Below are 72089 nucleotides of genomic sequence, written 5' to 3' on the forward strand. Positions count from 1 at the left end.
ACCTAGATTTATTTGTTTCTAAAATAGTTTTTTAATGTTTATTTTTGAGAGAGAGAGAGAGAGAGAGAGAGAGAGAGACATAGTGTGAGAGAGGGAGAGGCAGAGAGAAGGAGTCACAGAATCCAACGCAGGCTCCAGGCTCTGAGCTGTCAGCACAGAGCCCAATGTGGGGCTTGAACTCATGACCCATGAAATCATGACCTGAGCCAAAGTCAGACACTTAACCAACTGAGCCACCCAGGTGCCCCAATATCACATAGATTTAATATGGATTTCCCATGACAAAAACTCTTTCAGACAAATAAAAAAGACAGAAAGATAAAATCTTTTTTTATTTTAATATTACTTTGAACACATGGATTACTCATGACAAATACTTTTGAATAATTTTGGTTTTTTTCTTTCTCACTAGTACATTTAAGTAGGAAAAGTAGGAGGATGAAGGAGATAGGGTTAAGGACTAACAATAACTGAGCTAAAAAACAGGCTATTGGAATCTTTATAGGGACCACATTGAATTGATAGGTAATTTTGAGTAGTATGGACATTTTAATATTAATTCTTTCATTCCATGAACACAAGATACCTTTACATTTATTTGTATCTTCCTCAATTTCTTTCATGAATATATTATAGTTTTCAGTGTTCAGATCTTTCACCTCCTTGGTTAAATGTATTCCTAAGTATGTTATTGTTTTTGATACTATTGTAAATGGAATTGTTTTCTCTTCTTTTCTTTTCTTTTCTTTTCCCTTTCCCTTTCCTTTCCTTTTTTTAAAAAATTAGGTTCTATACACAACATGGGACTTGAACTCATAACCCTTAGGTCAAGAGTTACATGCTTTACCAACTGAGCCAGCCAGGCACCCATAGGACTGTTTTCTTTATTTCTTCCTCAGATACTTCTTCCTTAGTATGTAGAAAGACAATTTATTTTTTTGTATGCTGATTTTGTATCCTGCAGTTTTACTGAATTCATGGATTAGTTCTGTTTTTGGTACATGAAAAAGAAAACAACAACAATGAGGGGATGGAAGAGAAAGACAGATGCACAAAGGGAAAAGACTTTATGGCTGGCTCATTCTTTGTCACCCTACCTTTTCACATCAGTCAAGCAGATGGTGGCTACAGAGGGTGGTGTAACTCTTGAATCTATCCTTGTACTACCTTTAGCATTGCCCTGGCTAAATGTAGATTTTACCATCTTACCATTCTTTTCCAAACGAAAAGCTGGTGACTTAAGTGTGCTATTTTAGTACAATATAGTTATTATAATGGGGTGTCTCTACCTAGAAAGTCCTACTTATCTTCCGGATCTATGTCATATACTGGGCTAGGAATGAAGACTTGTACAACCTTACTAGATGATAATTTTATAATATGATTCTAAAGATTTATATGAGTCTAGATATTTATTTCATTACTGGAAAAATTGCACTTGTAGATATTTAACATAGAGAAATGATACTCCTCATAGCATTTTTAAAATTGAGATGTAATTAACATATTAGTTTGAGGTCTACAACATAATCATTTGATGTATTATAATATTGCAAAATGTTCACTACAATAAGTCTAGTTAATATCCATTTTTTTATTGTGAGAAGAACTCTAGCAATTTTCAAATATGCAGTACAGTATTATTGACTATAGTTACCATGATGTACATTATATCTTCAGGACTTACTTATTTTATAACTAGAAGTTTATACCTTTTGACCACTTTCGCTCGTATTGCCACTTCCACTCACTACTTCGGTCACTGATAACCACCAATCTGTTACCTGTACCTGTGAGTTTTTGTTTTGTTTAGATTCCCCTATGACATAATAACAGTATTTGTTATCCCCTGTCTGACTTATTTCACTTAGCATACTGCTGTCAAGGCCCATTCATGTTGTTGCAAATATAACATTCTTGTATAGTAAAATTTAGAAAATAATATAAATATCTGAGAACAAAGGATTGAATATTATGAAATATTATATACTCATTGAATAATTATATAAAAATAAAATTCTGATACTAAACTGAAATAAAATGCTGATACCATCCTGAAATATTTTTCAATATAAATCATAGGGTATAAAATAATATTTAAGGAATATACTACTATATGTATATATATCGTTATAATAAGTTAGTGTAAATTCACAAGAGATTAAAATATAAAAGAGCTAAAATTTATTTTCGTGATAATTACAGTGTAACTATGTGTTATAACAGCTCTGTCAAGCTTCAGGGCTCTTCTTTCATGAAGCTTATCTTGAAGCTAAATAACAAAAGAAGAAGAATGAGGTAGAGTAAACATAGCTGGTATTAGAGCTCAGACAGATGAGCATTTGGTATTGAACCCCAGTGCATTTTGATTCACTGCTTTAACTTGATAGGCACTTGATAAACATAGATAAGTAAAGAGGGTTCATTTTATGCATTCTCAGTTCTTCTGTAATACCTTTAATAGATAATATTAGTTTATATTATTTTGCAACACGAGATAAAAATTACTATGACTTCCACTCCCACCCAGTAAAGTAGGTCATACGCTCCCTCGGCATCTACTTGTTGTTTCTGATTCATTTGACCTGATAATTTATGGCATCAACTAAGGAATTGATCGATTTGGCATTACTTTAGTCGCTCCCTGCTTTCCAGTTATTTGCTATCATTTTGTAGCCATGGAATCTAAAGCCGGCCAAGCAATCTGCCTCTTAACCTAGTCACTTTTGTTCCTGGACTCAATCCAGTCCCACACATGGATGAAAACAAATCTCATTTGAATTCTCAACCAGGGGGAAATGCCTTTTTGGTGTGATCCAGAAGAAATCTAAATAGCAAAACTGTGTTATGAGTAAGGTTTGCTAATATCCAAAGAGTTTGGCAGGATTTCACCTCTTGGTACCCCATGAGGGTGCTTATGAGTGTAAAGTAGGATCTTACCCAAGACTCTAAGGTTTATTAGTCATATTTACTTACCTTACAAAACCAAAATTATATCTCTCAATTGTTTTGAAGACAGCTGCAGCTAACATATCTGTTCCTCTGGGTATGCTCAGACTGGAGTTATATTTTCTCAGTTCTTTGGAATTGTTGAGACCCTGGCTACCACATTGCTATACTGTAACAAACAAATTATTCAGAGCATAGTATTATTATGATTCATTACAGAGAAGGAGCTTCAGATTTAGGAAATTTCCAGTGTCATATGGAATGGAAAACCTTGAAACACTGTCATAAACATTTCTGATTTTACAGGGAAGGCAACTGTTTAGAATGGAGAGCTGGATTTAAATTACTGATTTGTTTTTGACTCGAAAATTGATTCTTAGAGAACAGAATGGATGGGATCTAAGACTATAAAAAGGGGGACCCTACCAGCATCTGGATTCAGAGACTCCAGTTTCCTCATACCTTAGGATTCATATATCACGTTGACAGTTCATACATGTGTCAGGGCTATCCTATGCTTACATTATAAAAATTGCAAATTGTAAAGTAATATATCCCACTTCCTTTTATGTCATTGTACACTTTATTTTTTTAAGGTTGAATTTGTTAGTTTAGAACAGAGGTTTTCAAACTCTTTTTGTAAATACCAGGTAGTAAATATTTTAGGCATTTTGGGAAACACAATCTCCATTGCAGCTATTCAACTTTGCTATGGTAGCTTGAATGCAGCCAAAGACAATATGTAAGATGAATCTTTCTAATTTAATTTTCCCAAATACTCTAAATAGATAGATTAGGATGAATAATCTAAACATAAGACTTGTTTTAGAAAGACTTAATATTGCTAGGGTAATTCAGCCAACAATCGCTAAAACCTAACAAGATCTGTTGAATTTCCACCTAGTAAGAATATAGTATTATCTATATTTATATTTATTTAAATAGTGTACTTATAGTATTTATCACACTAATGGTCAAATTTTTCTCTAGTGTTCATCTCTTCCTTTTTCTCATTTTCTTCTATGAATACATTGGAGATTTTCAATACACAGATAACTTGAACTCTATAATGGAAATTGTGGTCTGTAAAGTAAATATTATGCAAATTTAGTGAGCAAATTCTATCAAAAGAACATGTTCTCAATAACTTAGGGTTAAATTCTGACTTTATTACGGAGTTGTAGTTGTTTTTAGTTCTGGAAAACATATGTTACACTTATAAATTTTGATCATTACTATGCAAAACTTCAGGGATACTTGTGTTAGCCAGCATAGCTTCAAACTTTCTAGCCCCCTTCCTTCCTTCCTTCCTCCCTTCCTTCCTTCCTTCCTCCCACCCCTCCTTCCTTCCTTCTCTTAAAGAGTCCATAACTATAGCCACGTGATAGTTGCAAGAACTAGGGTTAATGTGCCAGTACCTCTTATGAATTTCTGATGAGATCAGAGCCTTTTGTAAAAGTTGTTGGACTGGTTTCCTGAGTTTAACTTGTAATTCCTGGATAAGGAAATGAGAAGACATCATTAAGAATAAAAACATTTCCAGGAATTCTTCCTCCATTTCTGATCTTTGAGAAATCTTAGCGTGTCTTCCACCCTCTTCCAGGACTCATCTGTTGATTATCTGACTTCTGCTATAAAGAGCACTGTTCCCCCAGATTCTTGATCTTGTTCTTTGATTTCCGCAACAATTTTCCTAAATTCTGAACTTCAGATTCAGACTACAGCTCAGTAACCTTATTCCTGGCTGCACACTTTAATGACTTGATATTTTTGACTATGAAAATGGATTTTCTGTTTTGATACTCATTAAAGAGGGTATTTTCATATATAACAGAAACCCATGGTTATATCTAAATTTTAAAAATAATGCCCCAATTTCCTCAAATCTTGTAAGTAGTAAAACAATTAGTTCTAATGATTCTTCTTCTGGCATTGCCAGAAACTTTAAGAGAATGAGTAATGAAACTATTGTACAAGAGGTTATATAAGGATAGATTTGAATTCTTGCTAATTTATTTTAAAATGAAATATAGCAAATTTTGACAACCCAGTTTACAGAGAGTTGGAGGATATAAGCCAAAGACAAATATTCTAAGAAGGTTCTATAAAATCTCATACTAAGTGGAATGAAGCAAGATATGTTTAAACTCCTTCCGATGTAAGGTGAAATATTTGTAACAGTGTGCAAACCAGAGCCTTTAAGGAAAAGGTAAAAATGAGATGAGCTAATTTTTCTTGTATCATCTGGATATCATCAGAAGAAAGCAATTTACTCAAAGCAAATGGGGTAAGCAGGTTCCATGTAATCACCTAAGGAGAGGGGTCACTTTTCTAGCATTGATCAACTTTGATATATGGGCTAGATGAGACTACCAACTGGAAAGCCAGAAAAAGAATGCAAAGCATTTTGAAGAGGGACACTAAAAAGGAGAAACTTAGGAAAGGTGATCATAGTCCTTCCCTGAAAACAAAATTTAAAACCAAAATGCTAATACTTGTAACAATTTTATTTCCCTGTTCCAATGGGTGAAAAGCACATGAAATTTTACCTTCTGAGGTGTGGTTTTTAAATTCTTTTTGTGATTTCTTATTATGTGCTGTTTTCCCATTTCTCTCTTATTCTGAGGATAGTTATTAAGACTATATTATGTCGATTTACTTTGCTGGATTCCAGCGATGATCAAAAGACACCCAAGGCTTTGCCTTTGTCTTTAACTGATAAACAATAACTTTTAGAAATATCAGTGAACTATCTTCACCATTAGAATTATATTTGTCTTAAACTTAGTATAAAATCAAAAATGAAATGAAAAGGGTTTATAGAAGTTTAAAATTTTTTTCTATATAAATAAATTTCAGAAGCCAACCCATTTTTAAAAGTCTCATATTATGACTGTAAATTATAACTACCTAAATGGTTTCTGATCAACAGGGCCACTGACTGGTTCAGTCAGCTGAGCATTCGACTTCAGCTCAGGTCATGATCTCACGGTTTACAGGTTTGAGCCTCACTGGCTTTGAGCTGACAGGGCTCTGTGCTGACAGTGTGGAGCCTGCTTTGGATTCTGTCTCCTTCTCTCTCAGCCCTGCCCCTGCTCATGCTCTGGCTCTCCCTCAAAAATAAATACAAATTAAAAAAAAATTTAAATGGTTTCAGAGTAACAGATAGCTGCTAATATTAGCAACTTTGTCTTATGAATAATATCTTCGCTTCTGTTAATTTGTTTCTGTTTTTTAAATAACACCATGGATAACTAATTTAATGTGAATTTATTGACTGATATGTATTTAGTCCTACAAAACACAGAAAACAGATATGATGGAGATAGTCCCAAGTATTCATTTTTGCATCTTTATGGGTGACAGATTAAGCTCATTATTTATTTATCTCTTTTATTTTGCTTTGAAATTTCTCTCTAACTAACACAAGTATTCTAAACAAAGTATTCCAAAGTATTCTAAACAAGTATTCCAAACAAAACAAAACAAAACAAAAAACAGAAATGATGCTAGTCTGAATGTCTTTATGAAGGTGTGCAGAATCCTGGTCGTTTTTCATGTTATAAAAATTTTATTAGTTTAGGGGTTACAGAAAAATTGAGCTCAAAGCAGAGATTCCTATATATCACCTCCCTCTCATCCCCCAATTTCCTTTATTATTAACATCTTGCAATAACGTCGTATATTTGTGACAATTGGTGAGCTGAATGGCACATTACTATTAACAAAAGTTTATAAACTCTTTGTGTTTATACAACTCTTTGTGTTGTGTATACTATGGGTTTTGATACATGTATGATGACATATATCCACTATTGCAGTATCATAGAAAATAATTGTACTACCCTAAAAAAAATCTCCTGTGCTTAGCCTACCTTTGCTCATACCCCCATTGAGCACTAATCTTTTTACTATCTCCATAGTTTTGCCTTTTCCAGAATATTATATAATTGGAATCATACAGCATGTAGCCTTTTTAGATTGGCCTTTTTTCATTTAAATATATATTTAAGATTCTTCCACATTTTTTCATGGCTTGACAGTTTATTTATTTTTATACTGAATAATATTCCATTGTATAGATGTCCCATAGTTTGTTCATCCATTCACTTACTGAAGGGCTTCCTGGTTCCTTTCAATTTGGGCAATTATGAATAAAGCTGTAAAAATTTCTGTGCAGATGTTTGTGTGGCAGTTTTCGATTCCTTTGGGTAGATACAAAAAGCACAACTGACAGATTGCATGGTAAGAGTACACTTGGTTTTGGAAGAAACTGCCAAACTGTCTTCCAAAGTGGCTGTACCATTTGCATTTCTACCACAATGATGACAATTCCTATTTTTCCATAACCTCATCAGCATTTGATGTCATCATTGTCTGGATCTTAGGCATTCAATTAAGTGTGTAATGGTGTTATGTTATTTTAATTTTCAATTACTTAATGACATGTGATGTTGAACATATTTTCATATGCTTTTTTTTGCCATCTGTATACCTTTTTTTAGTGAGCTGCCTGTCCAGCTATTTTATTCATTTTTAATTTTTTTTTTATTATTGGGCCTTAAGAGTTTTTTGTGTGGTTTGCATACCAGTTACTCATCAGATATGTTTTACAAAGATTTCTCTCAGTCTGTGGCTTGCCTTTCCATTCTCTTAATAGTGTCTGTCTTTTTTGACTTTGACGAAGTCCAGTTTATCAATTATTTTCTTTTACAGATCATGCTTAATATCTTTGATGACATTTTATTTTATTTTATTTTATTTTATTTTATTTTATTTTGAGGAGGGTAGGGGTAGAGAGAGAAGGGAAGAGAAAATCCCCAGGCAGGCTCCACACCCAGTACAAAGCCCAACATGGGGCTCAATCCCACGAACTGTGAGATCATGACCTGAGCTGAAACCAAGAGTCTTACGCTTAACCAACTGAGCCACCCCACGCACTCCTTGCATGACTTATTTTAAACATTTACCAAGCATTTCAGGTGGTACTACTTTGTCCCCTTGCCTCTTCTGTTGTATTCTTCTGAAATTTCACTATTTCTAAGAATTTCTTTTAAGTAGAAGGAAGGCAGGAAATTATTCCATTTTATGATCTATTACTAAATTGATAAATGTAGGGGAAGAAAGTTCAGGCTGGAAGAAGTTTGATGTTCTAGAGTGTCATTTTAGTGTTGGCACTCACCCTTCAATAAAGCAGATACTGATGGAATGCTTAGATGGTATATATATTTTATGATCCTGTGTGATACAAATCTGATTCTTGATTCCAGGCATATACCCTGCACCTCTAGGTAACTGTTTCTTAATGTGTGTCCTTGAGTTCTACTTAATTTTTTACGTGCAGTCATCTAATGTGTTGTCAGCCATGCTGCTGTTGACTCTGGCAGTCCAAGTCCACAGGCTCGCTGGCCCACCAGCCTTGATGCTGTTGATCAGCACCTCAGCCCCTTGTGTTCCATCTGGGCTTGAGCCTGCACTGCTTTCTGTGGAACACATGACTCACCTATTCAAGTATGATATGGCCGGAAGGCAGCATTATACACGTTGTCCTTAGAGCCTTCTGAAATAGAAATAATGAGTTGGCAAGCAAACAGTCTAAACTTCAGAAAAATCTCTTCAGATATTTTTCAGATAAAGGAGCCAGTGGAATAGAATGTTAGTTGCTCAGCCACTGGAAAGGGCAACTCTAGTCTGGAAGAAAAAATCCAGAGGATGAACTTTTCTGAACTGGCCCAAGGATAACCCAGGGGACCTGGACTATTTCTATTTTATCTCTTTGAATGTTGCTTAATTATTATTTAAGAGCAGAGATTTGCTTACTGTATGATTTTTTTATACTTTTCTGAGTGATTGTTAGCTTTGAAGAAATTAAATAATTCTTTAAACGGTATGAAGTTAATGAAAAATGTCTGAATTGTAGCCACTGAGTAAATTCTTAGAGACCCCCAAACAATTATAGAAACTGGGAAGTTTGCCTCTATAATTTTATTTCTGGGTTAAATTAACCATGGAAAGCAAAGATCTGCTTTTAATAAACTGTATTTAAACATGTGGCTTGATAATAATGAAATGAATAAGAGGATAAGTCTACGACAATATTGTGCACACAGTTGGCATTCTTTAAATTCTATTTGCTAAGTTTTCACAAACGTAATTGATGGAGAAAAGTAAGTTCACTAATATTATTGAACAATGGGAAGACATCCTATTGATTTTTCAGTTCAACATATGGATTTCTTATTCCTTTCCAGAGATTTTAATGATAATGAGATAGTGATGGCATTAATATTCACTGATTATCATTATAGAGTTAAAATATTTGATACTTTAAAGAGACTTTGAAGTCAGATTAAATCTGTTTTCCTTAGAGTTATTTAGAAAAATTGCATGTTTTAATAATGTTTTACAAAAATGATATTGTACCCTTTATATCACTTTGTATATGTGGCTCATGATCTTACATGTTTATATGTAGGCCTGAGGAAAATATACATAGGAAACATTTCTTTGTGGGGCTTGACAAAAATATTTTAACCCACAGCATGGAAGTTTCAGTGCTTAAAATGCACAGTAATTTTTTTTAGAGTAGATAAAAATTACAGACAGAGTTTTGGAGCTTACCTTCTAGTATAACTTCTCTTTTACAGATTCAGTAAAGGAGGCTCAGAGAAGCCAGGTGACTTGCTCAGGGTCTCATTGTGGCTGCTCTAGGCCTACAGTCTGACCTCAGTTTCTTTATTCACATCTCACCATGCTTTAAAAAAAACAACAACACATGCATCACATCTTTAGTATAGCACTCACACTTGTTGATTTGGACTAGGAACATGGGCACTTCCTCTTCTTAGTTTAGTATTTATACATAAACATGGAGTACCAATGGAAAAAAATATGAATTAAAAAATATTATTTATAAGCTCTTTTAGTGATTGATTATAAGTTTGGGTACAAAAATGTTATAAATAAGGAAATGTTATAAATAGCAAAAAATGTATGATGAATGTGCATCTGCTATGACTCCCATTCTCTTTTCTCCTAAGTTTTCGTTGCCACTTTGTAGCAGTGAAGAAACTACACCTTAGAGTCAAATGACCTGTGTTTAAAAGTTGACTTTTCTATTCTTTGTGTTGACATTGGGAAAATTATTTAACCTCTCTGAAGATTATAATAGTACCTCCTTCATAAGGTAGTAAGTTAGAATAGTTCACAAATGACACCTATACATTTGATTAATCCTGATGGTGATGTTGTTGATGCAGTTGGTAATAACAATGACATACACTCTTGTGGTTTCCCACTCATCCCACTGATCACTTGTTTTCAGTTCCTTTGGCTGACACCTTTGGCTAACATCTTTCCTTGTTGCTTCTCAGAGATCACACTCTCTATCTGCATTCCCTGCTCTGGTGAACTCATTTAATCCCATGGCTTTTAGTACTGTCTTAGCTAAGGTTCTCTAGAGAAACAGAACCAATATATTTGAGGAGATTACATATTATATGAAGAGATTAATTATAGGAATTGGCTCATGGAGTTATGGGGGCCGAGAAGTCACATAATCTGATGTCTACAAACTGGAGAGCCTGGAAAGTTGGTGGTATGATTCAGTTCAAGTCCAAAGGCCTAAGAACCTTTGGGAAGGTTCCAAGGGAACCTAAGGGAAGCTGATGGTGTAACTCCCATTCCAAAGATGAAGGCCTGAGAAATGGAGTGGGGGAGGGGGGCACTGATGTAGATCTTGGAATGATTCTTTTTCCCTAGTTTTCTTTTAATCCCCATATGCAATCTATCAACAGATCCTCTCAGAATTTATTCAGAATGTATTCAGAAAGTGACTGCACTCACCCCTTCTGCTGCTACCACCATTTCCCCCCATGATCATGGAGGCCGTCTCCTCACTGGCTTTCATTATTGTTTCCCCAGGGCCTTTTTTCCACATACCAGCCGGAGTGCTCCTTTAAAACTTTAACACAAGGGCCACCTCATGTAATGCCCCTGCTCTGAATTTTCCCCTATTTTCTTGATACTCAAAGTAAGCCCAGAATTTTCTCAAGGTCCAAAGACCACCTCCAGGTGCCTCTTTGCTCCAGTATTTGTTGCCTGTGTCTCTGCTGACTCTGAAGTAGCTACACTCCTTGCCTTAGAGTTGCTCAAACTCTCCAGACAACCTCCAGTCCCACTGCTCTTGCCACAGTGGTTTCCATCTCTCCCGAGTGGACTCGACCGTCTCACTTCTCTGAAGTATGACTTTTTCAGTGAAGTTCTCTTTAACGAATGAATGAATGAATGATGTTCACTTTCATAAGATAATTACATCTATTAAAAGAGTAGAAAATAAATTTTCTTGTAGTAGACATTCAGAAAGGTTCAGAGTAACAGATGCTTCATCAAGCACTTAAAAATTTGCAGGGATGGATGGAATCAATAGTGGTGATCAATTGTTCTGCATTTCTACCATCACCCCATACTTTTTAATTTCTATCAGAAGTGCCATTTCTGGAGAAATTAAAATGAAAGAAGATACTCAACTGTCAACTGTCAAAACCCAAGAAAATTATGTTCCCTATGAGCTGCTATAAAGCATTTGGTTCCATGCAATCAACAGTATTTATTTTATGTTTCATTTGGAAAACAATATGCAGAAAGGGCTCTATCATTTTAACCCTATATGCCATGACTGCTATGTCATGTAAATAAAGTTAATAATTTTGGTGAAAAACAAGCATCAAACTAAGCATCAGTCACCTAATAGCATTTAAGAGTCTATGTTCCAGGAGATCACATACTCCAAAATGTAGTGGATAAAATACCTGTTATTCATATATAATAAAAGTGGTTTCCACATATTGTTTTAGAATTAAAAAAATAGGTCTATTACTTGGGAACAGGGAAGACCTTCAGGATGTTTCACTGAGTGCAGTAGTAGTAAATAATTTTAGTTTTATGTGTAAGTATATTTTGCATGCTTTCGAGATAAGTCTATTCATTACGCATTTTTACTGTGAATGACAATGTTGGATAAATCTTCCAACTGTCTCACAGTAAAGGTTGAAGGAAAAACTGTTGTAGCAGTATTTAGCAGTGTTATTACATATTAATTGGCAATTCAATTACTATTTTTGTTTATATACCTTTAATTTTTACCTTTTTGACCTTTATCTTTATAACTCAGCCACATGATTTTAGGAAAACTACAAAGGCAAGCATTATTTTATCAACATAAAATTATTTAAGAACTGTTCATTCGGTTAAAGAACATAGTAGTTTTTCTTCATAGTCTAACTACTTGTTTTCTTTTGGGAATAAAGCACCTTGGAGGTGCATCCTAATTCTAGGTGATGAAGGTAAGGAGATCTATAAGAATAAAGAACAAGGCAGAAGTGTACTTGCCTAATAGGGCATGAAGAGATTAGTCCTCAGTGTAGAGTAGAACTCCAATTATTCCATCAAGGTGACAGATGACCAGGCCTTGGAGTTTGGGACTGGCTCTGTTCAAGTAATACCAAGAGCATTTCCAAATTGATCCTAGAAAAATGGACTGGGAGAGGGCTGACACAGAAGTCTGGTGAGGATGAGGAAGGCCTAGAGAGTATGGTAACCATCTCCCTCACAAAACAACTTAGAAGCTGGAATTACTTAAAAGACACAAAACCTCGAATTCTGTAATCAACTAATTTCTCTTCTTACCTGTAAAATTTGTGTATGATTAGCAAATTTTATTTAATTTTTAATAGCCTTAATTATATAAGAATACTCTTTCCCTATCAAAAAATTAACAAATGAAGAGAAAGAAAATAGAACTTTACCTTATCAATTTTACAGTTTTGTTGCATATAATTTCAGTTGTTTTCTTTGCATTTATATTTGTATCCCCAACTTTTAACAGTAGAATCCAGGTCTGAGTCTTTGGATCTCTTTTATTTTCTGTCTACGGTTGCTTCCTTGATAGCCTTACTCAATCACAAAAGCTTTAAATACCTTCCATATGCTAATAGCTTTCAAATGTATATTTTTACCTAGGTCTTTACTATAAACTCCAGGTACGTATGTATATCTATATATCTATAATCCATATTTATCCCTGTATGAATGTGTGTATGTATATATTTATTACCTTTTGTATATCTCCACTGAGCTTCTGTTTCACAGTCTTCCTCATCAAACTTAATATAATTATGTTCTTGAAATTGCTCTGCCCCTAAAGTTGGGAGCTATCCTTGACACCTCTTATTCTCTTACACTCTCTATTTAGTCCATCAGCACAAGTTTTTGCCTCAAACTTCAAAATATATCCATAGTTGTTAATTTCTCACCTCCTTGACTGGCATCATCTTGAGTCAACCACAGTCGTCTCTCCCCTAGTTTATTATAATTGCCTCCTGATTCAACTGCTTCCACACTAGTTTCTTTTTCAGGGTGCACCTATATCACACATGCATATATCTCTTGCTCTCATCATTTTACTGTCTATTGAATTTATCTAATTTAGAGATTCTGTCTCTCTTTCTAGATGTAAGGATCCCGAGGACAGGAACCCATGTCTTATTCAGCCATGTTTCTCTAAAGTTGGCATATAGTAGATGCTCAGTAAGTGCAAGTGGAGTTAAACATAGACATGTGATCAAGAAGAATGAATGTAAAAATGTGGATTTGGACTTGAGGAAGTTGATGACTTGTCATTTACAATGATAGCAAAACTGGGGTGTGAAGATATAAGTGGTATGAGAGGCTGTTCTGTACGCTGAATATCAGAGGGGTTTTATATGGCAGCTGGTAGATGTAGAATGAAAGGGTGTTTTATGCTTCAGGAGTTCAAGATGTCAGAATTCCCATGAGGCAATTCAAGTTAGTGAGAATTACAAGGGAGGAAACAAAAATATAAATTATCTTATGAACTTCTAACTCATAGACAGGAAGTTAAATATGTTTCTCTCATTAAATCCTCCAGTGAGTTTTAAGGTAGGTACGGTTGAGGAAAATGAAGCCCAGAAGGGTAAAATGTCTTGCCCAGTGTGCACAGATAATAAAAGGTAGACCTTAAATGAAAACATCTGTTTATCTGAATTCAAAACCCATGTTTCCACTCGGCTTTTACTATGCCCGTAGGAGAGAAGCAGATGATGAAATATTTTATCAAATGGGAGCCTGAGCTAAAGTAAGATTTGGTTGAAAAATTGAGCCATTTAGGTAAAAAGAGCGAATTATGTTGCAGGGACAGAAAACTTAATTCAAACAACTTTAAAAATAATATTGGCTCTCCTAACTGAATAGCCCATGGACTGTCTAACTTTAGAGATGTCTTTCTTCAAGGCTTAAATAATGTGAGCAGGATATGGTTTCTCTTGCAATTTCCTGATTCTGCTTCCTCATACATTCTACTGTCAGGGATGTTCTCCTGTTTTCATCACAAGATGGTCACTAGCAGCTCTTGAGGTTGTAGTCATTTTTCTGTGATCATGTGCATCTGAACAGAATGCCTTCTTTCAATGGTTTCTACAAAAGAAAAGGGCATCCCCTCCCCTCAAAATGCTACAAACTCTTACCAGCTCAAATTAGATCACATGCACATCCTTGAAGCAGTCCCTCTGGCTAGAGGTAGAATACTCATTGTTTTAACCCTTTCCTTCAAGGAGCCATGGATCATTTTACACAAATTCACAAGACCGAACACGTAGGAGGGATTAGTTCTCTGTTGGCTTTAGGAGAGTTGCCATGGGGTAGAAGGTGGGAAATGGATGATGAAGAGTCAACCAGAAACGAATACTTCATCTGGAGTAAATAATTCCTGCATTAATTTATTCATGCAGCAAAAATGTATTGACTGCAAAATGTGTTAGACACTGTCTTAGGGGTTGATTATATATGGCCCCAAACAGCACTTACCCTTGGGGAGCTCACAACCTAGTACAGGAGATTGATGAACTAACAACTAAAATGCAGCATAATGGATGTTAGTGTAACAACCACCTGGGTGCAACAAGGAGTCCTCTACTAGGAGTGACTAGGGTAGAGAACAGGCAAGGAAAGTTTTCTGGGCAAGATGCTTCTGAGCTGAGAGTTTAAGGCTCAGTAGATTAAACCAGGTGAATAAGAATGTTGCAGTTAAGAAGAGCAGCATGAGCTAATTGCAAGTAGCAATCTTATAAAGATCTTATAAAGAATCTGTTCAAGAGCTTTCAGGCTTTTGTAAAATGTTCTTATGAATGTGAGAGTAAAATCAGATGAGTCAGTAGCTGGTTGTTCAAGTAGTGAATTGTGGTTGGCAATGAATTACATCTTGAGTAGTAATTTTTTTTACCCTTTACAGCTTGTGAGTGTGTTTCTGTTTTCTTAGGCATAGAGCCTAGTTGCTTTGCAGGGAGAGTCAGATGGGGAAAAAAGGACAGAATGGGATGGGATCTCTTTTTCCTAATTTCAGTCCAGTTATTTTGGAAGTAAAAATTCCAAATGTACTTTTATGGAGAACAATCATGCTCAGATCCAAACAGGTAATGCTTAGGAAAACATATCATCTGTTGATTCTCATTTCCAGGGTGTTCCCTAATGAAATCATTTACTTTTCAACAAGTAGGTGTAAGGTCATGTAAGAGATTTTTAGAGAATTGAGGCACCCATTCAACTCAAAACAATATTTTACATTTTATTAAAAAAAAAACAAGTCAATAAGTTTTTCACTGCTAGTATCATACTTGGGCCAAATTACAAATAGGGATAAAAATAAAACTTTGGAAATCTCAAAATGAAAAAGCAATTTGATAATTCATAATAAGGAATATTTTGTGTTCAAACATGATTACTTTTCTTCCTACGCTTGACATTGGGATTATTAGTTTAAGAAATCCTCTGGGATAATAGGCTTTGCCAGACCATTTCGTGGACAAACACTCTCCTGGTTAAGAAAACAAAGAGAAAAGCAAGGCAAACAATATTTGCAGGGGTGATCTCATCCTCACAGACCCTCTGTTAGGGACTTCTGGAGGAGGGAGTTCTCTTTGTCCATAAGATGCCACTTTGATGTGACTCTCTGTCTAGCCGTTGTCTGGCCTGATTCTGAGAAGCACAGCTGGAGACATTTGGAGAATGTTTAGGAGGAACCTGCAGAATTCTGCAGTGGCAGAACCCTAAGAGTTCTGACAATAATGACGATTGGGTTGATTGGTTTTTTTTTTTTTTTTTTCTGAATATTATTTTATGAGTAAGAAAAAGTTATAGTTGAGATTTTTCCTGAAATGGAATTGAAGAAGTTAGGAGGGTAAATGACTATGTGGATTTCAGAGAAAAGAAAAAGAAGAAGTCAGAATTTTATGCAGTAAAAGCATTCAGAATTATAAGTTTACTTGAATGCTATTTTTATAATTGGTACTCTCGTAATTTTTTTCCATTTTGAATCCAATGTCAATAGAGGGAAACTGAATCATTCTTCAGGACGGGGAAATTGAGGTATAAAGTAGTGATGTTACTAGTCACACACTAAATTCAAACTTTCACAACAACAAAATGATATTTTGAAAGTTTGTAGTCAGACAGATCTTCTATCAGTGCCCCAGGAGTTTTTAACTTGTGATGTTAGATAGGATTCTTAAACTTTAGATTGTATTTTCCTTATCTGTAAAAGGAGAAAATAATAACCACCTCCAAGAATAGTTAAGGAAATTTAAAACAATTGTAAATGTCAATGTATAGTTATTGTTAACCTGGAACTGTAGGATTTGTTTACTTAAAAATCAGATCCATGTACTAATAAAAAGCCCAGATGCAGGTATATCAATTTGCTTATTATATTTAGTGAAATGTAATATTAATTCCACACATTAGTTGAGAACCTAGTCTATCAGAACTGGTTTGTCTCAGGATGAGGCCATTAGCAAGCAAAACGGACTTTCTATTCTAGGGGAGAAACAATAAAGGTAAGGGAAAATATATTAAAGATATAGTTTTAGGTAGTGATAAATGTAACAAAGATCAGATCATGTAGGGATATGGATGTTAATCCTAATTTAATGGGACATTCTTGAAAAGTTGAATATATGTCATTTTCCTGTAGGAATTAACTGACAGTTATTAGAAATTACCAATACCCTCAAATAATAGGAAAAAGTTTTAAGTTTAATTATTTATTTTGAGAGAGAGAAAGAAAAACAAGTCGGGGGAGGGCACACAGAGAAGGGGACAGAGGATCCGAAGCAGGCTCTGTGCTGACAGCCAAGACCCCAATGCGGGACTCAAACTTAAGAACCAGGAGATCATGATGTGAGTTGAAGTCAGATGCTCAATCAACTGAGCCACCCAGGCACCTCTTGAATTTTTTTTAAGCTCCAGCTTTATTAGGTACATTGAATTTCACAGCCCCAGAGGCAGTTTCTTAACTGCTTTATTGTCCTCTAACAAGGATTTCCAATTTTTCCTATAGCCACTACTGTTTATCCCACATGAACTCAGCCAGTTCAGTATTTGTTGTTGTTGCTATTGTTGTCATTCTCTTTTTTAATAAAATGAAACACTTTCAATCATACTGATTACATATGGGTACAAATAAAAAAATTTAACACATCGGCTTTTGCTGCAGACTCTCTATTGTTAAGAACCTAATTAAGGGCATATTATATTTAAGCAGAAAAATAATTTATTAAAGATATTAGGTAGCTCCCAGAATACCTTACAGAGACAGATTCAGACTTGGATGTAACTTGGATGCTGGGAACAACACTCATATTATACTATAGGGCTGCCCCCTTAGAGACTCCATGGCTGGCTCCAGGCACACAGTGCAGAAGTATCCCACTGACCCTCTCCCTGTAAGTGCTGCTTCATCAGAAGACACTGGATGATGTGTCTGTTCCCACCGTTGCTGGAGCAAATCCTGTGTGATGCCACCTTTTCTGCACTGCATCTGAACTGAAGATTTGCAAGGGTGATTTTGAATGTCATAGCCAAGTCTTGTGCCTGTATCTGGATACAAAGGAAACTGGGAAAATGGGTACCTTGCATGGACTCAGATGTAAGAAATTCTCCAAACGTGAGAAGAATCTTTAAAAGCACTTGAAACCCAAAGCATAAAAAATGTCCATAAAAAATGGTGAGTTTCCTTTTACCATTGAACCTTATAAGTGTGCAGTTTAGTAGTGTTAATTATAAAAATGTTGTGTAACTAATCTCCAGGACCTTTCATCTCGCAAAACTGGAACTCTATGCCAACTAAGCAATAACTCACTATTTCCCTCTCTTTCAAGTTGTTAGCAACCACCATTCTACTTCCTGCTTTTTTAATTTAATTACTTTAAACTAATTTAAGTGATTTGAATTTAATTTGAGAGAAGTGGAATCTTACAATATTTGCCTTTTTGTGACTGGATTATTTCATTTACCATAATGTCATCAAGGTTTATCCACATTGTACCATGTGCCAGAATTTTTTTTCCTTTTAAGACTGAATAATATTCCACATACCACATTTTTAAAACTATTCACCTGTCAGTAGGCATTTAGGCTGCTTCTACCTCTTGGCTATTGCGAATACTGCTGCTATGAACATGGGTGAACAAATACCTTTTAAGAAATCTGTTTTCAGTTCGTTTTGATATACAACCTGAACTGGAATTGCTGGCTCATATGGTACTTTTATTTTTAATTGAGGAACCACCATACCATTTTCCACAGCAGCTGCATCATTTTATAGTCTCACCAGCAATATACAAGGGTTCCAGTTTCTCCACCTCCTCACTAACACTTTCTCTTTCTTTTCTAGTAGTCATCCTAAGAGACTTGAAGTGAGGAAGTTCATTATTTTTAAGTTTATTTATTTATTTTGAGAGAGAGAGCAACAGAGAGAGAGAGAGCATGTGCACGTGTGGGAGAGAGGGAGGGAGAGAGAATCCCAAGCAGAATCTGCACTGTCAGTGCAGAGCCCGACATGGGGCTAGATCTCACAAACTTTGAAATCATGACCTGAGCTGAAATCAAGAGTCAGATGCTCAACTGACCGAGTCGCCCAGGCGCTCCAGAGCACTTCACTTTGGTACCATTTCTTGGGCTAACCATGATTATTTTATCCTTTTGGTTGCAGTGAGAAAAGCCCAACACTAACTTAGTTAAGCCAAAACAAAACAAGCAAACCAACAAACTTTCAGTTTCAAGGCCTAAATGAATCAGAGTGCTGTAACAGTATTTTTAATTCTTTTTTATTTCCTTCTTCCCTTTGCTTCTCTTTTACCTGTTTTCTTCTGGTTTAATTCTCAGGCAAGCCTCCCCACACTTCATATTTGCTGTAAAGTCACCAGAATTAGAGATAGGATAAGTAAGCACGTGTCTCTTTCATGATAACTATGTAAAAGTGATCAGCCTGATTTGGATGATTTGGCTATCCCTGAACCGAGCTCTGTGTCCCTGATTAGGCAACTGGGTCACAAGTTTACCTCTGTGTGAGGCCGACCCATGCTGTGAACAGCCCTGTAATGATTGTTTTTGTATGGTGATTGGAGAACTATTCCTAAAACAAAAGCCTGCCCACAGATAGTCAAGACTAGCTGTGTACCAATCATCGCATGGGCTTCTGTCATATTCTTACTAAACTGGTCCTCACTTCAGAAAGGAGGAAACATTTGTTTCCCAATGTTAACATTTAACATGTTAATCATGTTTCCAAGATTGACAACTGGCTGTGGAAATCCCCAGTCCTTTCAGGAAGAAACACTCACTTTTGCCAAGAGAGTTGTGTTCTGACCTTGTGGTCAGAACATAATCATCACACCAGAGTCACGTCTGAATGTATCCCTAAAGATTAAAGGCAGACAGTGTTAATAAACACTAGTTTTCCTATTTTAACTTTAGTCTATTTCTTATATAAAAACTCCTTTGAAATTTTTTCATCATGGTGAAGTAAATGTATACATTGGATTTCTGAGATATCAGAAAAAAAAAAGAAAAAGAAAAATCTCAGAAAAGAGTAAAGTGATAGAAAATAGAATTGTAAATAGAGATGTAAAAGTGAAGTATCAAAAATTCATATAAAAGTAATTTTAGATGGAGATAAAAAATAAACTGAGATTCCACATACAGGTAAGATCATATAGTATTTGTCATTCTGTGTTTGTCTTATTTCACTTAGTATATTGTCTTTCAGGCCTATTTATGTTGTTGCAAATTGCAGGATATTCATCTTTTATACAGTTGGATAACATTCCATTGTATGTAGCTGCCAGGCAGGGGCTGGGGGCAAGGGGAGGTGATGGTCAAAGGGTACAAAGTTCAGTTTTACAAGATAGGTATATTCTGGACATCAGCAATATAGCATAGTGCCTGCAGCTAACATCCTTGTATTGTATACTTAAAATTTGCCAAGAGGGTAGAGCTTATGTTAAGTTCCTACTGCACACACACCCATGCGTACACACATAATAATAATAATAATGGTAACAACAACAATAAATGGGTGAGAAGAACTTTGGAATGTGATGGATATGTTTATGGCATGCATAGTGGTGACAATTTCACAGGTGTATTTTTATCCCCAAACTCATTGGGTTGTACAAATTAAATGTGTACAGCTTTTTACATGTTAGTCATACCTCCATAAAGTGTTTTAAAAAATAAACTGTAAAGAAATAGTTAAAGAAATAATGATTTAGAATTCCCAAGAACTAAAGAAATATGGAAAATTTTGGACTGGCATTCTTTGGGAAAGCCAATTCATCAGTCAGCCTTTGCTGTGTAACAAACTACCCCAAAACTTAGTGCTTTAAAAGAAAAAGATCATTTATTAGCTCACAATTCTGAGAGCTGACAATTTGAGTTTGAATCATCTGGGTGATTTTGTTGCTGATCTATCCTGGACTCAATCATGGGTCTGCAGCCACTGGTCAGATGGAATTGGTATGTCTTGGATGCCCTCACTCCCATATTTGGCAGGGTATGAACCAGGACCCCTCAGTTGTCCTTCATGTGGTCTTTCTCATAGGCCATCTCAGCCACATTCACATTTTCCATGGTGGTCTCAGAATTCTAAGAGCTACAGAACAGAGAGAGCCACAATGTGCAAGTGCTGCTTAAATCTTTGCTTACATAATGTTGGCTAAATATTCTATTAACAAAATAAGCCATATGGCCAAGCCTAGATTAGGGGTGGAAGAGTAGATTGTTCTTCCTGAAAGGAGGAACATTAGAGTCACATTGCAAAAGTAGCAGACAAATGTGAAAGCAGAAATTATTACCCATCTTTACAAACAACCTACCACACCAGTTAAGTTAGAGATAAAAGAAAAAAACAGATCTGGATAGACTATAGTTGAATTCAATGACCAATAAGGACAAAGAGGAAAGTATAAAAGCTTCTAGAGGGTAAGAGCAGATGACTCATAAAAGAATAAGAATCGACTGCATATCACATTTCTCAACAGTGAGAAAGAGAGCTGCAACACTGAAATAAATGTGTGTACAGTAAGGATATTCTGGTGTCCTATAAGGGGTTGGAAGTTTAACACAAAAAGACCTCTTGAAAATTACTTTTGAATAATGTCTTTCAATGAGAAGAAAAAGAGAATCAATGCATATGGGGAATAACACTGCAAATAACTAAGTAAAAATGTTTATGGCTTTAAAAGATATATACAATGTGTGTGTGTGTGTGTGTGTGTGTGTGTGTGTGTGTTTGTGTGTGTGTGTGTGTACACTTCTAAAAATGAAGTAGGGTTCCAGTCTCACCCAGAACCACATCATTAGTCTTATCTGGGCTCATTCAGTTACCTTGGATGCCCATCATTAAAGCACCTCTATACTTTATCACATGGATTTAGCTACTCTGTGAAGTTTACAACTGAGGGAACTCAGCACCGTAAAATGTTTCAATAATAAGTGTTTGCTATCTTTGCCTTGTAAAAGCTATCAACCCAGTAGCTAGAATCTTGACGTTAATTGTACCCATGCTAGTTAGTGGTCCAGCTCTCACTAAGAAAACAAGGTATAACAACTCCTGTTTTTATTAAACTGGCCTCATAAATATTCAGACTTATGGAATGTCATATGTGATCCCCATTTTTATTAATAAGTGCTTATGTTAACTTTTATATGTATGACCAGTCCATTGCCAGGAAAAATATTTTTGTGTAAGTATAACCATTTATGTTTGAAATCAGTATATTTTCTTGCTTCATCATAAACTTTTCTCACAGCTGTTTGCTAATATTTTTCCTGAGGCTGAGTTGCTGCAGCTACTACACTTAAAATGTTCCAAAAGGATCATAAATTATATAGACTATGCAAACAATGTTAGATACACATTGTATTTCATTCTAAATTCAAGTTAAATAAACTACCTTTATTTTAGCAATAAATGTAGAGCTACAAACAATAGAAAAATGCTATGTATAGGGGAATGGTGTTTAGTTTTATGTGTAAATTTTATATTAAATCATTGAATGCATTCATTTAATATTAATATATTATATATCAATTGAATATTCCATATTAATGTAATAAACATTAAATCACAAAATCTGCAACACTTTTATTTTTTTGATCTAGGAAAAGCAGATTAAATGTTTGCTTTTAATTTGGCTAACCATTAACACCGTCACTGAATGTCATTGCAGAGGGATAATGGGCAGACTTAGCCATTGTAACACATAATTGTCTTAAGCAGAGAAAAATTTAATTTATAAAACTTCATGTCAATTTTTACAATATCTTGAAAAAGGCTTCACCCTTTGTTATAAAAATTTAATGTAAACAAAGGATACTGTTTTGAATTGACAGGAAAAGATTACAGACATTGTGATGAAAAGTGTGTGCAAGCTTGTAGCATCAATGTCATAGGTCGGGAGAAGTTAACCTTGATTAGGAGCCAAACTCTAGTGTTAAAGAGAAAGTGGTGACTACGTAGTGGGAAGATAGCATTAACTCTGTCAAGCACTGTGAAACATAATAAATGTTTAAACCCTAAATCAGAAACTTTTCCTGTTTTAATTTCCTGTTTGTCTCTGAAAAAAAAAAAATCTGTGCCCAAGAAGATTCAGTAGTGAGCCTATAAAAGCAATGCAAATGTAATCAGGTTCTCTGTTGGAATTTAAAAGCCTAGAGAATTAGCCTCTACTTTAACCATCAGTCATGTTACCTTCTTAGATAACAGAGCTCTGTGTGTGACATCTCCTGTCATATAGGACTTTTGACACACAGGCAAGTATTTGTTTCATTGCATTGAAGTCAATTAATAATCATTTATTGGGAGCCTACTCTTTATCCAGATATGTCTGATACTATGAGATTCTCATCTACTTACATAAATTGATGCCATATACTTTTATTTAAAATCTTTTTATTTTACAGTTTTAGATTTACAGAACAATTATAAATATAATAGAGTTCTCATATACTTCAAATCCACTTTCCTCTGTTATTAACATTGATATCAGTGTAGTACATTTGTCACAACTAATGAACCAATATCAACATTTTCTTATTAGTGAAGTCCACAGTTTACTAGATTTCCTTAGTCTTACCTAATTTCTTTTTCTGTTTCTGGATGACATTCAGGATACATTGCATTTAGTCATCTGGTCTCCATAGGCTCCTCTTGTCTGTGACAGTTTCTTAAACTTCCCTTGCTTTGATGACCTTGACAATTTTAAGGAGTACTGGTTACATATTTTGTAGAATTTTCTTCTATTGGAATTTGTCTAATGTTTTTCCCACAATTAGCCTGGGGTTATGGAATATTGGGATAAAGAAGTAAAGCATCATTTTCGTCATGTATCAAATGTGCATACTATCAACAAGAGTTATCACTGTTGATGTTAGCCTTGATCACCTAACGTAGTGTTTGTCAGCTTTCTCTACTTTAAAATGGTTACTTTTTTCCTTAATTATACTACACTTATATATCGTACTTCCTTGAAGAATGTCACGTCACTGTATGCAGCCCCCAGTGACTTAATATGTGGGAAACAAAGCTCCAGCTCCTTGAGGTGAATTATCTACATAAATTATTTGGAGGATCTCATATATCTTTTAACAGTGTTTTCCAGTTTCTCTCTGATCTATGAAGGAAAAAGAAAGAATAAAGAAAATATGGATTCCAATATGGATTCCATTTTCTTTTGTTTCCTTACTTTCAATTTTTTAAATGTTTATTGATTTTTGAGAGAGAGAGAGAAACAGAGAGTGAGTCGGGGGGGGGGTGGCAGGCAGGGAGACAGGGAGGGAACAGAATCTGGAGCAGGTTCTAGGCTCTGAGCTGTCAGCATAGAGCCCGATGCGGGGCTTAGATTCATTAAATGTGGGATCATGACCTGAGCTGAAATCGGAGGCCTAACTGAGTGAGCCACCCAGGCACCTCGGATTCCATTTTCATTGATAAAATTTGAAACTAGAAATTGCAGTAGTCCTTTGATAAAGAAAGGTGATGTTTAATTTTAGAGGTAAGAAAAAAAATGATAAGCTAGAAACAGCATCCCCAAAATGAGATTATGATAAAAAATTTAAAAATTGTCTAAATAAGCCTGGGTGGCTCAGTCATTTAAGTATACAACTGCAGTTCAGGTCAAAATCTCACAGTTTGTGAGTTCGAGCCCCATGGTGGCTCACTGCTGTCAGCACAGAGCCTGCTTTGGATCCTCTGTGTCCCTTTCTTTCTGCCCCCACCCCCTACTCACTCATGCTCCATCTCTCTCTCAAAAAGAAATAAACATTTGAAAGTAAAATACAATAAAATAAAGTTGCCTAAATAAAATGTGAAATTAAAAAAATTAGCTGAATGCTAACTACTAGGTATTGACTCAAGCTGTGTTAAGAAATGTGAGACCAGGGGCACCTGGGTGACTCAGTCGGTTTAGAATCCGACTTCAGCTCAGGTCATGATCTCACAGTTCATGGGCTTGAGCCCCGCGTCGGGCTCTGTGCTGACAGCTACCTCAGAGCCTAGAGCCTGTCTTCAGGTTCTGTATCTCCCTCTCTCTCAAAAATAAATAAAACGTTAAAAAAAAAAAAAGAAATGTGAGACCACAATAAAAATAATAAATAAAGTGAAAAAATAGCACTTGAGGTTTAAAAATAAGAAGTAATAGTTTATGGAAATTTTGCTTTAAAATGGTGTTGATAAGTAACCCTGATGGTGTTTCTTTTAAGCCCCCAGTAAAATACTTTCAAAGAATCAAAACTACACATGTCAGACATTTTATGAGCACAAAACAGGAGTTAACTTACTTCCAGTCCCTGCATGTTGATATGTAGGGATATGTGAATAGATAGAACTGGCTTGAAGAAACTTTACATGCAGCAGAGGATGCCTGGAAACCTTCAGAAAACTCTTAATACCTTCCAGACATTGTTGAGACTCAGAAACTTTAGGTGTGAGCAGCTGTCCTTTTACCCTGATCTTTCCTTGTTTTAAGGCAGCTAGAACTTGGTGGCTCACATTTTTTCTTCTTTATGTAATACTTCACAGAGAGTACTTTCCAAAAAACTATTGGATATTAAGCACTGTGTGTGTAAGGAAATCTCAACACTTGCATGTTGCTTTTTAGTAAGCAAACAACACTGGTGGGGTTTTTAACCAAGAAAAATCTCTGAAGAAATGCTTAATGAAAATTATAGCTTCCACTGACTGCACATATTTAGAGTATCAGTAACCAGGCATTTGGGTCAGGACAGGATGTTACTTCAATGGGGTAGAAAGAACTGCGCAGAAAAAGGGGAATTTGAGTAGGAGCTGTGGACCTTCACTTACCTCCCAACTAATAATATATCAGGGTACAGGTACACATGTAGGTGTTATGCAAAAATCCCACAATGGCAGAACACACTATATATTAACAAGTTAAGTCTAAATAGTCAAAATAGTCTGATCTTACCATATTTGAACAGAGAAAAACATAACCACATGAAACCTGGTAGCTTAGTGCTGAAGGCATGGACAAGGATAAAGAAGTAGTGGAGGAAAAGAGACTGAAAACTACAATTTGAGATTAAAAAAAAAAAAGTTCCAAAACATTTTTGAAATCCTCAAAGAATTTAAAGTATTATGAATCAGGACAGCTCCAAAGAGAGGAAAAGGTTGAATGAATATAAAAGATAAGACGAGAGACAACAGAATGAGTTGGAAAGCCCTAAAGAAGGAAATGGACTGAGGGGCCACACAACATCACCCTAGGAACAGATTGCCTGGGTTTGAAATCTGGCCCTTTGACTTATTTAAGTTTTCCATATTTTACATCTCTTTTATAAAATGAGCGTAACAATAAAATTTAATTCACTTGAATTGTTTTGGAATTTGTGTAAGTTAATTTATTTACAAATGTCTGGTGCATTAGAAATATTTGGTAAAAACTAGGCCTAACAACTGGAAAGCATTGCAAAAAATCTAAAAATGCAATAATATAAGGAACATGGGCAGAAAATTAAGTATTTTCTATGAAAATAAAAGTAACCAAAAATGTAGGAGACAACCTTCATAACCTTGGAGCAGACAATGATTTCTTAAGAACAAGAAAGTACTAGCTATAGGAGAACAATTTGATAACCTGGGTGTCATAAAAACTAAAAGTTTATGCTCTTTAAAAGCCTCCATTAAAGAAAATAAAAAGGCAAACCAAAGGCTGGGAGAAAATATGTGAAATCCATTTGCACATATATTTTTGTGCAAATAAAAATATATTTGACAGAGAATTTGTATCTAGATTTTATAAATAACCCTTAAAAGGATAAGACCAAAACAGCCCAATAACAATGGGCAAAATATTTGAATGTATGCTTAGTAAAAGAATATATGTGAATGAGCAGTAAACATACTAAACATTGCTCAATATAACTAATCACCAGGGAATTCAAATTAAATCATAATGAGACACCATTAGATACTTAATAGAATGACTGAAATTTTATTTTATTTTAATTTTTTTATGTTTATTTTTGAGGCAGAGACAGAGTGTGAGTAGGAGAGGAACAGAAAGAGAGGGAGACACAGAATCTGAAGCAGGCTCCATGCTTGGAGTGGTCGGCCCAGAGCCTGATGCAGGGCTCAAACTCACAAACTATGACCTGAGCTGAAGTTGGATGTTTCACAGGCCAAGCCACCCAGATGCCCCTAGAATGACTGAAATTTTAAAAAGTAACACAAAACAAACTATTGTGTTGAACAAACGGAACAAATAGAATTCTTGCATGTTGCTGGCAGCCATGTAAGGTGGTATGGCCCCTTTGGAAACATTTAGCAAGTTTCTTGTAAAGTTAAATGTTTAGTTACCACATAATCCAGTAATTCCACTTTAATGTATTTACACAAAGAAATGAAAATGTACATTGACACAAAGTCTTGCACATAAATGTTTAATAGTTTTATTTATAATCACTTCAAAATGGAAACAACCCAAGTGAATTGTTAAATTGTGGTAGGTTCATATAATGGAACAAACTTTTAATATATACAACTAAGTGAATCTCAGAAACACACCAAATGAGAGAAGGCAGGAATAAAGGCATTCATACCATTATGTTACTCCATTTATATGAAATTCTGAAACAGGTGAAACTAATCCCTAGTGACCCAAAGCAGAGGAGTGGTTGACTGGGGTCAAAGGAGGGGCAGGGTTGACTGAAGATCTTTTGGAGTAATATCCTGATCATGATTGTGGGAATGTTCGATCGGGTCACAACACATCTACTTAAGATGGGTGCTATTGTTTTATGTAAATGTTACTTTTGGTAAAATAAGGTTGAAAATGTTTTTAAAATGTCATTTGTGGACAGCACAGGTATAAAGTTAAATATTTCATAAGGAGTTTCTCTAATATGCCAGGACTCAACACAAATATAGCACACATTTTATTTTCCTAAATATAAGAAGTTTTTGAGGAAAAAACTCTTACTGTGGACAAAGAGAGGAAAATTGAAGTCTTGAGGTCTCCCAAATGTAAACTACAAGTTCTAAAGCTGTGCAAATAGGTATCTGAGGAGGAAGCCCAGAAGTCTCTGGAGGCTGTGGAAGTTAGCAACCCACACATAATCATTAAGCATGTCTGTCATGACCATAATGAAGAAGTGGGTCCTGATGGTGGTATTTCCGATTTGGAGCACTCTGACACTCTTAAAAAAAAAAAAAAGAGAGAGAGAGAGAGAGATCTCTGAGTGTCAAGAGGTGGACTCTTAGCTTTAGAGACTCTATGGCTAGACCTACTGCATTTGACTTCTGTTAGATACAGGTTAGTCACTTCCCTGTAAAATATCTGTTCTACTTTACAAGGTGTTTGAGAAGCGAAAATAAAAATGAAAAACTAAGTGAAATTTAGCCTATACCTGGTTTTGATCACTGACGCCAATCACTTGTACAAAAGTGCATACAAATGTCCAAAATGACAATGGTATATTATGTAAAATGAATAATTCAATAATTTAGAATTAACCCACTATGAATACAAAAAAGACCAAAAAGTGGATGAGAGCATGGGTGGAAACTATGTGTAGAGTAAAGGTAGATTAAAATTTCTTTTTAAATAGAAAGGAGACTAATTTATCAGATTATGCCTTAAATATGATCTTAAAGGATTTATGATCTTCAAAACATAACTGGTTGGTAGGTTTTAAATCTGAAATCTAGTAGAATTAGAAATGGGACCCGTATAATCCAAAACTCTGTAGAAAATAAAAGCTAAAGCAACATAACCCAAATGGAAAAAAAGCAGCCTAAAAAGGAAATAGAAAAGCACATAGAACAGAAAGAGCAAAACAAGATGAAAAATTTAAGAACAAATATATTAGATGAAACAGAAGTTAAATTCTCCAATCATAGCCCCCTGTAAATATGTGCAATATGACCAGAGAAGTGCTTTGATTTCAGAAGTAACTGATTTGTTTATTCTTTGTCATTCCATCTTAGAAAATGCAGATTAATAAAACAGATGTTATATTTAGAAGATAAAAGTACACAGTAAAGAGAGGAGAGAAAAAGGGATACAGTTTATCTAGAAACTCTGTAAGGATGTCTGTGATGAGTTGGGTCTAACTTTCTTGAGGAATAGCTCCATTGCTCTAGCAGCCTTTCTTTCTGTGTGAGGAAAGATCCAAGTAGAGTGAGTATGCCTGGTCAACCCTCTCCTTAACCCTCTGTTCATTACCAGAACTTCAGGGTACTTCCGTGTGTAATTTATTATGAGAGGGCATTGTTGTCGACCTGTGGAAGAAGAGGGCAGAGCTTCCCCAAACCAAAGAGGGTCATCACTTATCTCGTAGCAGTTTCTAGTTAGAGGAAACACACCACAGACATCCTCCTATGCACTAAGGAAGGTAATAAAGTATTGGGTATCACCTGCCCGCTAACAGTTTACAAACTTGGTTGGTGAGATAGCAGTTGACATATATAAAACAAACAAGTGTACAGGGGAAAATGTAAAATAATAAAATACTTATTAATACATGTTTGGAAAGGGAATAATCAATGTAGGCAGCTATCCTTAGAATGTCTTCATGGAAACAGCACTTTGAAAGTGGTCATGGAGTATAAATGGACTCCAGGAAGTAGATGAGTAAGAAGCTCAGAGAGGCTGTGAAGGTGTGATAGAGAAAAGGCAGAGCTCAGGGAATGAAATGTGAACACATCTACCAGGAAGACTGTGTTGCAAACCCAGATAAAACTTAGCATCTCTTTACTGCAGTGCCACATGGTACATGGTGATGTGGGGGAGACTGTATGTGTGAACATACATAAAATATACATCTTGAGATTAGTAGTGTTTTAATAAGCTGTATCCACTGGAACAGTATCTCTGTGACCATGACTGTTAGCTAGGAAAAACAAAGGTTAAGATTGAGGCACAGATGTGCAGCTTTTAGTGATTCTAATGGCTGTTTCACCAATACTAACCAACTTGTATCGCACAAAAAGAGCAGGGTTTTGTGGACATAAGAGAAACTCCAAATAAAATATGCATGCTATAAATTGATAGTCTAAGAACTATGGAAACATTTTTATGAACTTAATAAATCATGAGTAGAGAGCTACATACAGGTTTGGCATGGATCACTCAGAGGTAGATTTTTTTTTTAGTCTGTCTTAGTTGTAACGAGTATTCCTTAGACATCGATTCTTTTTGCATGAGTTTTTAAGTCTCCCAAAGGCTCTTTACAATTGGAGGACCCATAAAAAGAAGTGGGTGGGTGCTCTCTCAGACCACAGGAATTCTTCCTTGAAATGAAATACCATTCTTTCAGCACGTGTCTGACCAACAAGTGAACCTGGCCACATTTTTAATGTTACAGTCATCTTAAGTTAATTTTCTACTTTGCCAGGCTAAGAAAAATCCAATACGTATTCCATATAACTTTGTATATTTTAAGGAAATTTTCATCCATGTGCTTTTAATTCATTTACATTTATATCATCAAGTATTAGTTTTATGAGCTTTTTGATGTACCACCAACTTTAGCTGCCTTTTGAATAAGGTACATTACAGTACCTTTTCCTTTTAGGAACAGGAAGACTAGTTTTGCCAAAGACAAATGAACTCAAGTATATGAAGGTTTAAATTTGCTCTGTACCTTGAAGTTCATGTAATTTGCATATCTAGAATTACTCCCCCTTCCCAATATGCATTCAACTGAAATAACCAGATTCTCAAGATATTCCTGCCAGATACTAAACAACCCAAAGGCTTTGGCAATGACCACTGAATAAAAACTCCAGAAAAAAAAGTGTGGAACTCTTCAAAAATACTAACAAAAGTTTGACTGAAAATGGAATTTCCCTCCAGTATTTATAATTTGTCTGAGTATAATGATGCCTAGGCAAATTATGGAAGCTAATTGTTAAAGAAATTGCATTAAGGATAAACATCTGCTAATTCTAGGTTTCCTGAGTATCTCAGAATGGGATCATCCTGGGAAATATCTGACTTATATACTTATTTAGGATCATCATGCTCTATTTCTTTGAAGTGGCTTATTTATTCCATTTGTTGCCTGTTGAGTAAAGCAGAGTACTTTAGTTTTTGAGTCTAAAAAATTCATTCTATAGAATTCAAGAGAAATTTTCCAAATCTGCTGGTGTCTCCTGGGATTATATCAACAAATCTAAGTTTATCTTCTTCATTATGCTTGTGGTTTCGTTCACTTTAATCTTAACCCTTTTGGTCTGTTTCTGTAGAGTGAACAAATTCAGAAGTAATTGAGCATGCGAACATATGGAAAGAAAGAGAAACAACTGGATGTTATTTTAGTTGAAAAAAAAGGATTTTGAACAAGTTTCTGTGCCAAAGATTTTTTGCCAAATGTTATTTAAAATGATGTATAAAGGGACTGGAGGAAGTCTTTAGTGATGACTAGGGAAAATGTTTTGGTGATAAAAAAAATGTAGAGGTAAAAAATATAGCTTTTCTGATGGCAGGCTACATGAAGCAATACCTCTATGGAAAGAATGTGTTTTAAGTTCCATGTTTCTAATCAGGGACAGCAAGATCTCATGTTTGAAAAGACATGCATCTCTTCTGTATAAACAAGCACAGAACTGAAGTTTGCGAAGCATATGTAAGTGTAAGAGAATTTAGGAATAAATCATTGTGTATTAGTTATCCAGCACATAATGATCTACGAATATATAAGTCACGGGTAGTAGACTACTTTCTGAAGGTGCTGGCTATGTACAGAGGGAACAGTGGATAACCAAAAAACATCAGAAACCGAAAAAAAACCCCAACAATAACCCTTCTCTCCCCCCCTTTCTGCCTTACTCCTAATACCAGAAATTAATAACAGTTATTATATATTGAGTTCCTACTATGTGTGAGACAATCTTCTAATATTTTATGGATATTATTTGTTGCAGATTTTTGAGAAAACATACTATTATTACTCTTTCACAAGGAAACCAAGACACAAGACACAGTGATGCTAATTAACTTTTTCATAATGACACAGCCAGTAAGTGATAAAGGGAGAATCTAAACTTGGACAGCCAGACTCTAGAACATGTCTTTTAGACACATACAAGTGCAGCCTCTGAATGGTCCATGCCCATAACAAGGGTTAATATGAGATGTTTTCCTCAAAAATCACAGAGATACTAACATAGCTAGATGGTATTCTTGAGAAGAAACATCTGAGAGATAAAATATTTCAAATGGGAACAATTAGGTTCCTCCAAGAAGAATTCCAGAGAACAGAATAAAGTTCAGAAGAACCTAAAGAGGTCAGACTCCATATTTATAAACTCAGTGGTTCCACCAGAGTGTTACCTTTCTTACTATACTGGCATATGTTGGGTTGAGTCAAGGTGGGCCCAGGCCAATTCCAATTTGTTTGGTTTATAGAATAGCTGCTAATGTATAGGAAATGAGACATGTATGTGAATATTTGTCAGGGATATTCACTATTGTTTTACCAGCTATACCAATTACCTAAATGATAGATAATCTAATTATATTTTGGGAGTTAGCTCAGTATTTAAATGGGTAATAAAGTATTACTGTTGTGTATGCTACGTATTGTAAAGAGGATTCAGTGAAGGGATGTAAATGTCCCTCTGAGGTTAAATCAATCCACTGTTTGTTTTTTGTGCAGTATTCATTCATAACAGCTGGGGCAGTTGATGCAGGGGCATTTTGAGACGAAATTTTCAGGGGCACCTGGGTGGCTCAGTCAGTTAAGCATCTGTCTGACTTTTGATTTCAGCTCAGGTCATGATCTCATAGTTTGTGAAATCGAGCTTCTAGTGCTTTAGAAATTTAGAGTTGAGTACTATTTCAATATCTATTATTAATGTTCTTATTGATACGAGATAATAATTGATATTATTAGTAATATCAATTAGTAATATCAATTATTATCTTGTATCCACCCAGGCACCCCATATTTTTTCTTTTCTTACAATGTTAAGTTTGATTGATTCCAATCTTTGATTGGAATAACCAAATTGGGAGGAAGGGGAGGACAGAGTTGTCAAGGACTCTGGAGATATGTGTGCCTGTGTGTGCATTAAATAATATATACATATGTATGTATTGTTTACATACATATATATGTAAGTAATACATACATATATAAGTATATATACGTATTATATATATATATGCATATATATATATACACACACACATATATATATACATATATTCACAACCTGGTCATTGGCACATTGTTCAAAATGGTATAAGTTGGGATTTTTTGCTTTTATACGGCAATTATATTGTCAGGAGCAGCCAAATTAAGCTTCCACACTGAAAACAAGAACACTGAACAATTTGCTCTATGTGTAAAATTGAACTGACACCGAGGCTTAAAGGAAATTGCTTAATTCTTCCTGTTTGCACTTCAGGAAACTGTAACTAGAGGAGAGAAAAGCACTCCCACCTCCATCTCAAACAAAGCCCCACCTCTCAGTGAAAAATAAAGTCCTAGGAACAGGATCAGAACCAGGTAATGGTTCTCTTCTTTCTTGAGCTTGAGTCAGTTCAGTTTAAAATGTTTGGTGCTTCTGTTTCACTATGGAGAAAAGCAGACATATAATTTGGCTCCAGTCAAAGAACCATATGACCCCAAAAGAAGAAAACTAATATTTAACTTGTACATACCACATGTCAGATACTGTACTTAGGCAATTTCACAGCACACCACACCATCTCATACTCAAGTCAGAGGAGATGGTTGCTTACTTTAGAATTCTTTCGTTAGCAGTGACCAAAAAGTTCATTTTTCTAGGGAAACCTGGGTAGTTCAGTCTATTAAGTGCCCAACTCTTGCTTTAGGCTCATGTCATGATCTCGCAGATCCTGGGATCAAGCTCGATTCTGGCTCTGCACTGGATGTAGAGCAGGTGTGGAGCTTGCTTAAGATTTTTTCTCTCCTCTCCCTCTGCTCTCTCCTTCTCTCTCAAAAACAAAAACAAAACAAACACATAAAACAAAATTAAGAAAATGCAATGTAAGCATGTTTCTTAGAAATGGCTAGGAGCGCTTGGGTGGCTCAGTCAGGTAAGTGCCTGACTGTTGATTTCAGCTAAGATCATGATCTCTCAGTTCACAAACTTGAGCCCTGCCTTGAGCCCTTGAGATTTTCTCTGCTCCTAAACCTCTCTTTCACTCTCTCACTCTCTCTCTATCTTCCTCAAAATAAATAAACATTTGTTTAAAGTTAATTCTTCTAGTTTGGGTGCAGTCTTAGACATTTTATCCTAAATTTTGCCAAGTAGAATGCCTTAATCGAGAATTTGAGAGACCTGAGATGCTCTATGACAAGGCAGAGGAGAGAATGTATTGGAAAGCTGAGGTAGGGAGCTAGGTGTGATCAACTACGTTAGATAAATCCCATGAATTTATTTAGGGTCTAGAAAGTATAACAAAATTGTTTATCAGGGAATTAAAATGGACATTTGTGGTCAGGTAATTGTCTAACATAATTTTATGGATAAGGACTGGTAGCCCAAAGAAGTTAAATAACTTTTTAAACAGCTACATCACGGAAGACACAGGAATTATTCTGAACTCCAATCTACTGGCTCTCATTTCAGTGTTCTCTCTCCTTAGCTTCTTACAATGTGTTTGTTACCACAGCAGAGATGTTCTTTTCTTCACCCACAGCCATACCTCAGCCATCCACCTGATCAGCTTATTTGGGTTATGTGTCACCATGCTACTTTTCTTTCTTTCCTGTGAATGAATTTTAAGGTTGAAGCTGAAGGACAAAAAGCACTGACTTACTGACTTTCTAAAACACTCATTCAGGATTCAGATGAAAAAAAAAGTTTTAAGAGAGACTTAATAGTCTGGTTGAAAGTTATTAGGAAGAATAGGTGAGTTCTTTTGCCCTGCACTTTGCGCTGCATGCTGAAGGTGAAGAAAGACCTAATGGAATTGCATATTTGAGTTTAGAATCTCAGAGCAGAGAAGACCTATGCCTTGTCTTTTTCAAATAGGATTCTCATTATTGACATGTCTGCAATGGTGGTGGAAGTGTTTGGGGTCAGCAAGAATATATCTTTTGAAAATTATTTTTTTTAAATTTGTCTAGAAAAATTCAACATTTGCTTATGGATGGAAAAAGTATTTAGAGAACATCTTCTATGGTACATAAGATGATTAAGTTATGCCTCTACCCTCAAGGTATATAAAGATATAAAATAATAAACACACAATTCAGACAGTGCTGTGCTCATCACATCAAGGAGCTACAACTTCTGTCTTTACTTCACCTCTCTCTTTCCCATTACTTCCATGGCTTTGGTCAGGATGTTTCTTTTATCATTCAGGCAAAAATTTCAGCTGTTCTAAGGCTAATGCATTAGATGATAATTATCTACTCATCTTATAATTTTCAAAGTCTTTGGCACCTATTCCTAACTCATTGACACTTCCCATGTTAACATTGCCCCAAGCAAAACCAATACCACAAATGTTCCACTTTTCTGGAAACCTTGATCTCCATATCTCCAGCAACCTTCTTCTCTGTTCTTTTTTTTTTTCCCCCATCATCCACATAGCCACATCCTTAAACTTACCTCTGACCTAATTCAGAGATCCACCTGAGTCTAGTTGAGCTGTGGATACAATGATAACTCTAACACGTGTTCTGTCACTACTTTGGGAGGTGAGAATTCTACCACTGAATCACCAGTGCTTTACTCTTTCACTACTTTGGGACTTTCATTCATCCTACTTCTGTTTACTTTATTCCTCCATACTGAGAGTAGGCTAACACTGACTATTCTTTACTGTTCATATCCTAAACTCCTTTGCACATTCATGGAAGAATCCCAATAACTGTTTTTTACTTGCCTGGAGAAAACTCACAGGTAGACATGTTTTTATACAATCATGATGATCAAACAAAGGAGATCTTAATGCTACTTAACAATGCCATTATGCTCTGGTGCTTTTATTTGTAAGTTGTATCTCATTAGTAATAATAACTGTTTCTAAAGATCTGTAATTTCAAAGTTTTGACACTCTCATTCTCTCGTTCTTGCTCTTTTTGGCAAAATATTTTCCCTTTCAGTGGAAAACACTCCCTTTTTAGCAGAGACCATCTTATGATGCAAAAAATTAGAATACCTTTTAAAGAAACTCTATTAAGTTCTGAACCAAAATCACACATTTGTTTGTGTCTCAACTGATCTTGTTTTTCTTCTGACAAAAGCCAGTTTTGAATACCATTCTTTTCTACCTTAGAAAATTAGTGTTCCGATTATTCCATCATTTTTCTTAATTTTCAATATTTCTCTCATTTTATCCCATCAGCATTTAAAAATTCTTTAATCTTCATGATTGTAAAAATATCTTGCACTCAATTCAATATTCTTATCATTTACCTCTTACCTTTTTCTTTTCATTTAATTTTGAGCTTCTAAAGTGTGACTACTGTTATCTATTCTTTTTTTTTAACCTTTTAATTTATTTTTCAGACAGAGAGAGACAGGGCACAAGTGGAAGAGGGACAGAGAGAAAGGGAGCCACAGAATCCAAAGCAGCTCCAGGCTCTGAGCTGTCACCACAGAGCCTGATGGGCTCACACTCACGAAAGCAAGTTTATGACCTGAGGTAAGTCGGACATTTAACTGACTTAGCCACCCAGGTGCCCCTACTGCCATCCATTCTTGGTTGAAACTACTCTCCCTTGCTAAAACCAAAGGTCCCTATCCTTACCTCACTAGATGTTTTGGTAGCATTGCACATGGTTGACCAGTAAGACATAAATTTCTGGAGGACAAGAACTGAGATTTGAATCACCAGCACTTAGCTTAGTATCTGACACCAAGGAAAGTCTAGGACTAGATGGTTTCATGGGTGAATTTTACAAAGCACTTAAAAAAGAGCTAACATCAATACTTTTCAAACTCTTCCAAAACGTGAAAGAGGAGAAAACACTTCCAGACTCATTTTACAAAGCCAGTATTACCTTGATACCAAAACCAGAAGAAAACATCACAAGAAAAGAAGATAGCAGGCTAATACATTTGATGAATGAAGATGCAATAATCCTCAATAAAATATTAGCAAACTGAGTTCAACATTACATTAAAAGAATCATATAGTTTATCAGTTTGTTCTTTTATGAATCATGCTTTTTAAAAGTATTTTTTTTTGAGAGAGTACAAGCAGGGGAGGGGCGGAGAGAGAGGGACAGAAGATCCCAGGTGTGCTCTGCATTGACAGGCTGACAGCAGGAAGCCCAATGTGGGACTCGAACTTATAAACCATGAGATCATGACCTGAGAATGAAGGCAGACGCTCAAGTGACTGAGCCACCCATGTGCCACTATGAATCATGCTTTTGACATTGTATGTAAGAAATATTTGCTTAAACCAGTGTCTCAAAGCTCTCTCCTATGTTTTCTTTGAGAAATTTTATAATTGTAAGTTTTACCTTTATCGAAGTTCGATTTTGTGTTAGTTTTTGTTTATGGTGCAAGGTATGCGTTGAAGTTTTGTTGTTATTATTGTTCATACACGGATAAAACAACTTTGTAAAAAGAGAAACAAGCTGGAAAATTACACTAACTGACTAAAAAGCCCCAATAAATAAAACTATGGTATTTGCACAAAGATAGAAATGTAGATCAAATGAACAGGACATAGAATCCAGAAATCTCAGATTTATAAATGATATTAGGAAGTATTTCAGGGTAGCAAGAACAGAATGAATATTTTGAATTTAAATTATTAAAGGGGGGACCACAAAAAAGAAATGTCATTTAGCATGGATTATTTCTGTCTATATATCTTTCTATCCTCTCTCTCTCTCTCTGTCTCCCATCTATTTGGTGATTTGACAATTTAATATGTTATGCTGTGTTCACCACAAGTGTAGCTACCATCTGTCTTCCTACATCGCTATTAAAGTATCATTGACTCTGTTCCTTAGGCTCTGCCTCTCATACCATGACTTTTTCCATATCTGGAAGCCAATATCTCCCATTAGCCATCACAACCCTCCCTCTCCCTTCCCTTTGGCAACCATCAGTTTATTCTCTGTATTTACAGATCTGATCCTGTTTTTTGTTTTTTTATTCATTTTTCAAATTCCATTTATGAGTGTAAGTATATAGTATTTGTCTTTCTCAGTCTGCATTGTTTTACTTAGCATAACACCCTCTAGTCCATCCATGTTGTCAGAAATGGCACTATCTCATTCTTTTTTATGGCTGAGTAATAATCTATTATACACACACACACACATTTTCCTTATCCATTCATCTACTGATGAACACTAAGGTTGCTTCCATGTCTTGGCTATTGTAAATAATGCTGTAATAAGCATAGGGGAACATATGTCTTTTCAAATTAGCAAATATCTTTTATTTGGGTAAATATCCAATAGTAGAATTGTTAGATCATATAATATTTCTAATTTTAAACTTTTTGATGAACCTCCAGACTCTTCCACAGGGAAGAGTACCAATTTACATTCCTACCAACAGTGCACAAGGGTTTCACATCCTCACCAAACTTGTTTCTTGTCTTTTTGATTTTAGCCATTCTAACAGGGGTGAGGTGGTATCTCACTGTGGTTTTGATTTGTATTTCCCTAATGGTTAGAGATGTTGAGTATCTTTTCATGCTGTTGGCTATCTGTATCTTCTTCAGAAAAATGTCTATTCAAGTCTTCTTACCGTTTCTTAATCAGACTATCTTTTGATGTTGAGTTGTATAAGTTCTTTATATAGTTTGGATATTAACCCCTTATCAGATATACCATTAGCAAATATCTTCTCCCATTCAACAGGTTGTCTTTTTGTTTTGTTGATGGTTTCCTTTGCTGTGCAAAAGCTTTTTATTTTGATGTAGTCCCAATAGTTTAGTTTTGCTTTTGTTTCTAGATAAATATATCTAGAAATGATATATCTAGATACATCTAGATATTGCTTAGCTGATGTCAGAGAAATTACCCTCCTAGGAATTTTATGGTTTCAAGTCTCACATTTAAGTCTTTAATCCATTATGAGTCTATTTTTGTGTATGATGTTAGACAGTAGCCCAGTTTCATTCTTTTATATGTAGCTGCCCTGTTTTCCCAGGACCATTTATTGAAAATACTGTCTTTTCTCCATTGTATATTCTTGCCTCCTTTATCATAGATTAATTGACCATATATTTTTGGGTTTATATCTGAGATCTCTATTTTCTTCCATTGATCTGTCTATTTTTCTGTAAGCACTATGCTGTTTTGATTACTATAGCTTTTTCATATATCTTTAAATCTGGTATAGTGGTACCTCAAGTTTTGTTCTTCTTTCTCAGGATTGCTTTGGCTATTTAGGGTCTTCTGTGGTTCCATACAAATTTTAGGATTATTTGTTCTAGTTTTGTGAAAAGTGCCATTGGTATTTTGATAAGGATTGCATTGAACCTGTACATTGCTTTGAGTAATATGAACATTTTAACAATATTAATTCTTCCAATCTACAAGCAAGGAATATCTTCCAATTTATTTGTGTCACCTTCAGTTTCTTTCACTGGTATTTTAAGTTTTCAGAGTACAGGTCTTATATCTCTTTGGTTAAGTGTATTCCTAGGTAATATTTTGTTCTTTTTGGTATAATTATAAATGGTGTCACTTTTAAAATTTCTCTTTCTGTGACTTTGTTGTTAGTGTACAGAAATGCAACCAATTTCTCAGTATTCATTTTGTACACTGACACTTTAGTACTTTTTTTTGGTGTGAATGACTTCTTAAAGCTAACACAGAACAAACTAGGAGCATTATTTTTATATTAGGCCAGAAAACAGCCATATACATGTTAAATTATCACTCTGTATTTATAAAAATCTATGATATTAAAAATGAAAATTATCGTGTATTGGTTGCTAACTGCTAATCTCTATATTAAAGCTTTCAAATATATCACTTAATTCTCAAAAGATCTATGTGAGCTAGATGTGAGATAGGTATTATTTTCCTGACGTTAGAGCTGAGGAAACTGACCCTTAACAAGGCATAGTTATTTACCTTAAATTTCACAGGTTATAGGTGATAAAGCCAGGATTCAAACCAAATTGTCTGACTCCAGGGTTATTTCTTAACCTTGTCTCCATACAACCTGTTTTAAAGGGTAGAACTTGCTAATAAGATCTAAATTGTATATAATATAATCTAAATATTTGGGTAATGGATGAATGTTTTGACATTCTCATCTTTAAAGGGCTCACAGTCTCATGAGTGTCATAAGAAACTAAACCCAAAAAGTGTATAATTTTGATCACTGCAGCAGAGAGTGTTAACTGTAATCATGGAGTTTAGAATCATAACAAAATTGGCACTCAATACTGGTATAGGTGTGAGAGTGTTAGGGACGGCTTCAGAGAAGTGGTAATTTTTATGTGATGATTGAAAGGAGAGGATGAGATATAAAGATCAGAGGCTAAATCTGTGCCAAGGAAGAAACACATGATGCACTCAGGAGAGTATAAACAGATCTTTATAGCTGGAAATTGAGAAGGAAGAAATTATGAGAAGTGAGTGAGTAAAGGCATATAGTATCTCAAGATGATATGCCTCTTAATGTATGGTGAGAAGTGTGAATTTGATCTTGATAGTGACAAAGAGTCACTTAAGGATGTTAAGTTTAAATTTATTTATAATGTTTTATTTATTTCTGAGAGAGAGAGATTGAGTGAAAGAGAGAGAGAGAGAGAGAGAGAGAGAGAGAGAAACAGCATGAGCAGGGAAGGGTCAGAGAGAGAGGGAGATAACAGAATCTGAAGCAGGCTCCAGGCTCTGAGGTAGCTGTTAGCACAGAGCCCAACTCGGGGCTCGAACCCATGAACCATGAGATCATGACCTGAGCCAAAGTCTGACACTCAACTGACTGAGCCACCCAGGTGCCCCAAGAATGTTAAGTTTAAAGGTGATACAGGCATCCCCTGCTTTTTGACAGTTTGCATTATGCCACCTTGCTTTTATGAAAGAATTACATTAGTGCCTGTTTTTGCTAACCAAAAGAAATCTGGGGAGGATTTTTGCTTTTAGGAAAAGAAGTGAAAAACAAAAATAGCATTCAACATCGGCTTTGCAGCAGGCCTATATGGGAGCAGAGGGTGCCCTGAGCGGCGAGAGTGGCACCGCCAAGCTCGTTCTCTGGGAACTACAGTCAGTGGCTCAGCATCATGCCACCACAGCTTTGAACTGTGTCTGTAGGCATCTGTTCTTTATCTTGACTTATTTTGTGCATCTGTTAGCAAAAAAGATGTGTCCTAAGGTATCAGAAAAGCTTAAAAAGGTTATTTTTGGGGGGTCTAGGAATGCTTACAAATTTTTCATATAACTTAATGATGATTGCCTCTTCATTTTATACCACCTCAGCTTATAAATTGTTTCATAGGAAGATTCTACTTGTGAATAATGGGGGAAGCTATTGTCATAGTGTATTTTATGATCATTCTACAGGCAGTATAGAAAACAAATTAGAAAGAAACAAAATGGAGGGTAGGAAGATAATTGAACGATATTGGAAATCACAGACAGGAAATCAGGGCCTCAACTAAGGCAATAGCAATGGATAATAGCTATTTACCTTTTGAATACTAAAAAAGATATATAATTGGTAGTACATATGATTTAGACAGGTTAAGATAAAGACATTTTAAAGAAAGACTTGCAAATTCCTGGCATGGATGACTAATTTTTGTTTTAAAACAGGGAATAGATTTGAGATAAAAACATGAGGAAGAAATAACGAGGAGTTCCATTTATGAAATATTAGATTCCAGGTACCAGGGAGATTTCCAAAATGGGGATTTGTAATAGGCAGCTAATTGTTACAGGAGATACGTTACATAATATTATCAGAATAGAAATCAGTGATGTGTGGAAGGCTGTCAAACAATAGGTCTAATAAAGATCATCCAAAGAATAAGGGAAAAAATGGAATAAGAGTATCTGGGAGTGGAACTGAGAAAGGGGGGTGGGTCAAGACAGAAGGAATATGAAAAAAAGATTGATTTCAGAAGAAAAAGAAGCTTCAAAAAGAAAGAAGTGGTCAATACATCAAAGACGATTAGTCAAATAAAGACTGAGTAATATTTATTGCATTTGTCAAATAGATCATCACTGGTGACGCTATAGGAAAAATTTTTCAAGTGGTGAACACAGAAGCCAAATTCCAGCAAGTAGAAGTGTTAAGGTCTAGATAAACATCCAGATGTCATTAAAGATAAGATAATTTGACTCCATAAGCACACACAAAAAGTCATAGAAGCACAATAAACAAAGTGAAAAAGCAAGTACATATGACAAAAATATTAATGTATTTTTTAAAAAACAGCCAATGGATAAGAAATTAAACATATCAATTGTAAGGCATACAAAGACTATGAACAGACAATTCTTTGTAGAGGAAATGCAAATTGCCAACAAACACATGAACCTAACTAGAGGTAAGGGAAATATAATTAAATATTGATTGAAAGTCTTTTTAATGAAAACCAGACAGATTGAAAACAATAAAAAGAAGAATGTTGCCTAGAGCTTAGAAAGCATCAGAGTCTTCTGATAATCCTGGCCTTCTGATTATTCTGATAATAAGGATAAATTGCAATGGCATTTTTGGAACAATAAATCCACAATATCTCTTAACATTTAAAATGTATGTACTTTTGTTTAGTCCAGCTGTCCCATTTTGGGTCTACTAATAGAAACCAAACAATACATATGGAATTATGATCAAGAATGTATATTCAGCATTATTCATTTGGAATGGTAGGGGACACAATCTGCTAATTAATAGATGGCTGATTGAATGAATTATTGTATGTTCATATAACAGATTAGCTCTGACCAACAGAAATTTCTTCAATGATAGAAATGTTATATAACTGCATCCAATATGGCAGATACTAGATATATTTGGATATTTTGAGCAACTGAAATGTGGCTAGTGGAACTAAGAACCTCTATTATAATTTTTTTTAATGTTTAATTGAAAGACAAAATGTGAGTGGGGGAAGGGCAGAGAGAGGAGACAGAATCTGAAGCAAGCTCCAAGCTCTGAGCTGTCAGCACAGAGCCCAAAGTGGGGCTTGAGCAGGTCAGAGCATGACCTGAGCCAAAGTCAGACACTAAGCTGACTGAGCCACCCAGGTGTCCCAAGAAACTCCATCTTAAATTTTATTTTAAAATTTTAAATTTATTATTATTATTATTATTATTTAATGTTATATTTATTTTTGAGAGAAAGAGAGAGACAGTGTGAGCAGGGGAGGATCAGAGACAGAGGGAGACACAGAATCCAAAGCAGGCTTCAGGCTCTGAACTAGCTGTCAGCACAGAGCCCGACGCAGGGCTTGAACCCACGAACCATGAAATCATGACCTGAGCCGAAGTCAGGCACTTAACTGACTGAGCCACCCAGGCGCCCTAAAAAATTTAAATTTAAATAGCTTCTGATGGCTAGTAGTATTTGAGATGACATAACTATAGAATATCAGTTGACTTTAAAAAGTGAGTTACATCTACATATTTTTACCTGGAGAATTATCCAGTTTAAAAATACAGGTGCTCCTGGGGCATCTCGGTGGCTGAGTTGGTTAAGTGTCTGACTCCTGATTTAAGCTCAGGTCATGATGTCACAGTTTGTGAGTCTTCGTGTCAGGGCTCTGCACTGATAATACAGAGCCTACTTGGGTTTCTTTTTTTCTCTCACTCCCTCAGTCCCTCCCCAGCTTGTGCGTGCTCTCTTTCTCTCTCTGAAAATAAATAAACATTAAAAAAATTAAAAATAAAAATACAGTTCCTACAATGTGATCATTTGATCACACTTTGTTGTTGTTGTAAAAATCAAATGAAAACGTCCAGCTGATACTTGTGTGTAGTTATGAGATCTAAGAAGGTAAAAAGATGAATTCAAACCTTTAACAACTTTGGCCTGTGAGTTTTGAGCAAAGGTGTCAAGTGTTACCTCTAGGCCACTGCATTTAATTACTAGTTTGAAACTTGCCAAACTGTTTCCTATGTCCTATCAACTCATGAGTTTCAAGATCTGACTTCTCCATCAGTCTGGAACCCAAAGTGAGAAAATGCATGAAGAATTGCAACGTGGGTGAGATATAAAACTTTTCATCTTAAGCCATTTGGACTGTGCATTTGTTTGTAATGGCAGTTACTAAAACTGTGTAATACTTGTTAAATTGTAGAGACTTAGTACATATACTCAGAATTGGTGAAAAAGGCATAGCAATTTAGAGTTATTAACAAATGTATAAAAAGTGGCCAATAGAAGAATTAAAATGAACAGAACTTATACAGGAAAGTAAGACTATCATAAGCAAGGATCCTCATTTTTCATAGCACAAAGACATATATGTATTTCAGAGCTGATAAATCAACAAATTAAGGCAAAACTGAATTATCTGGAATTGGATACAGTAACCATAACAATATTTTAATTCAGAAGTGATTGGAAGGGGTTACCTGTTAGAAGTGGGACTGGGTACGAGAAGGATGAAAGCTTGCTTTTTATTTTGCTGGGAGCCGCACCGGCCTCACTGGATGACAGTCACAGTGAGGAAATGGCAGTGTTTGCACAACTCCTGCCATGAGAAATGAAAACTGGTATCTCCTTCTGCTACTACTGGCTCATGTTGGAAATAAGGCTGCTGGTATTGACCAGGCCTCACAATATTCCAGATCAGACCGATATTCCCCACACAGATTCCTCCTAAGGAAAAGCATATTCCTGCCTTTTCAAAAGAGACTACAAATGAAAGCATTGTAGATGAATGTCAAAAGGCTCTTCCTATGGGCCTTGCAGCTCCAACACTTAACATAATAAAGGGGGCTAAGAACACAAGAGTTACAATTGAGTCTGGCCCTGAGACGAAGAGCTTAATTTAAAGTTAAGAACAGATATCCACCCCCCCACCCAATTGTTTCTGCTTGGAGCACCAGCCCCCCAAGGTATTTGTGAGTGACTTTTTCTGGCCTTGAATATGCTGATTGCACCCTGTGAAGAAACCTATTGAGGAACTTCTTCTTTTGTGATTATAGGAGCAGAGGTGTTTCCTGAAAGACCTGTTTTTCTTGATACTTCGCCTTAAACAAACAAGCTATTGACCCCTGCCCACAAAGAAGTAACTTCACCTTTTTTATGCTAAAAGCATTGTCTGGTATGCTAAAGATACCTTCCTTCCCCATAGGATAAGCATCTAAATCCCCTGCCTCAATCACTATTGATAAAGGCTATGCAGGAGTCTTCTACAAATCTATGTTCTGGGAAATTCTTACATATCAAAGAAGTTTGTCATCAGAAATCATTGTCTAAGGCAAATGCCACTTCTGTGCCGTCCCCCAAACACTTAATTATAAAATAAAGTTGAGCCCCCGTCAGAGCAGAGATGCCTGCCTGGTGACCAGAAAGATTCTCGGGGCTCTCTCATCCTTCCCTCGCCGACACCGTCCCTCCTTCAGGGACCCCTGGACCCTGACCGGAGCAGGCCTCCGACATTATTCTTTTCTGAAGCGTACATGTATTGTTTTCATAAATAAAAACAATATAGTCATGGCAGATACGTTTCTCCAGCCTCTCCTTCCTTCGCCAGTCCCTCTTAGATTTGTCCACCAGGCTCCCCATTTGTACGCTCAAGTCCTGATCACCGTCTCCTGTCTAGTGGAGGCAAAGAACACATGACCCACTTAGACCTGTGAGGGATGGCCCGGCATTAAAGCTACACCTCTGAACATGCTCCCCAGATCATCTTGCTCAAAAGAAACCTGTGTTCAGATAATGAGGGGTCAATTCCAGGCTGCCTGGGTTGCCTGTGGCTACCAATAGGTGTGTTTCCTGAATGACAGAGTTCCTAATCTGTGGGACTATGCATCAGTCTTTGCCAGCTTTGCTGACTAGCCTTTACCTAAAAGATGGTTATCTTGCCGTTCTTCTCAGGACCTCTGCCACTCTGTCCTGGCATGACTCTTCTTCCTCCTCAGACTTGGATCCCTATCCCACATCTCAGCCAAGGACAGGGTATACAGCTGTGTAGACATTCATGGATGGCATTCTTCCTGACTGTCTCCTACGTTTTGATTGACACCTGGAATTTCCACCATTGTACTCTTTAACTAAACGAATGCCATCTCAACCTAGTGCTGACGAAATCTAGAATGAAGGTGAAGCTGGGGCATCCTTGGACACTGTACCAAGGTGCCTGGCTGGCTCCTGTAGGTTTTTCAACTTTTCCTATTCCTAATGCATAGCTCTCTCTTGGTTCCAGGTTGCTGTGATTGGCGTGTATGTATTCTTACTAAGTACTGAGTTATATATGCCACCGTAATGTAAGAATTCTTTGCAAGATTTTGTGTCAATTTTTAATCATACAAGTATTATAAGAGAATGTCTTCTTAGAGTAAAGCAAAAAGGAAAAACAAAATTATCACACTGCATATAAGTCTAAAGTCTGCTTTGATTAAATCTCTTGCTTCTGTCTCTGTCTTACCTCTTGGAGTCAGATAGGGCAATGAGTGTCAAGTGTATGCCTCTAAATGATTTTTCTAGAAATCATTATAGTATTTCTAAGTGTGCATGCATGAGTTTCTAATGTGTTGATTTCTGTCTCCTCAGGAGCAGTAATCATTCAATTTGTAGTATTTGAGTTCCTGATGGATGAAAAGGAATATTTTATTACCATGTTGAGGTTTTTTTCATCTTTGAAAGGGAGGATGAATTTTATTTAGTTAATAACCACTTTACATCTTTGTCATTTTTCTATTAGTATGTTTGTGTTTTTATTTACTTTTAAAACCTCTTTATTTTAAAATTTTGATTAACTTTTGCTTGTCATACATGGGGAGATAGTTTTTCCAGGACAAACTTCAACTTCTACTTTTATATAACCCTGATAATGCAAAACGCAGCCCAGTCAATCACCCTCTTTAAGAATTTTCCTTCTAGTTGGGAAAGGTTTTTCTTAGTTTCAGGAGTAGTTACGCTTCATTAATTCTGAAACATATTTAGGTAGATTTATTACAGTATTGTGTAAAATAAAATAGGGACATGTTAGAGTTAAATTAAAATAAAATTCTCAAGTTCTCTTAAGTGGGATGGTAATCAAAGGAAGGTATTGATTAGAAAAGTAAAGAAAATTAAAATTTTCTCACACATTGAATTTTAATATTATCTGTAGCTCAACTTTTTTTGCATGCTCAAAGATACATTTAGAAGGCAAAAAACTCTCAAAAAGGGTAGGAATAAACATTTGTTTTTTCAATCTGAGGTCACCGTGCAGCAGGCTGTATAGAAGACCGAATAAAACATTATAGTTTCATGTTTTGAATTATTTTTTGGCCAGATGTAGACCTTTCTATTTCACATAAAAGGACTCCATGATCTTATTACTCTCCCCTTCCTTGAACTGTTGGCTTGTAAAATCCCTGCATTGTAGAATCGGCACCAGTACCTCCACAGGGCAGGAGCAGAGGCCAGCCCCGTGTCTGCAGGCAGGAGCTAGTCCCTTAGGGAAAAAAAACTCGCCTTTCTTGCTGGGGATTGCCTGCAGTGGATTCTTCCAGAGGAAGTGTGCTTTTAGGCAGAGGCATAGAAGCAGTCTCTTAGAAAACAAAGAGTGTGGGAGGTGTTACTTGAATTGGTTATTATGAACTCTAAGAAGGGACTCAGGCATGAAGGAATCCAATGAAATGCATTTGTTTGCAAATTTTGAACAGCTCTCGAGCAGTTTTTTTTTTTCCCCTGATAAATACGATTTTAAGAAATATTCTCCTGGAAGTCTCAGTTTTGAAAGTATTTCCTCTGGGGACACGAACAAGAGAAAGGTATTGCCTCTATGTGTTGCTTCTTTTCTCCCTCCCTCTCCTCTTTCCTCCATTTCTCTGCAGGTTAATGTTATGAAGTCTTACGTGTTAAATTCTTCTCTATTGCCACAATTAAGAAGAAAATAATGATGAAGTAAAAGAAGTCCCTGTTAGCTTAACAACAGTCATCTACTTTGGAAGGCTTACCCCAAATCACCTTTCAGTTTCTGGGGTTAAATGTTTACCAGGTGCTGTTAGGTGTGGCTTTTTAGCTGCATATTTTTGCGGATTTGGAGAGCCTGCAATTACTTGTGCTCACTTGAACTTGATAAGAGACTGAAGGGATTACCTTTTAGGGCCAATGGTGAATTCTACTTTTACTCTTTTACTTAGTTCTAGCCACATTACTAGTTTTAGGAGATTTAGATACCTTGCTTTGTAAACGTAACTTCTGCTAATATTAGATTAGGAAAGGTTTTTTTAAAAGCAATTCTGTTTATTTTGCAATACACATTACAATGTGTCTCGTATAATTTTCTCTCAAATTAAATTCTTTCCGTGTTTCGAAGAACCATATTTTTATCTGGCATGTTCTTGGCCTAATGATAGAAGAAATAAGTTTCTTGCTTACATAACCATGTGAATCAGACGTGGAAAATACATATTAAATTATCTAATTCATCCTTCTGCCAATTCTGGATTATTCCCTGAAGTCCATTGGTCTATTTTTTAGACTCGTTACGTGATTCACTAATATAATTTAAGCAACATTTCTTTTTTTTCCTTATTTGTTTGTGAATTGATACAGATACCGTCTTCCAGTGAGGGCACCCTTTGTTAATATTTGCTGAGGATGTAAAGAAAATATTAATATCGACTTGCATTTTTCTAGTTATTCTCCATGTGTATACATAATTTTTAAAATCTGTACTGTCAGACGCATACTATTATACCTATTGTGACATAAGAAAATTAGGTTCAGAGAAATTACATAACTTCTTCACAATGATGTAGCTAGTAACTTATCAAATGTGGAATAAGTTCCATGATTTTAGAACTCAAAATGATAAATACTTTTTGGAAAAATGTAAATTAAGAAAAGAATTAAAAAGTAAAGGATATTAAACCCTACTCTGATTAGCAAGCCATCAAACACACTGGAAGTTTGGAAGAATATAAAACTCCTATAACTTTTTCCTTTGTTTACTTATCCTTTTTACTCTTTTTGAGTTTTCACAAATGCATAGGATTATGTAACCACAACTATCATCAAAATACAGAACAGTTCCATCTTTCTCCAAATGTTCCTTATGCTGTGTCTTATCCCATTCTTAACTGCTGGAAACCTTTGTTCTGTCCTTTGTCACTATACTTTTGTGTTTACTAGAATGTCATATAAATGGGGCCATCACAAATGTAGCCTTTTTAGCCTAGCTTCTTTAACTGGGAATAATGCATTTGAAATTCATGCATCTGTGGAGTGTCTAACAGTTTGTTCCTTTTTATTGCCAAGTAGGATTAACTGTGTGGATGGACTACTGCAGGGTCATCCATTACCCAACTGAGGGACATATGATTTGTTCCCAGTGATTGGTAATTACAAATCAGACTGCTGTAATATTCATGTACATGTTCTTGTGTGAATCCAGGTTTTTATTCAATTATGTAACTACCTAAGAGTGGGATTGCTGGGTTGGATGGTCAGTATATGTTCAGCATCATAGAAAACTGTCAAGAGTGACTTTATTATTATTCTTCATTCCCACCAGCATTATGTGAAATTTCCAAGTTGTTCTGAACCCTTCAGTTTTCCTTCCTTTCTTCTTTCTTTCTTCCTGTCTTCTTTCTTTCTTTCTTTCTTTCTTTCTTTCTTTTTCTTTCTTTCTTTCTTTCTTTCTTTCTTTCTTTCTTTCTTTCTTTCTGCCATTTTAATAGATATATAGTGATATCTCATTATGATTTTAATTTGCATTTCTTTAATTAATAATGATATTAAGTAACTTCTCATGTACTTATTCGTCATCAGTATAATATCTTTGGAGATGTGTCTTCCAAAATTTTTGCACATTTCATTTTATTAAGTTATTGCAGTTTATTTACTTACTACTGAATTTGAGAGTTCTTTATGAATTCTAGATACAAAAACAAAAACTTGGTCAGATGTGTGATTTGCAAATAGTTTTTCCCAGCTTGTGACTTGTTTTTTCTATTCTCTTAAGTAACTTTTGCAAAGCAAAAGTTTTAATTTTTATGAAGTTAAATTTAAAACTTTTCAAAAAATTTGCTGATCATGGTTTTGGTGTTATGTGTAAAGATCTCTGCTTAACTCAAGGTCACAAAAGATGTTCTCCTTTGTTTCCTTCAAAAGTTTTAAAGTTGTATGCTTTACATTTAGGCCTAAGATCTATTTTGAGTATATTTTTCTATAACGCATGAGGCATGAACTATTGGTTGAGTTTTTGTTTTGCATATGGGTGTCCAACATTTTCAACACAATTTCTTGAAAACACTATCTTTTCCTCACTTAATTTGCTTTTGTGCATTTCTTAAAAGCCAATATGTGATATATTGTGTGGTTTTGGCATAGGCATGTGGCAAAATTATAGCCAAACATAAAGGAAGAGTTTACTGGGACTTTTCAACAAAAACTATTCTTCACTGATAGAAAGAAACATATAATTGGAACCTTGTTATTACACTGGATGCCATTTACTTCACCTGGGATATCTGGAAACACACCAATCAGAATTATTATGTTGCATTCTAGGTAACTTCCATCAGTCTGGAAGTTTATATAATTTGCTGAAGGTCAAGATTCTAGTACAAGTCTGTCTGACTACTTCAAGCTCTTACACATGCTAAATTCGAAATGAGTAGATTATCTTTTTATTTTTCTATGCTGCACAATGTGTTGGAACAAAATCCTTGTTTATTTTCTTCGTACATTATGCTAAAGATTGTTTCTTGAAGAAAGATTACTAGAAGTGACAAAGTAAAAACATTTCAAGATTCTGGATACAAATTGCCATTTTTTTCTAAATAAATTGAAGCAATTTATACTGTTTTTAAGGTCTGGGTTTTCTCATAACATCATCAAATACTGTTGTTAAAATATATTAAGTGATATTTCATTATATAAAATATATTTTAAAATGCAGTTTTTAGATTATTAGTGAGTTTGAACCATTTGCACTGCTGGTGGGAATGCAAATTGGTGCAGCCACAGTACGGCATATACTGGTGGAAAACAGTTTGGAGGTTCCTGAAAAAATTAAAAATAGAACTGTCCTATGACCCAGCAATTGCATCAGCATAGGGGCGTGTAAAGAGCTTCCTGATTTTAATTTCAGAGAGAAGTGGGGAAAAGGGACATGAAAGAAGCAGCAGATAGGAAACATCAAAGATTTGTGGGGCTAACGCTGGCCATTAATTGACACTGTGGGCTTAGGAGAGTGTTTTTGGCTTCCCTATGTGACTGACACACGTTTCTCATACTGGAATAAGAATAATGGCTCTAAATTAAATTTCTTATGGTCACCAGCACATGATCAGCCTAGAAACGTTCATCAAGCAATAATTTTTAAATAACCACTGAGCTCACTGAGATGCCATACAGTTCCAGGGAGATTGTCAGCATACTTTTTATCTCTTCAAGTACCTACATTCAAGTTGTAAATTACTATCACAGTCACTTGCAAAGATGCATGTACACTGATATAATATAGATACATTATAAATATCATCAATCTAAATACTGTCATGGGATTCAACAAAGTAATGCCAGTGTTCTATAAAACCATGAGTATAGGACAGAGGGCCTCATTAAAGAAAGAGTAGCCAGCACCTTGAGACACATAGACCCAGGCTATCAATTCACATGACTTGTTGATCATAGCCATCGCCCTGTCAGAAGCCAGAAACCAGACAGCAGTAGGCCAGAAAGCCTGCCTTAGATTGTAGTGGTATAAGTGGTTCCTCTTATCATTGCAGTGTTGAAATTCATAAAGCTTGCCTTGATTCCTTTTTTCTTTTGTTCTCCCTTGCCTAATTCCTAGTGCTAGGCTCTGACTGGTCAAAGTCCCACACTTTCTGATGCCCAATATCTGGCTATGCCAAAATTTTTCATGCCTCATTTCTCCTGTAGTAAAATTCTTATTTTTATATATTTGAAGTCATTCGGTATTTATATTTACAAGCCAAATGTAGTATACAGTCATTAGGTGCTAGGCATTTTTATGCATTTATATTCTAATTTCCATGTTGTCAAATCTTATTTTTAAATGTTTATTTTTGAAACACAGAGAGAGAGAGACAGAGCATGAGTGGGGGGTGGGATGGAGAGAAAGAGAGAGACAGAGACAGAAATCTGAAGCAGGCTCCAGGCTCTGAGCTGTCAGCACAGAGCCCAATGCAGGGCTTGAAGCCATGAACTGTGAGATCATGACCTGAGTCGAAGCTGGATGCTTAACCACCTGTGCCACCCAGGTGACCCATCCATGTTGTCAAATCTTAATATTAAGCACAATGTTAGATTTCATATTAGATACTTTCCCCAAAATTAACACTGGTTTTGCAACCAGTGTCAGAGTAAAGGATAAAGGTTGGGGAGAGGATAAAGAATCTCCAGCAGATCTCAAACATTTTGAGGCATTTCATATCAATTTTAGAGATCCATTTAGCTTATAAAATATTACACTTTCTTCCATTCTTGGTTATATCATATCAAGGAAATACTGAGTGTCCTGAAGAACAAAATCTTCCCTTAAAGTTAGAGGGAAGATTGATAGTCTCACTTTTTAAAACCATGTTCCTTGGTATAAGGTCAGAAATTCTATTGTTTAGCTAAAACCTTTAAGAGAACAAGGGCTAATAAATCACTGGAAAACTCTGGGGTGAAATTGGATTCAATTTCCAATAGTCCATTTACATTTCTTCTTTGATTCCACAGAATATTTTTACAACCAGCGTTCATTTTTCAAATTGTGTGAGGACATAATAGGGACAAGTGCAGAAAGATCATTCATTTGTAGATATACTCCTGTTGGGGAAGGACTATTATTTATCATGACCTTGGTAGACTGGAGGATGCCTCAAAATTTTCAAAACACTGGCAAAAACATATGATGGGCTGCCAATTTCCGAAACCACCTTGTCATCATAATTTTAGTTTCTGATCATCAGCTCAGAGAATTTTAATAGGAAGAAATAAGAAATGGAACCAGTGAGGTTTTCTCTTCTATACTTGTTCTGGCTGTGCTGCTGGAACATGTGCAAACATTTTCTTTCTAATGAAGTGTTGGTGATTGAAGTGGGCATTACACACAGTTTCCTATTGTTCTAAGATTACACACAGAGTTGTTAAAACATGATCTGGGGATCAAATGGAAGCCACGGTGACTCCTGACATACTTCTCACAAGAAAAGTTCTTATAATGAAATCAATAAAAATCATTACAATAAAACCTTGTAAAACTAAAAAAAAAAAAAACAACACATGTGATTCTTTAAATGGGACTAAAAGAGGGATGATCTAACAAATTAACTTCACTGCTTACAAGTTTAGATGATAACTCTCAGATCTATGAACTAAAAAATAAAATATGAAATAAATTATATTAAATATGCCAATAATTATTATGAATATAAACCAGGGAATATTTTTCCTATACATGTGTAGATTTCTATCATTATCAATTTCTCAACTCTTTAAATTTTTTCAAGTATTTTTGTCAAGTTCAGGGGTCAGCAAACACATCTGGCCTACCACTCATTTCTGTAAAAAAAAAGTTTTATTAGAATGCAAATAAAATTCTAAAGTGGTAATTCTTGTATATAACATCTATGGTTGTTTTCATGCTACAACATCAGAGTTGAGTAGTTGCAAGACCATATGGCTGCAAAATTTTAAATATTTACTATCTGTCCCTTTACATAAAGTTTCCATTCCCTGATCTAGTTATTAAGAATACAAGTTTCAGACCCACATTTCAGTCTTGTCTGAAATAGCAGATTCTAATACTTGACTACATTAAGAAAAGGATAAATTTATTCTTTTTGTTTTTACCTGAAAACAAAAAAAATATGGTGGAAATTACTACCAGGGAAATTGGATAGATATGTTAAAACAGTCTCTGGCTGACATAAAAATACATGGCCCAAATGTCTTTCCTTGGGAAAGAAAGTATATTTTTTTCCAGAATAAATATTCTCCTGCTTTCTTTTCTCTTTACTCTTTTTTTTATTTTAAAGTAATAAGAATACCTGTTTGTGGGCTGGAAAATTAGAAGGGAGGCTTTAGCTCATGAATTGAAGAAAAGGAATCCATTCTCACACCGGAAAGTGTCCTAGGGATTCTCTGAAGAGTGTCTGAAAACGTATAAGTGGAAGAAAAGGTCTTTTATATTTTCAAGTCAAGTGAACCAAATTCCAGTTGCATAAAGGAAGGTGTGTTAGATATCAAACTATTTCAAGGGGTAAAATCGATAAAGCACAGAAGACTGACTTTTTCTCATATACTTTATTTATTGAAATACAATTCATATACTATAAAATTCACACTTTTAAAGCACACAGTTCAGTGGCGTTTAGGATATTCACTATGTTATGTAACCTTCATTACTAATTCCAGAGCATCTTTAGCACCCTGCAAAAATCTCATATACCATAATGATCAACCTCCATTCCCCTTCCTCCAGCCCCTGACAATTACTAGGATGATTTCTGTTTCTTTCGATTTCCCTGTTCTGGACATTTCATATAAATGGAATCATACAGTATATGACTTTTTTGTGTCTATCTTACTTCACATGGCAAAATGTTTATGAAGTTCCTCCCTGTTGTAGCATGTATCAATACTTCATTCTCTTTAATTGCTAAATCATATTCCAGTGTGTAATATATATATAAACACATATATAATATATACACCACATTATGTTATATGCACACTACATTGTGTCATTCCATTCATCACTTGGTGGGCATTAATATGCTTCTACTTTTTGGCTCTTACACATAATGCCACTATAAATATTCAGGTAAAAGCTTTTGTGTGGGCATATATTGTCCATTTTCTTGGGCATATATCTAGCAGTGGAGTTTCTGGGTCATATGGTAACTCTGTGTTTAATATTTTAAGGAACTGCTAGAGTATTTTCAAAATGGCTGCACTATATTACATTCCCACCAGCAATGTAACCAAGGCCAAAGCCGCCCAACCACTTCTCCCTGATGAGTATGAAGCCATGTTTAAGGTATATACATGAACATGTATGTGTATGTGCATGTGTGTGTGTGTATGTGTGTGTAAGAGAGAAAGAGAAAGAGATGGGGATAAACAGAAAAAGACTAAGAAAGAGAAACTTGATATTTGTGGGGGCAGAAATGAAGATAAGGTGTGAGGAGTATTATATAGTGATGAATTATGACTATCTCTTTATCATCCAAAATTATTTTACCATTCAAGTGTTCATGCAGTTCTGAATTTTAAATTTTATTTGGTTGCTAATAATCATTTTAAAATTTTGATTTTTGGAAAAAAAATCATTTTTTAATATAAAGGTAGTACATACATGCAATTTTAAACAGTTTAAACAATGCATAAAAGTTAAATATCTCTCAGAGAAAGATGTTTTCCCCACCTTCCCTCCTTGAAAGTCCCTACAAAAGAAGATAGGGAAAGAGAATAGAAATATGATTATATTTTACCGAAATGAAGATGTGTAATTTGAAAACATTTATATGAATTAAAAGGGATAGACCTTAACGTTGTCTTAAACGTTATTAGGAAGATAGAAAAGTAATATCTACAGACATAAAAACTAAAAAATAAGAATGTATGTAAATGGAAAGAAATATTTTATATCATTATTAAATAAACATAATTATTTACTAATAGAATGTGAGTAGCCATTGGGCACTGACAACTCTCAAAACATGGAATTGGATTGAACACTGACCCCCTCATTTCTTAGGGCATGCTGAGTTTCCCAAAATTCTTGATTTTTATCAAAGCAGTCTTGCAAAACATGTCAAGGAGGGGCATCTGGGCAGCTCAGCTGGTTGAGCTTCTAGCTTCAGCTTAGGTCATGATCTCATGATTCATGAATTTGAGCCCCACATTGGGCTCACTGTCAGTGCAGAGTCCACTTCAGATCCTCTGCCCCTTCTCTCTCTACCCCTCCCCCACTCACATCCGTGTGTGCTCTCTTCTCTCTCCCTCTCTCTCTCTCTCAGAAATGAATAAGACACTTAGAAAACAAAAGATATGTCAATGAAAGGAATGTAGATATGACATCATCAGAAAAAATATGGCTCCATTTCATATTGAAACTGGTCTAACTTGAGCTAATATTTGGCTCGGTGGCTGGAAGATGTTGAGTATTGCTGGTTTCCTCAGCAGTGTAAAATATCTTCCAGCATCTTTGTGAGTTTGATGTGATGCATCAAGATGCTTTGGCACAGTCTGTAAAATATGAAGTTTGATGTAGTAATTTAGGGCCATAGGTGTTTATGTAAACAAACAAATAATGAAACCAACTAAGCAAATAAAGCAATTATTTATTCTAGGAAAATAAAAAAAACAAAGAATATATAGTTATCATCTAACATCTATTTATCTTCCATTATACAATATGAAAAATGTAGAAACCACACTAGTCTTCTCCTTACTCCCCCAATATTGTTAATAATATCACTGTTTCACATTTTTTTAGTGTTTTCCTTTATAACTTTAAGGAATTTAGTGCTTTTATTTACTCACTGTTCTGTTCCTATTTTTATTTGGGACACTCTCTTCTATTCTATGGTTGTTTAGTGAGCTACAGGTCTGAGCTTCTATTTCCTACTCTAATCTAGTTCACCCCTTAACTAGTTCCATTGTTTCTTCAATTCTATTTTCAACCATCTCTGATTTATTTTTACTCCTTATTGGAGTATACCTAACTAGACATGGTCTTTTCTTAGAAAGAATGTCTAATTTGTACGCTCTTTTTTTACACGTTTGAAAAATGTATTTTCCCACATAACTGAGTATTCAAATGTACATGCGATTTTAGATTTAATACATAACTTGCTCTCACAACTTTGAATGCCTTACTCTATCATCACATCCAATAATAATGTCAGTCTGATTATTGTTTCCTTTAGATTACCTCTTTCTCTTTGTAGCTTTTATCCATTTTCCTTACCATTGAAAAAAGCATTGAAAAGCGTATGCAAATATGTTAAGGTGCAAGTATGGATATTACTTGTTTATCTTTTTCAGCATCCCTTGAGAACTTTTAGTATGAAAGACTGTACTTTTTCTTTATCTCAGAAAAGCTTTCTTAATTCAAGTCCATTAGCATACAGTGTAGTCTTGGCTTCAGGAGTAAAACCCAGTGGTTCATCTTTTACAGATGTCACCCAGTCCTCCTCCCAAAAAGTGCCCTCGTTAATGCCCATCACCCATTTTCCTCCCCACCCATATCCTCTCCAGCAGCCTCAGCTTGTTCTCTCTCTGTATTTAAGAGTCTCTTATGGTTTGCTTCCCTCTCTGTTTTTATTTTATTTTTTCTTTCCTTCCCCTATGTTTATCTGTTGTGTTCCTCAAATTCCACACATGAATGAAATTATATAATATCTTTCTCTGACTTAGTAAAATTTTTATCATTTATTTTTTTGAATATTTTATCCTCCCATTTTCCTATGTTTCTTTGAAAAAACTCTAGAATCAGATGAAATCCAGACTTTCTGGATGTATCCTTCTTGCCTCTTAGCAATGAAGTAATTTTGTTCAGAATTTTGGGATATTTCCGCAACTCTATTTTGAAATAAAAAGTTCGCATTTTAACCACTTATGTTTTAATTTACAGTCCTCTTAATTTTTTTCCTGAGTATGTCACTAGTATTTGTACTTTTGCAGAGCTCTGGTTTTTTGCTCTGCACTTTTATAGCAGTTTGTTTTTATATTATGGATTTGAATATCCTCATATATATTCTTTAATGCCACTAATTTAACTAACTTTTTGGGTTTTTTTGTTTTTTTCTGTTTTCTTTTTTTCCTCTGTTTATTTAGGGTCAATAATTATTCTTGTCTTACTCCTTTCCTTTTATATTATCGATTTTCTTCAAATGTCTATTTTTCCTATTTGTGAATAAGAGCTGATTAACATAGCTAGCTGAGTTGGTCTCCTCTGCAGATGTCAGGTCTCCCCCCATACCCCCAGCACGCTTCTCATCTTAAAAGGAGACTCACTGCAGACCTGCTTAAGTTGGAGGGAGTCTTTAACATAGATTCCCTGGGTGAGAAGGAGGTAGGCACGGGAAGGAACATGGGAGTGTTCCCTTGTGGGCACAGCGGCCTTTACTCCTTGATATTGCTGGGTCTGTGTTGCTTCTCTTTTCCATTCACATTTAGACCAGTTTCTTCAATAATACAGTTTCTTATCAGTTTATTTTTGGATCCTTCCATCATTCCCAGTTTCCCTGGAATACTAGTTCAGTGTTGGTAGCTGGGGTTTTCACCGTGTTGCTGCATGCTACTTTTTTCCTTTGAATTTTTGATAATCACTTTCATGATATTTAGGGAGTCAAGGAAGATGAATATGTATGCCCTATTCAGGACTAGCTCTTACCAGCTTGCAAGAACCAATTATTAACATTTTAAGAATTTTTATGTGTGGGTTAAACATTTCCATTATGAAATGGTACATTATAAAACTTGCAATTAAATTATATTGAAAAAATAATAACTCAAAACTAATTTCATCGTAATTATTTTACTGTCATCTGTCATCTTGAGGTGATTTACACATATCACATCTGTATGTTGATAATACTATGTAATAGTGAGCTACTGCATGCATCTTCCTAACTCCACATCCTGTGGCATGACATTAATAGGTTGAAATTGGCCATTATGGGAATATTTACATCACAGAGGTGAGCCACGGCTACAAAGCAAGGTTTTTACCCCCAAGATATTCGGTTGTTAAACATTTACAGCAGACATTGCTTTTGTTTCATTCACTGACCTTGAGGGACACTGCAAATTTACTGAACATTTTGGAAGATCATATACACGTGCACACGCACACAAAAACACACACACACAATAAAGGCACACTTTCCTATTAAATGGTTTATAAATATAATATATAATAATCCATATGAATTGCACTATTCTGAGGTGTGTCTTAGCAAATCACACATCACTTTGGAAGATACCTGATTTTTATCATATCTTATAATGCTGTTTTGATCTCCATTAAATCTTGCTTAAATAAAGGTATCTGGCTGGCTCAGTTGAAAGGGTATGCGTGTGACTCTTGATCTTAGGACAGTGAGTTCAAGTACCACATTGAACGTAGAGATTGCTTTATAAAAAATCTTGTTTAAATAATTAGAACAGTTATAAGAGGTTATCTTATTGTGAGATGCTTCTTAAATAGATGTATCAAAGGAAGCAACTTGTATCTCTGAGAATGATATCAAAAAGCATACATTATAATAACTATTAGTTTATGTGCAGCAAAATAAAATAATTATATTATTCTAGATAACTGTGAGGAAAAAAGAATGAAATTTTGCAGGATCTAAAAGTTTAGCTTTGTTGTAAACACTTGCCTATTTGTGCTCTTCCAAGGAAATGCCTTTTTCTGTGTTGTAACTATAAAATTTTCTGAAGTACTCTCTTTTCAGTTTATTATTTATGGAGTCTTTTACCAGTAAAAATCAAAACGCACGTTTTCCTAAACTGATCTCTAGGCCTAGCTCCTCAAGTCAAGCCAAGGGACACTTAATACTTTCTGCTAATTCATTCCTGACTAATTTAACAGTGGGTGCTAACTGGGGGAAATAAACTGTAAGAGGCAAATGGATCAGCTCTGTTAGATTGAAAAAATAGCCAGATAAATATTCAGCGCCCATGACTTCTTTTCTAAGCATCCCCTCTTCTTCCTCTTCCAGTCTTTTCTCGCTCCTTAATGACAACATCCCCGAACTCTAATCTGGAATGTGCTCTGCTCTGATGTTCTAAAAAGTTGGCAGCAGGATGTTAAGAAGGAGCATCTCTGTTCTTCCCTGGTTACCACTGCCAAGTGGAATAGGTGGTCTTATGAACTGAGCTGGAAATGCCAGACGCTCAGCTCTGTACAAATAAACTGACAGCACTGGGTACTCAAAAGAAGTCATAGAAGGGTTTCTGAGAGAGATAATGTCCTAATTGCAGGAGAGGTTAGAGTTCACAATACACTGAGGGAGAAGCCAGGAAATGCAGTGGCTCCAAGAACAGCACTTGGCCCCACCCCCGTTTGGTAATGGAGCTAGATTTAGTCAGTGACCAAGGTTGTACAATGACCCTGTTACATGTCAACCATATCTATGTGAGAAAATTACATACTTTTTTTATGCTGAAGTTTTAACCTGCGTATATGCAACATCAGGTGATAATAGAGTACTCATTAATGTTATATATGTATATGGAAATTTAGACCACTCTCTTGAATTGACTGCTGCCATTTTAGAGACAGACAGGTTGAGGAGAATGATTGTCTAAAGTAGGAGCAGTATCCTAAGAAATTGAACTATTTCCTCTAGCTGCCTGTTCACAAATAAAGAAATTGACCCTAAACTAATATGTGTAAAAGTGAGTTGCATGTATGTCTTGCATGGTAATGGCAGTAGATTCGGAAAAGCAAGGAAGACAGGATAGACGTTTCAAACATATTCTTTTCTTTCTACTTTCTTCTGTTCTTTAGAATTTGCCATCCATAAAGTGTATTTGTACAACCAAAGCGTGCTTGAGTGTTTCAGATCACTCGGGTGTTAGAGCAGCAGGAAAAAGGAGCACAAAGTCTCCACTGGAAACCTTTTAGAGCTTTTATTTAAGAAGGTGACCAATGGCTCATAATTAGTCATATATCTGTTAAGTATTATATAATTTTGAGTCTTGTATTTTTTTAAGTTTATTTATTTATTTTGAGAGAAAGAGAGGGAGGGGAAGAGAGAAGGAGAGAGAGAATCCCAAGCAGGCTCTTCACTGTCAGTGCAGAGCTTGACTTAGGGCTTGATCCCACAAATCGTGAGATCATAACCTGAGCCAAAAAGCAAGAGTTGATGCTTAACCAGCAGAGCCACCCCGGCACCCCTAGTCTTGTTTTAGATAACAGATTTAGTTTATGATCAATTCCTTCATGTGCAGTTTGAAATCAAGTGATATTGAAGTTCACCAGGAGTGGGATTTAGAAGGCATTATTCATATATGGTGTAGTTGAGTTCAGTTTACAAACATTGAAGTCTTCCCATGAACTGGAATGTATTCGTTTTTAATAATAAAAAAGACTAATAGAATATAACTCCACATAAGAGCCAAATGCATGAATAATATACAGGATGAATAACTTTTTTTGTTATTAACAAACTGAAAATTAACAAGCATTTATTGGTTATCTTAAATATTATTTTGAGGACCTATTAATCATAAAACTGTATGTAGAAGAATATAAGCACATGAATTGAAATAAGAACTTCATGCTTTAGTAATTGCTTATTAAGTAAAACACAGAAAACATAATTACCCTGAAATCATAATAGTAGCTCAAGGAATAAGGGCAAACACTACTGGTGTTTTGGCATCTGTATGGCCAAGTATGGTTTAAAATTCAGCCACAGTATGACTTTCTGTGAGCCTTTACTGTTTGAGCAAATTTTTCCAGGATGACAGCTTTTCTCAATTGGCAACTGCTATTCTAATAGATGCATACTAGCTCTATGCATCATTATGTATAGGCATTTATAGCAATATCATAAAGAAACAAATTGTAAATACACAGACATATATACGCAAAATTACAAAAGTTTTAGATAATGGACTGTGGAGTATTCTTTCATTAGCTGTGTGAGTTCAGAAAGATTAAATATTATTATTTATCCTATGTTTACTCATGTGTAAAATAGAACCTATTTAGCCCATAACCAATATAAAGTAGTTAGCATAATTAAGGTTAATATATTTTAGAATGATTTCTCCTCATCTATTAAACTAATTATTTTTTGATCATTCTTTCCATTTATTTGATTCTTTAATGTAATTTATATTTGTACATATTTTAAGGTATGTAATAGCATGTTTTAGCAAATGCACTGATTTCACAAGGAGAGTAATGAAAAACCTATTAAATATGACTATGTTTCTTTTTAATAATTTAAGCTAGACATTTTATCCATATCAGATTCATATCATGATTTATACAAAGTACACTTAAAATTAACTTATTCCTTTTTAGTGTTGTTTCAAAACATATTTATAAATGGAATATTAAAAATAAAAACTTTCAAGTTCATTGTCGAATGTAGCTGCTAAAAATATTCCATTTTTAAACTTTCTCTCCCTTAAGGCAACTTGAAATTTATATTCTATCATCAGGTGCAGAGTATAGATTAACAAACCAAATATTTTATATATACTATTCTTTAAAAAATTAAGTTTATTTAATTATTTTGAGAGAAAGAGAGAGAGAGAGAGAGAGTGAGCAGGGAAGAGGCAGAGAGAATTCCAAGCAGGCTGTATACCATCAGCACAGTGCCTGATGTGGGGCTCGAATCTATGAACTGTGAGATCATGATCTGAGCCAAAACCAAGAGTTGAGCATTTAACCAACTGAGACACCCGGGTGCCCCTACACTATTATTCTTTAATAACCTTTTTTTGGGTGAACACATTTAATTAATAATTTACTATATAAATATAATGCTAAACTCAGAACATTTTTAGCTTTTTTTAGTAGTGTTTGCCTCCTGGTTACTAGATTGCTTAATGTCATATTGTGTTGTATTATATATGGTTGTAATTTTGGCTAAATAATTGGCCAAAGGATAATTCAGCTTATTTCAGTCTGCTAAAAACTGCTCTCATTAGCTTCCTTGTGGAACCATCTTCCTGACCCATTGTATTCATGAAAGCACTGTTTCTAAAAGCCTGAGCTTGAAGACTTACAGTCCCTTTGTGAGCCCTCCTACTTATTTTCTCATTCAATAAGTTCCCATGTTCTTCAATTATTCCTCCACAATGCCATTTGAATAATTTTTCTACTCCCAATCCCACTGGGAGTTGTAGTCTGAAAAACTCTTTCAAGTTTCTTTTACTAGCAGACTCCGTTTTGATCTAGTTTATACACTGCTATTAGAGTAATTTTCCTACCAGTGGAATGAAACCAAACCAAAAGAAAACTAAACTAAAAAATAAAGAAACAAACCAACAAAGCTTTTGATTTAAGAGTCTTCCAATTGGCAATCAAATTAAAAGTCAGCCTTTTAGATTGATGGTCAATATTTTCACTCTCCAGTTCAAATCTTTCAAGTTTTACTTGATATGATCCCTGTATGCCACATGCCAGAAATACCCATAATGGCATAGATTGTTGTTACTTACTAAATAGACATTGCTTCTTGCTGAAAAACCCCCAATTTTCTTCAGGAATCACCTTGTTCCAGGGGATGAATCATGGAGGATTCCTTTTCCTTTTGCCAGGAAGGTGGTTGTGTGACCAAGCTCTGGCCAATAAATAAAGAGAAACTCTGCTTGGAACATTTGGAGATAGATGTTTCTTCGGATAAAAGAGAGACATATAGACAATGGTTCCTCCACCCCCTTCCTTTTGCTTTGTCGTGGAACGAGCACCTGGTGTCTGAAATTACACCAGCCATCTTGTGACCATGAGCCAACACAGGAAACAAAAGTCTATAAGCTCAGGAAAGTGGAATTAGAAGGATTGGAAAAGTTAGATACTGAAAGGCACTATCACTGCTAAATAAACCGTGGAATCTTTTGCCTATAGACTTTTTAATATTTTAACAGATAAAATTGTTTCCTTAATATACAACACTTTCTATTTTCATTCAATAATCCAATTCCTGCAATGTAACATGTCTTTACATATATGGGTTCATTTACTTAGAACTTTGACTTTTCCCTCTGACCTTCATCAAAACTAACCATCCTTCATTTTCAGCTTATGTGCTTTCTTCTTTTTAAAGTCTACTCTGATTCCTTCTTTTCAAGGCTGACTCTATATTCTTTAGAGCAAAATTACATTCTACTATTTCCTTCTTTCAATTTACTCTATGTTACTGAATCTCAGTAACTAAACATAGAACTTATTTCCTGCTCCATAGCATCTTCAGAGAATGATTTTTATATAATAGACACTCATTTTATTCTGAGTCATCAGTAATGCTCCATGAAATCTCATCAGTCTGAAAGATCTGATCTTCAATCACACTTCAGTTCTCAATCTAGCTACCAGGTGGACATGTGGCAAGAGCAGGGCTTACAATTCTATTTGGTACAAATCTTTTAATTTCCAAAAGATTAAATCCTTTAATCCTTGGTACAAAGTCATAACATTTCTATAAGATAGCATTATTGCCTTTCCTTGGAGTAAAAGGAGAATAATTCATAAATTTCTTAAGATAACTGCACTTTACTATAAGATATGTACAGATGTACTATACATACCTCCTTCCATGGGAATGCATATGCATGTGTGAGTGTTAAGTGCATATATATAGGTATATATATTTGTGGCTATGTCAAAGTGATTTGTCTAGAATATACTTTCCCTAATTGAAGTCATTTACTTCCAAAAGAAATTCAATAACAGCACAATCACAGCATAAACCTAGTGTGCCTTCCTTAAACTTGTGAGCATAGATATTCAAAGATACATGTGATACTAAGACACTTGTTGATCTACATGGATTTCTTTTTGTTCTATAAACAAAATAAAAAACAACATCAAACTATGAAAAGTCCTAGAATGAATCAAAATAAACATGTGTAATAACAAGTATTATCAGCAGGCATTATTAATAAACTATTATATCATTAGATTAATCAAAACTAAGCATGGTGAGGAATTTGAGTCTTTGGCGCTAAGTATATACTCAAGATAAGTGTGAAGTTAGAACAATAGGTAGCTGAAGTATGCATCTGACCATAATTTTAAAATACTTTTAAATGTTTTGTTTGGTAAAAAATACATCTTTAATAGTGCGGATGAGATTCATGCTCAGAAATGTTGGGGTAAGTGGTTGAATTTTCCAAAAATGTGTGTTAGGACAGCATAATAGCTAAGTAGGTCTACGTGACTGATGAGGCTGCATGCTATGTCTGAGTGCATCTGCTGCACCTGCCTGGATATATAAATGGCTTATGTTATATGACTAATCATCTATGGGCATGGGCTGTCTGATGAAGCCATTCCACCTGCAAGAGCTCATTATGTAGTTTATAATTCCATTTTCAAAAGAAAAAAGGAAGGAAGGAAGATAAGCTCCTTTTCAAGTCAATAGAATCTCCATATCTTGGTTCCAGGCGATTTTCACTAACTGACTTCTACAACCACGAGGAAGGAGTGAACAGCTGGATTAACACGGAGAGTGCTGACACAGAAATCCAGTAGTAACTGTATGAACAGCACTGATGTAACTCACCATCACAGGTGGATGAAGAGTATGCTTTCTGCCACAGAGGGCAGATGTGAAATGCTGACTTGACAGCAAAGATTAAAGTATTCACCTTTGCTCAAGTTTTGCCTACGTTAGTGTTTTTAGGAAAAGGAGAAGGAAGAAAATGGTTTGAAATATTTTGTAGTGGTAATGGAACATGACAGCAGCAAGAACAGACAAATAGGAAGGCAGGCAGGAATAGAGTGAGCTGACAATGTCCTATGATGAACAAGCCTAGTAAAGGATGGAATGCTTATATATTTCACACCAAGATACAGAATCTGCTTCCTACCAGATTAAACATCTGTTGGGTCTCATTAACTCTATTAATGACAAAAATTGGCCAGGCAATCTTTATTTGATGTCGAGGAGACAATAATCTAGTCATTCTCATCATTTTCTCATTCTTTTTTTTTTTTTTTTTTTTTTAATTTATTTCTAGGGGAGAGAGAGAGACAGACAGACAGCGTGAGCAGGGGAGGGTCACAGAGAGAGGAAGTCACAGACTGAAACAGGCTCCAGGCTCCGAGCTGGCAGTCAGCACAGAACCCGACACGGGGCTCCAACCCACAAACCGCGAGATCATGACCCAAGCGAAAGTCGGACGCTTAACCGACTAAGCCACCCAGGCGCCCCTTTTTTTTTATTTCTAGGAGAGAGAGACAGCCTGAGCAGGGGAGGGTCAGAGAGAGGGGGGGATACAGACTCTGAAATAGGCTCCAGGCTCCGAGCTGGCAGTCAGCACAGAGCCCGACACGGGGCTCCAACCCACAAACCGCGAGATCATGACCCAAGCGAAAGTCGGACGCTTAACCGACTAAGCCACCCAGGCGCCCCTCTCATTCTTTAATATAACTCTCCAAGGACTTCCTACTTCAAGAAGCAAATTCCTAAGGTAACTCTATGACCTTATCTTGAGAAGTATCACTTCTGAATCCTAATAAGATTACAGCTAGGATCTAGCCTTAGTGGGAAATCGATTAGTCAAGCAGCAGAAACAGCTTTAAAATTCATGAGTTATATAAGTTTGAAATAGTACAGAAGCTTTTTGCAAAAAGGAAAGAATTTCAATTTTAATGTCAATTGGTAATGATGTAATGTCTCATGTTTTATCAGTAAGTCATTGGTGAAGGATTGAGGAGCTCATATAGAGAGTTTATACTTATTTCTTTTAACCAGTTTTAATTATAAGAATCTGAGGTAGGGCACCTGGGTGGCTCAGTTGGTTAAGCATCCAACTTTGGCCTAGGTCATGATCTTGCCATCCTTGAGTTTGAGCCCCACGTCAGGCTCTGTGCTGACATCTCAGAGCCTGTCGCCTGTCTCCATCTCTCTCTCTCTCTCTCTCTCTCTCTGCCCCTCTCCCACACATTCTCTCTCTCCCTCTCTCTCTCTGCCCCTCCCCCACACATTCTCTCTCTCTCTCTCTCTCTCCTCTCTGTGTCTCTCTTTCTCAAAAATAAATAAAAATTAAAAAATATAAGAATCTAATGTTTACTTCTAATACAATGCTGAAGACTGGAGCCAGTATTTCGGATTCAAGGTATTGTCTTTGAAGGTAAAAGAAATTAACCAAATCACTTGAGTGTTTGTGTTTCAACCATTCAGTGTTTAACTCAGGAAAAAAAGCCTACTGAATTTATATTTTTCAAGAGGATATTTATGTGTATTTGTGTTGAACATATGTATAAATAAGATTCCATGAATATGCATAGATATTATCATTAATTTATAAAATGTTCAAACACAGATACAAAATGTTTCATATCCCACAGATTTAGGGCCACTGCTTTATGATGCATTGATGGTCATTTTAAATTGACTTCCATATAATCATCAGTTATAAATGTTTTAAAAGGTTTTTTTTTGTGAAAAAATCATTATAAGATTATGGGGATTTTTTTGTTTCTTAGGTCAGAAATGTTGTGGGAGAAAATTTAGATTTTATATTTAAAAATATCTAGGGGTACCTGGGTGGCTCAGTCGGTTAAGCGTCCGACTTCAGCTCAGGTCATGATCTCACAGTTTGTGGGTTCGAGCCCTATATCCGGCTCTGTCCTGACAGCTCAGAGCCTGGAGCCTGCTTCGGATTCTGTTTCTCCCTCTCTCTCTGACCCTCCCCTGCTCATGCTGCCTCTCTATGTCTCTCTCAGAAATAAATAAAATGTAATAAAAATTATCATCTAAATCAATTTAACTCAAACTAACTGGAAAAGATGGAAAAGTGAAATATGGAAGAATATTAAAGATTTAGAAAAGGAGAAGATTCAAAACAGCATGAAATGATTAATACCTAGACAGTTGATTGCATTTATTAACCTGTGCTTTATAATAATAATGCCATGTAATTAGTATTTTTAGGTTGGCATTACTATATTTGTTTGCATAAATCAATGACTAGCCTCTAATATCAAATGGTGTGAATGTGTCATGATGATTTCTTTTGTTTTATTATTAGAATCTCTTAATATCCAAGTTTCAATCACTCTCTTCTTTCCTCGTCCACTCTATTGGATGCGTTGATTGAAATATCTCTTTATCGGAGATATTGAGTAGGTGGTTAGGTGTATGAATACGAAATTTGGGATAAAAGTTTCAACCGGAATATATATATTTCAAAGTCATCCACAAAAAGATTCTTTTTGAAGCCATAAGGCTATATGAAATCACTAAGGAACTGAGTGATGAAGAGGGACCAAGACTTGGACGCTACAGCATTACAAAATTAGAGTTCTGGAATAAGAGGAGGAATGAGCCGAGGAGACTGAGAAGGCCTGAACAGTGAGAGAGAAAATAAAGGCTATGGTGTCCCAGAGGCCCAGATGTAGAGAATAATCAACTTTGTNAACAGTGAGAGAGAAAATAAAGGCTATGGTGTCCCAGAGGCCCAGATGTAGAGAATAATCAACTTTGTAAAAAAAAAAAAAAAAAAAAAAGAATGCTGACAGATCAGAAAAGTGCTATAGACTAAGAATTAATCATTTCGTGATATAGAAATCATTTGTAATCTCGACAAAAAAATAAAACCAGGTTTGGCGAATAGTTGTAGCAAAATCAACCATGGAGTAGGCCTGAGGTAGAATTGGGCAGGTGGAATTGGAAAAGGAAGCATAGACAACAGTTTTGAAGAGTTTTGCTGCAAAGTGGGTGAAGGAAATGGGACAATAAATACTGGAGAATTGGTGCAGTCAAGAAAAGGTATATTAAAATGATAGACATAACAGCATAATATTATATTGATGAGAGATAGAGGGAGAGAGATGGGAAGGAGAAGAGCAAAGGTGTGGAGGAGAAAGAGGAGAGGGAGAGGGAGAGAGAGACAGAGAGAGACAGAGAGAGAAAATGGTATATGGTATAATAGAGAAGAGTAAAAAACTGCCACAGGAAAGTAAGTAAGGCTAAGATCTGGACAACAAATAGAACAAATAGAGGAAAGGTGTTTGGGGAGATGAATGGATAGTTTATATTTGTGGTGCCAAGTAGGGAGGCAGATTATGTGAGTGCAGATAGATGGTAGGCGAGGTAGGTGAGTGTAGCTTGTGCTGGTCTATGGAGGTTCTCTTTTGATGCTTAAGTTTTGTCAAAGAAATGTGAAGGAACGTCATTGGCTCAGAGTGAATTTTGGGGTGAGACTTAGAGATTTAAGAAGAGAAAAAAAAGACCTGATACAGTGATCACATAGGTTGATTAAGGACATATTGTGAATGTGTAGCATTATATAGGCACTTGAGATTCACAGTAATGAAATTAAAATGAGAAGAGTTGGCACAATTGAGAGATTTTCTCTTAACTGTGGATGTAGGACCAGAATAAGTATAGAAATGAATTTAACAAGGGTTGTGCTTTTGCCAAGAAAGTACAATAAACTATGGAAAAGGGGAAGGAAGTCAGGGGTATAAGCAAGGTGATGATTATGTTAAACCATGGAATTCAAACTAAATAAAAGGGAGAGAGAAGATATGAAAATATGGGATGGTGAAAAGTTACAAAACTGATAGACTGGAGATCCCAGGATGTTTTGAGTATTTTGGAGTCTATGATTACAGGAAATGAAATAGAATGATAGAAAGCGGTGGGCAGTGAATGCAAGTTATAAATTGACAAAGAAATTGCCATTATTGGCATCGAGGAGAACTGGGTGTGACCATGGCAGATGGTGATTGTGGACGTGTAGAAGACAAGATCATTGTAGGAGAGGAATTGATGGAAATGAGAGACTAAGGTTGAGAAGGAGCAACAATATCAACCTTGAGCCCACAAGAATATACAGGGAGCAGTGTTGGAGACTGATAATGAGCTACAGGCTAAGTCATGGAACAATGTAAGGAAGAGGCTGAGAAAAATGTGAGGGAAACACGTGCATCAAAAACGATAGATTGTGGGTCTTATAAGTGAATGCTATGAAATTTAAAGCAGGCTTGTTTTTTAGGGAGAAGGGAAGAAGGATGGCCTGAGAGCAACAATGAACAGCAAAGATGTCTACTTCACTGTTACAGTAACAACAGACACCACTGGTGAAAGCTGTAGGGGAGTTAGGGACCTCAAGGAGGAATGAGGTTTTTTTAGAGACAAATTTGGAGAGAACATTCTAGAAAGAGGCAGAGAGTAACAGGGATTTCTCTAATGCTGGACCTTGTGTTTCAGAGGGCCCAGTAGAAGGGATTTAAAAGAGCCAAGGGGTGGGAGAAGTGGATGAAGAGGCTAGCATACAGAGAGTGATACTTGTCCCCTGCATCTGGGGCTTCGTGGGGGTGAATGAATGTATAAAAAGACCTAAAAATTTGAAGGTACTAGTGCTACTGCTGGCCTGGTTGCGATTTGGGTGGGGTTGAGCAGGAAGAAGCATTAAGTGACACCCTTGTCCTGGTGATGCAGTTGAGGTTGGGAAAGATGGGTTTGGAGTCCCAGTGGGGGTGGACCCGCTCCTGACTGCAGGCTCATAGTCCTGAACATGCAGGTGTTGTAAGCGGTACACCTAGAGAGGACTTCCCAGCTTCAATTTTGGCCTCCACTGGGCAGGGGACAAATTTACTGACAGAGTTCCAATTCCTATTCAAACCCCAGGGGTGCAGTTGTGAAACTCTGGGAAAATCTGTTGTTACTCAGAACATGTGGCACTGAAAGTAAGTCTGGAAAGTCAAGGGAGCTCAATTTTAGACCCAAGTGCATCCATCTTCCCAACCTGTTCCTGTTGAATAAGTGAGCTATGGAATGGCTTTTTTTTTTTTTTTTTTTTGAGAGAGAGAGACAGACAGACAGACAGACAGAGGGTGCAAGTGAGCAAGGGGCCGAGAGAGAATGGGAGAGAGAGGGAGATAGAGAAGCGGGACTCACCTGAAGTGGGCCCCAAGTTCACCTGAAGCAGGGCTGGTGATCACTAGATGAACTAGATGGATTATCATATATGATATATCATATGGATAATCAAATATGGATTATTATAGGTGAGACTCTTTTATCATATGTGGGACTCAAACTCACCAACCAGGAGATCATAACCTGAGCCAAAGTCAGATGCTTAATGACTGAGCCACCCAGACACCCTATGGAATGGCTTTTTAAAAATTCGTGGGACACCTGGGTGGCTCAGTTGGTTAAGTGGCCAACTTCAGCTCAGGTCATGATCTGAGGGCTCGTGAGTCTGAGCCCCTTGGCGGGCTCTGAGCTGAGAGCCTGGAGCCTACTTCAGATTCTGTCTCTCTCACTCTCTCTCTCTGCTCCTCCCCTGCTTGTGCTTTCTCTCTCTCTCAAAAATAAATAAACATTAAATTTTTTAAAAAAAATTGTTAATTTTGTTTGTATCTACAATTAAAAAATAAAAACCCCAAAGTACTATTGTATTTAGGATGCATGGAGAGAGCCACTTGGGGAGGACACTTAGGAACCCTTGCCCCCAGGTGCTACTGCTTTCTTCCTGGGCTAGGGCCATGTGGAGATGCTCCACAGAGTTCATGGATAAAAACAGCTCTATGTTCATGAACTTTTTCTAAAATGGAGGCAGGAGAGATGACATGTACATTATTTTCCTAGATATTGAAAGAGCATTTCCCTACTAAAAAGATTGGTAGTGAAATAGAAGTGTCATTTCCTGGCTTCATTCTCTACTTTCATAGTACCCAGCCAAACCAAAAGAAATGTCTCAGAAAGTTACATTTGCTCCTGCTCTGTGTTCCCAGCTCTATTCTGGTGTGTGTGCATTTTAAACTCCTTTCCCAAATCACATATAGTTTATTTCAACTGTGTGCATTGTCTCAACCCCATCCTATAACTATCTAAAATGCTGAATAATGCAGAGTTTTTTTTTTTTTTTATGTTTTTTATTTATTTCTGAGGGAGAGAAAGAGACACAACATGAGCAGGGGAGGGTCAGAGAGAGAGGGAGACACAGAATCTGAAACAGGCTCCAGGCTCTGAGCTAGCTGTCAGCACAGAGCCCGACGCGGGGCTCGAACCCACAAATCATGAGATCATGATCTGAACTGAAGCTTAACTGACTGAGCCATCCAAGCGTCCCCAGAGTTGTTTTTATTGTTGATTTGTTTCTTATAATGTATTTAATAAAGCTTTTATTTTGGATAGATTTTCATTACATCTGATTATAACCCATGCATAATATTTCAGCTGTTAGATATAAAGCATAAACATTTTTTTTTTAATGTTTTATTTATTTCAGAGAGAGAGAGAGAGGCAGCATGAGCAGGGGAGGGTAGAGAGAGAGGGAGACACAGAATCAGAAGCAGGCTCCAGGCTCTGAGCTAGTTGTCAACACAGAGCCCGACGCGGGGCTCGAACCCACGAACCCACGAACCCATGACCTGAGCCGAAGTCGGACGCTTAGCCGACTGAGCCACCCAGGTGCCCCAAACATTCTTTTCTTTTAAGTAATCTCTCCACCCAACAGAGGGCTCAAACTCACGACCCTGAGATCAAGAGTTGCAAGCTTTACT

This window comes from Hyaena hyaena, unplaced genomic scaffold (genome assembly GCF_003009895.1).
Source record: "Hyaena hyaena isolate Hyena2069 unplaced genomic scaffold, ASM300989v1 scaffold_952, whole genome shotgun sequence".
NCBI classification, from domain to species: Eukaryota; Metazoa; Chordata; class Mammalia; order Carnivora; family Hyaenidae; genus Hyaena; species Hyaena hyaena.